Here is a 65,164-nt window from a genome sequence, read left to right as displayed (position 1 = left end):
TTTAAGTCCCAATCAGACCAAGGCATGGCACTCTCCTTTGAGAATTCAAAGACACACAAAAAATGAGACCTTTCCTCCTTTCAAGGATTATACATAACTGCTGAGGGGAAATAATGCAGAAGGAAAAAAACATCTCCTGACAAGCAATGGACACAAGGGATGGAAAGAGAGATTCTTCTTCAGATATATAGCCCTGTAGGCATTTTTTTTTTTTGCTTGACCACACTTATTCATTAAAAAGGTTTTTTTTCCCCCTTTCTCTTGGATTTTTGTGTGTCAGCAAGATTGGGGTAGCAATATTTTTACCCTGTCCACCCCTACCCCCATTCCAAGGAGCCACTGAAACATTTTTTTAATAATGAGGAAGCCAATTTGTCTGCAAGTATTTATAAAGTGCTTACCAAGGGCAATTTGGCCTTCTAGCCAGTGTAGCAGGCTCAGATTCAAACTTGGATCCCCCTTCCCCCACTGCTAGGGGATAAAGGCTTCTAGAGAAGGTTGGGTCCTTGCCTCCAGGCATGCAAAAGAAAAGCATGAGTAAGGATTGGAGAAATGTGGAGAGAAAAGCTGTGTTAGAATTTGAAAAAGGTGCAGGAAAAGGAGGTTTCTCCAAAAAGGCATGCTTGGAAGAGGGGGGGATATTTATATTCCCTTCCGTGAGCACATTGCTTGCTCTAATAAAAACAAAAATAATGGAAAATCCAAAAAAACAAAGAATTAACATGATCTTATCCCCCATTTTTCTGCTGAAACAGATTGAAATCAGAAACAGGGTAATTAGGGAGTTAAAAAACCCATTTGAAAATTGAAAGGGAAAACAGCTGGTACTTAGCACTACTTTGACAATTAAAAGACAGGCACAAAGGAAGAGAGTTTCTTAGCCACTGGAAGATCCGAAGATTGAGGGTTGGAGTCCCTGGGTTGTCGCCAAACTGTTATGTTTAAAATCTAACTGTTATGACTAAAAATCTAATTAGAAGCTTTTAGCATTAAGCATTTATTAAAGTATATTAAGGGTCATTAAAGTGAACATGTGGAGTTCAGAAAGTTTAAGAAAAAGCCTATCTCCCCTGGCCTCCTTTTGCCACTCAGAACTTGTCCCAGCAACCAAAAAGAGGCATTCTCAGTCTTCCTGAGTGGAAACTCATGACTTACAGACTGTTCTATGAATAGTGATAACTTCCTGAGGACAAGCCAAGTAACATGCTTTCTCCTCAGGCGGTGTTGTCCTGGTTCTCAGAAAGTCTTTCTCAGCAGAGGGGTTGCACCCAGATTCTCACACCATAGGCCGGGAAATGTGCTTTTAAACCCTGAGACTACTATTAGAAGCAGAAAGAGATAGTCCCTGCCCCCAAGGAGCTTACTTGCTAATGGGGATAGTGAACACAGAAAAGGAAGCTGAAAGGAGGGAAGGAATGGGGAGAACAGAAGCAAGTTCAAAAGGAAGCCCAGAAAACCGAGCAGCTGTGAAAATTTCCTTGTTTTAGCTAAGCTGGCATGGTGAGTCTCTTCTCTACAAGGAGTCTATTTTCCTTTACTTCCTTTGATGGTGGTTACCAGGCTGGAAACAGGACTGGTGATCTGAGAGGCAGAGGACAGGCATTGCTATGGTCAAGACCCTTGGGCTTACATGCCAGTGGGGAAGACACAGTCCCTGGATTTGGGGAGGTTCTTATTTTAGAATCATAGACACTTGTACATGTCTATCTCCAGGGACTTGGCCAGAGAAAGGCAGCCAGTGTATCACAAAGAACTCAGGTCTTCCTGGTTCCCAAACCAGCTCTCTGTCTAGTATACAACACAGGGGGAGGCAGCAGGCACAGCTTTGGGCATTGAAATTTCCCTGCTTAGACCCATTTTGCAACCTAGTTCTGAGGTCACTGTCATAGGGAAAATGGGATGGGGTTTTGGGAAAGGGGCTAGGGGTTTGGGGTAGGGGTAGGGGTTTAGGGTTCTTAGAAATTCCTCTTTAAAAAATTACAGTGGGTAGCTAAGTGGTGCAGTAGATAAAGCACTGGTCCTGGATTCAGGAGTACCTGAGTTCAAATCCAGCCTCAGACACTTGACACTTACTAGCTGTGTGACCCTGGGCAAGTCACTTAACCCCCATTGCCCTGCAAAAGGGAAAAAACAAACAAACAAACAAACAAACAAAACATTACACCCTCTTGCACACAAAAGCAGTTAGAATAATGGGCATTTATTTAGGGGCAAGAGAAGGGAAGGGAAACCATGAGAGAAATCCTTGGACTTCTCATGGGGAAAAAGGCATGGCACAAAGGTGACTCTGAGATACCAATCTCCTCAAGCAGGAGGCAGACAGGTGCTTTTATAGAGGACTGATGGGTTGACTATCTGACTGTGGAAAGTTCCCTTAGTGAGGGAGGAACATCTCCCACTGGTGGTGGCTGGAGGAGTTGGGGGTAGCTGAACATCTCTCAAGCCATCTCTCTCCTCAGGACACAAAGGCAACAGCCACACCTAATCTTATCTCTCCAGGGTTGAGGGAGACTAGAATGAAGGGTGGAGGTCCTGAAGCTTGCTCAATCAGATCTGGTTCCACTTATATCTTTAGGTGTGTCTGTTCTTTGGTTTAGTTTCTCAAGGAGAAGGTTCCTTGGTGTACCCCCAGAGAACTTCTGGGGTGCTCTGGGCCTGTAACATCACCATTGTCTTTGCTGTCATATGTCAAAGTCCATCCAAGTCAAGCGAAATGAAATCAACAAGTTTTTCTTCAATGCTTACTCTGAAGTAGGCACTGACAAGTAGAGGAAACCCAAAATTGTTCCACTTTCCTAAGAAATCCTGCCCGGGTCTCACTTCACATATTTGTGGGGCTGGTCATGTGCCAATGGGAAAACATGGGAACCACCCTGCCCCAAGGACTGCCTTTTCATCATTCCATCCTCATACTCTTCTACCTCACAAACCATTATTTTGCTCCCTCTTATGGTAGGAAATGGAGGCTGTATCCTACATGACTTTTTTCTTCCCTACCACCCATTAGATTCTAGAGATGCACATTTCATGTCTAATCACTTTGTTCAGAAATCCTTGCCAGACATATGGAAATACTTTGAAAGGCAGTGTCCAGGTTGGAATGCCCTGAGTACAGACAGAATTTTTTTATTTTTGTTTATTGTGTGAGGTAATTGGGGTTAAGTTGATGTAGGAGGCAAAAAAGGGTTAATAGAAAAACCTGACCCAAGCTCTAATACAGATATTAGCTCTAAAAGGGAGTCAGATCCCAGTTAATGGACAACTTATGTTAGGTTCTCATACCCATAGTGATCAACATCCATAACAGACCAGAATGGGTCAGGTCAAAATAACAATAAAGGAAAAAAACAACCTATAGAAATTCTAATGAAAAGTGATAATATTTTGAAACTAGCCATGGGAATCAGAAAGAGACATGCGCAGAAAAGGCCAAATTTGTCCCCAGATTCACCTTATGATGTGTAAACCCCCAAAACACACCTCCACTGAAAAAGGTACCCACCTCGGGGATTGGTTTAAGACCCCCAGGAACTCCAAATGAGGATAAGCCCTCCCTTGTAACACCCCTAGGTGGAGAATATTATAATGAGTAGGACAGGCCCTCCCCTGTACCTCCCTAAGGTGGAGATTATTATAATGAGACTGATAATCAATTTATCTATACTATAAATATAACTGTCTTTCCTTTCCTTATTTGAGAGATACCTTTCCAATATTCTGGTTCTCTCCCTTTGGTCACCCACGGTATTACAATAAAACGGGAAACTGAGTCACTGAGTCTTGTAATTCTTTTGGGACGACTCACAATCAATTTGACCCCAAATTCCAGCCCACATCAAAGTGACTTGCTCAGGGTCCCATAGCTAGTAAGTGTTAAGTGTCTTAGGCTGGATTTGAACTCAGGTCCTCCTTAATCCAGGGCCACTGTTCTATCCACTTCACCACCAGCTGCCTGAGTACAGACAGAATGAAAGAAATAGCAACATATATTGATAAAGGAAAGGAGAGGAAGAAAGGGATAGACAGAGCATTTTAGCTCCACTACAGGAAACCAGGAGGCAGTGAGGGCAGGCAGTTGAGAACTGCAATCACCCCCCTAGATTTTGCTATTACTGCAATAGACCTGGACACACCAGGTGGGACTTGAGAACTGCGAAATTGACTGTGAACTGATTTCCCTCCCAGTCCCCTCTTCCCCAGGTAAATGAATTGCCTGGGGCTGACTGGGCCTTTCCCCCAATTAACTTAAGCACTCCCCACGTCTCCCCACCTCACTCCAAGGCCTTTACAGTATTATGTAAAAAAGGTCCCTCTACATTAAATAGTTTCTATTCAGAGTCAGTAATGCCTATACTTCCCTTAGGAGCGGTTCTATTATTTCTTTTGTCAAAGGTTCATTTACATTAAGTAGCTGTACTTCACAGTCACTCGGGAGCAATGTTTTGGTTCCCTCTTTTCTGTTACCTCATAAAAACCCTGTCCTCTGTTCTCATCTTTGGGTATGCCTAGCTTTTCGATACCAGGAGCTATAGTTCTTCTGCCCCGATTAAAAACCTTATTTCTCCTATGTGAGGGAAAAATCCATCCTCTTCTCAATAATTCTCAGGAACTCAGCCGCGAAGTGACAAAGGCTTTATTTTCTTCTCATGAGAAGGAGGCACCCTAGTATGCAGCTAGTGGGTACCCAGAAAGGGGGCTCGCAGGCCCTCTTTTATACCCTAGTCCCTAACTCGAATGGACCTTTCCTTTTTTCATCACTGGTGGGGTTACAATCTACATGCAAAAGCTAGCTAATGGGAACACAGTATTCCCACCCCTCTTCCTTGTATGGGCATAACTCAGGAGTGGACCTTATTGAGACCAGGGCTCCTTGAACCATGTGACCTTGCTAACCTGAGGGGGAAGGAGGGGATCTGAGACCTTTGTCCTACAAACTGGTCAGGGGGAGTATGACTGACTGCTATATCCACATTGAGAGGAGGCAACTATGTGTTTCTCACATCCTATATTGATTGTTAACTTAATTTCCAGGTTAATATATAGGGGCTCTTTCCGGGATTTGAGGACTCCATGTCTAGCCAGCCACCGGTTTTGACCCCGGAAGCTCAGCGCCTGCAGGAATCTTTTGTGTTCCAGTCTGGACTCAAATTCGGAGGCCTGCACTGGGTAAGGGTCTCTCAAATTCAGAACTCGCATCCTTTTCCCTTGAGTTCCTAAAAGCTCTTTGGTCGGGGGTCTGGTTATGTCCATGGATGACTTTGTAACGGGTCTGTTCTGACAGGTCCCCCAAAAGGGGATGGCTGCAGGTTTTTATGGACCACATGTGGCAACTCTGACAGGTCCTAGAAAGGACCATTGCCGGATTTTGTTTTCAAATCATTACCTAGTGATTGCAAGTGTTAGCAGAATTCAAGTCTGACCCACAACACTGATGGCCACAGTGGGGTCACTCCTTTTTGAGTTTGGTCTTGATTCTGCCAGGTAAAGGCCCTGAGTGGGACTTTGCTTTTTTTATCTTTCTCCTTTTTCAATGGCATTTTGAATCAATTAAGTGAGAATCTGAATCTGAACCCTCCTCCCTTTAAAAAAAAAGGGGGGGGGAGGAGGAAAATAGGATTTTTGATAGAACATTTTGTCACTCACAGAGGTCTAATTTTTTTAAGGTCTTTGAGGATAGAGGAGGACTTAATTTCTTTGTTTTTTCGGGGTTTTTTTTGGTGTGAGGCAATTGGGGTTAAGTGACTTGCCCAGGGTCACACAGCTAGTAAGTGTTAAGTGTCTGAGGCTGGATTTGAACTCAGGTCCTTCTGAATTCAGGACCCATGCACCACCTAGCTGCCCCAGGACTTAATTTGTGCAAGCTAAATTATCTTAAAAATAGCATTATTGTTTTTGTGTCTGTCCTTGTAGAATGCTATTTGTGTTAAAATGTTCTATAAGTGTATGTGTGTCCCTTGCTATTCAAGCTGAGTCCTTTATCTTGCACTCTGTTAGCAATCTTCTTTGCCACTCAAAGTAGAATTGTCAGAAAGGTAATTTACACAGAGAGGCAGACTATAGCTTGATTTAATTTTTACCTGTTTTTATGAAATTTGTTCAAACTTTAGTTGAGAATTGATCTTCAATATTAGTTTAAATCCAGGTTTTATGAATCCCAAAACCAACGTTAATCAGATTCTGTTTAAATTTGGGGAACTATCTGTCTTCTCAAGTCACCAGTGTTTATCACCAGGTAAAAATGAGTTTATTGATAATAATGGTCTGATATTGAAATGCTAGTAGATGGGCTTTAGATAAATTGAGAATTTTGCCATATGGAAATAGTTCCAGTTCTAACTGAATTCGATTTGTCTTATTTTAAGTGAAATATGCCTTCTAATAAGATGTGTGGGTTTTAAAGGAACAGTTTATTTTGAGATATCCATTGGCAAAGTGTTTAAAAATTTGGATCTGGAAATTTGTAAAGTGCATAATCTTAAAGCAAGTTACTTTATCAATCTGTAATGTGGATATTTGAGTATTCTTTTGGGCTTATAAATTGTTATAAATGCAACTGTTAAAAGAATGTCAAATTCTTGAAACTGTTTAGAAATGCAATATTACCGTGAATTCACAAAGAAGTGATCTCAAAGTCTGGGTTCAAGTTCTCCTTCTGGGATACTCCCTGTCTACGTATAATGAATGTTAAACACATTTTAAAATTCTGAAAACGGAAGGTTTCCCTAATATGCCAGAGAAACTTGTTCCATTTAACAGTGGTGCTATTTCATAGCTTTTCTCAATAACTCTGTTAAGCAGTTACTATTGAAATAATTCACACATTAATAATGATATGGTAGTTAAAAACAACTTTGTTTTAACTTTGTTAAACTTTTACTGTTTTCTTTCTTCAAGCTTCACAGGTATTTCAAGTTTTCATATTCCTAGCAATTAAAATATTATAATGGCCTTGTATGTTTAAAAACTTTTAATTGATAGATCTTAAGTTTTATTTCAAAATAGCATATTCAACTGGAATTTGTTTTGCTATCTGGTGTTTTTGTTAAAACATTTATGATGTTTTAATCTTTTTCTTTCCCTTAATATTCTATTTCATTGCCAGGATTACAAATTTCCATAGCATTCATCTACCTTTTAAATGTTGTCCTAACTATTGATGGTATTTTTAGGCAAAAAGTGTGAATTATCAGAGCCAATCTTAATGAGGTATTGTCTATTTTTTTGCTGAAAGATATGATTACTGTTAAAATTAATTGCTAATGAAAATGTAAAAAGATGCTCCTCCCCACTTTCTGGGCCACAACTTTCACCTGTTATATAGAACTATTTAATTCTCTCTCCATAATGATATCCAGCACTCCCTCTTTCTGAAAAGCTCTCTCCTTTCCCTGACAACTCCGGTCTTAATCTGCTCTTCCCCAGCCCTGGAAGAAATCCCATCCTCCCATCCTCCCCCTGGGCGTTTAACTCTAATGTAGTTGGAAAGGTTCTTAGTGCCTCTCCAATTCAGATTCAGTTGGATCCCTCTAAGCCTTTTCCTTAAGTCTCACTCTATCCCCTATCCAGAGGCAATTAGGAGAATTAGGCTTCTTATTAAGGACCACCTATCCTCTGGTCTTTTAGTTGCCTGTACTAGGTTCTGATCCTTCCTGTGACTGTTTGTCCAAAACCTGAGCAATGAATGTTCCTGTGATTCCTAGAACATCTGTGGTTCCTAATGCCTTTACTCTTCTGAATATAATTCCCCATGATGCCACTATTTTCACCTTTGATTTCTCTAGTGCCCTTTTCGGTGGGTCCTTTGGTGTGAATTGCCAGTTTTTATTTGTTACTTTACCTTTATCTGGGAATGCCTGCAGTACACTTGGACTGCTCTGCTTCTGAGAATCCCTCCTACTTTTCACAAATTTAAAAGCAGACCTTGCTGACATTAAGTTTCCTAGAGGCTCCACCCTCTCCAGTATACTCCTTTGCTCCCTGGATCTCCAGTTTTCAAAAGCTGACTCCGTTTTTCTCACCCCACGCCATAAAGTATCTTGTTCTCAGGTTTTACGTTTTTAGGACATCTGATATTAGCCAATAGTCTCTGTCTTGCAGGATTAGAGATCTCTCTACTATCCAAAACTGAGATAGAAAACCCGGATTATCCTTGGTACATTGATGGTTCCTGTCTCAAATGATGCTGGCTATTCTATCACCACCACAGAAGAGGTCACTGACCCCTTCCTTTGGCTCTTCAGCACAACAGGCTGAATTTGAAGCCCTGACTCGAGCTTGTGAATTAGCAAAAGGAAAACTAATGAATAATTTTACATGGATAGCAGGTAATGTGTTGGGAATTTTGGGGTGTTATGGAAATATAAAGGGTTCCTGATGTCTTCTGGCAGTCCTACATATCTAGAGATTGCTTGACTCCCTTTTGTTGCTAGCCGCAGTATTGTTAAAATGCCAGGACACTCCCATGAAGATTCTCCCCATGACTGGGTTAATGCCCTTGCTGACCTGCATGCCAAGCAAGCTGCTTGGAAAACCCCACTCCCTATTAGTTTGTCTTCTGTTGCATCTCCTGTACCTGGTCCCAAGTTAACATTGACCCCAGCAGAGCTTGCTGTAATCCAAAGGACCATGTCTGATCCCATCCAAGACAGGCTAAGAATAGAAAGGTGTAAAAAAGAAAATTAAAACCCTGGGCTCTGGTATGGGCCAAATGGATGCCCTGTCCTCCCTGACTCTCTGTGTAGACCTATGATGGAATACCTACATTCTTTAAGCCACTGGAGTCCTGAATCCAAGGCCAGTGCTTTATCCACTGCGCCACCTAGCTGCCCCCCAGCCCCATTCTTTAATTTGTTATCTGATAAATTTCGAATGTATGGGGCAGAGTTCTTATCGCCTTAGAAAAAGGGGGGAACAAGGGGTTTTTTTGCATAGCAGGGGAATCAATCACCACTACATATCTTTCAAAAAGGTATTATATAAATTTATAAATGATAAATCCACAGTTAATTTGATTTAAACAAAATCTGCCCTAAAAGAAATAACATGGTCTGAATGTGTGCTCTTCTATAAGGTAAATTAGGACTTAACAGTAAAAAGATTTGGTGTTAAAAACCTACTATCCCTGTGACCCAAAGAAAAGTTCTATCTCTCTCAGTTTACTTTTCTGTAATAGAGCTTACCTCCCAGGGTTGTGAGGATCATCTGATTGTAAAGTGCTTAGCATAGGGCAAGTGTTACAGAAATATTTTTCTGGGTGAAGTATAGAGCAAAAATGTTATGGGGAAAATTGGTGGGGGTGTGGTATAGGGGTTTTTAGGAATTCCTCCTTAAAGAATTGCACCCTTTTGCAGGCCAATCCAATTGGAGTGAAATAATGGTTTATTTGGGGGCCAGGGAGGGGAAGCCAGGAGAAAGGTCCTTGGACTTCTCATGTGGGGTGGGCATGGCACAGAGGCTTGTCTCTCTGAGATACCCTTTCTCCCTGAGCAGGAGACAGGCAGATACTTTTGTGGAGGATAGATGGTCGTGGTGATCCTTGAGTAATGACTTTGCTTTTAGTACTGATTATTGGAATTATTATTCTGAGTCTGACTCCAGTTATGACCATCAAGGACCCATGAAGCCTATGAAGTTGTTACATGTATGCACTGCAGGTGGAGTTCTCTTGGGAAAGGCTGGGAGACTGATCTTTTGGAAAAAGGCTGAGGTAGGCATCTCCTGACTCAGTTTCCCCAAATATTACACATGGAATGTAAACTCTCCCATCTGACCGATTTTAAGGCTGGCACACTGTAGTGACTATCTGCAGAACTTCTGCCTGGAGTGGACATATGGAATTTGGGTAAATATTAATCCCTGAGAGCATTGCCTCTCTTCTTTTATGGCAAATTCCTATAATCATGTCACTTGATTAGCATGAACACAATATTGGCTCTTCATCCCTAGGCTAACACTGTAATATCTGGGTGAGATAGAGGTATAAGATTCAAGCTATTTGGCTTAGAAATTCTAGTCACTTTTAGATTCTAAACAACTAGAATGTATAAGCATTTAAGCAGAAGTTTTCTGCCTCCTTTCTAATTTTGGCTGCTTTGCTTCTGTTTGTACAAACCCTTTTTAATTTAATGTAATCAAAGTCTTCCATCTTGCATTTCATAATATTCTCTCTCTTGTTTGGACATAAATTGTTTTCCTCTCCATAGATCTGAGAAGTAAACTATCCCTTCCTCTCCTAATTTATCTATGGTATCACCCTTTATGTCTAAATCTTGAACCCATTTTGACCTTATTTTTGTATAAGGTGTAAGATGTTGGTCTATACCTAGTTTCTGCCAGTCTATCTTCCATTTTTCTCAGCAGGTTTTGTCAAATACTGAGTTCCTATCCCAGAAGCTGGAGTCTTTGAGTTTATCCAAGAGGAGATTACTAAAGACATTTACAACTGTGTCTCCTGTGCCTAACCAATTCCAGTGATCCATCACTCTACTTCTTAGCCAGTACCAAATAGTTTTGATGACTTCTGCTTTATAGTATAGCTTCAAATTTGGTATGGCTAGCCACAGCCACCTTGTGCATTTTCTTGTCCATCAGTTCCTTTGATATTCTTGACATTTTGTTTTTCAAGATGGATTTATTATTATTTTTTCCAGCTCTATAAAATAATTTTAGGTAGTCTGGTATGGCACTGAATAAGTAAATTAATTTACATGGAATTGCCATTTTTATTATATTAGCTAAGCCTATCCATGAGCAATTGATAGTTTTCCAATTACATAGATCTGATTTTATTTGTGTGAAAAGTTTATTGTAATTGTGTTCATAGAGTTCCTGGGAGACTGTCAAGTATTTTATATTGTCTACTGTTACTTTAAATGGAATTTCTCTTTCTATCTCTTGCCCCTGAGCTTTGGTGGTTATGTATAGAAATGCTGATGATTTATGGGGGCAAAATTTATATCCTGCAACTTGGCTAAAGTTGTTGCTTGTTTAAAGCAGTTTTTTAGTTGATTCTTTAGGATTCTCTAAGTATACCATCATATCCTCTGCAAAGAATGAAAGTTTTGTTTCCTCCTTGCTTATTCTAATTCCTTTGATTCCTTTTTCTTCCCTCGTTGCTATAGCTAACATTTCTAGTACAATCTTAAATAATAGAGGTGATAATGGACATTCCTATTTCACCCCTGGATCTTATTGGGAATGCCTCTAATTTATTCCTGTTACATAAAATGTTTGCTGATGGTTTTAGGCAGATGCTGCTTATTATTTTAAGGAAAGTTTCAACTATTCCTTTGCTCTCTGGTGTTTTTAATAGGACCGTAGGTCTTGGGACATTATATTTGAAAGAGCAAAAAATTGGGGGTTTCAACCAAGAAAAACTTACACAACAAATTTGAGAATGATTGTGAATGGGGGGAAATGGACATTTGGTTAACTGACACACTTTCAGGCATTTGTGAAAAAAAGACCAGAACTCTGTGTTGTTTAAAAATCTAAATGTGGGTCCTAATCTGCCCCCCCCATGGGGGGGGAGCTGGCTAAAATCACTGATAAATTCAGCAAGAGTTTAGGCTTTCAAGGATTTGTTAAAATATATATTATAAGTTAGTGAGGATCCATCAGTATAGAAAATAAAATCAGGGTTTTCTAAGGGTGTGTCAAAAAGATCATCTTGAGATTTCTCAGATATGTCAACTAGGGAGTTGCAGTCATGCAAAGGTTCTCCTGAGAATGTCAAGTCAGGGAGCAGTATTGCTGGGTTAAGGACTGTACAATGCTTTAAAGTGAAGCTACTCCTCTCTGTTCATGTACAAAAAATAATAAAAGACTTACTGTAGTCTGGGAGTCGGGATAGGTGCTGATATCAAGACCCATTTGATTTCTGATATTGCTGAAAGATGCTGGGAATCCCGCTGTAAAAGTTCTGGGACAGAATTTTTGGTTAGAGATATGAGGCTTAGTAATTTCACCAAAAGAGGGTATCCATTATCTGTAATAACCCGCTGCTCCCAGAATAGCCCTTAACTGCTTCTTAGTAGAAGGAGCAGAAAGTTGTTGAGTAGTCTGGACACACTTAAGGATCATGTGCCAGCAGCCAAAAGAAAACCCAAATAAATATTCCACCTGAGGTAGACACCATTGTACCTTTAAGTTAGAGACCTTGTGGCCTCTGATGCAGCTGTAGGAACAAATAGGGGCTGTCTTCCTGGAAAATCTCAGCATTAGGTGCAGCAGCAGCTAGGAGTAAATCATCTGCATATTCAACTAAGGTGGAACCTTTAAAAGTAATGGAGGCTAAATCTTGTTGCAAAATTTGAGAGAATATTGTGGGACTGTCAACAAAACCCTGTGGGAGTCTGGTCCAAGTCCAGATGAAGGCAAACAAGTATTGGCAATATTTTTTTTTTTTGGTGAGGCAATTGGGGTTAAGTGACTTACCCAGGATCACACAGCTAATTAGTGTTAAGTGTCTGAGGCCAGATTTGAACTCAGGTTCTCCAGAGTACAGTGCCAGTCCTCTATCCACTGTGCCACCTAGCTGCCCCCTAGTATTGGGAATCTTGATGTACTGGTATCAAAAAGAAACCAGAACAGAGATCTACCACGGTGAAGCATGCTGCCTCGTGCAGGACTGAGTAAATGATACTAGCAGTGTTGGGCACTATTGGATATCTAGGTATTACATAAGAGTTAATTGCTCACAGATCTCATACAAAATGGTAAACAGACTTGGGCTTCTTAAGTGGCAAAATGGGAGTATTAGATAGGGAATAATGGCATGGGACAATTATGCCTTGGTTTGTCAAAGCCTCAATTATAAGTGTCATTCCTTCAATGGCTTCCCTAGATAAGGGATAGTGTGGAATGGATGGTGGTGAGCCCTTTGGTCTTAGTGGTAACAGGCACAGCAGATTTAAGAAGACCTACATCAGTAGAGGAGGAAGCCCACAGGGACACAGGAATATCAGAAGGGATTTCAAATGTATCTCCCACTGTTTCCTGAGTGTCTGAGATCAAAATTGGCAGTAAGTGGACAGTATCCTCTGGCACTTCCAGGGAGATGCCACTATCTGGAGAACAAGATGTGGTTACTCTAAGTTTACAAAGGAGGTCATGACCTAATAGATTTGCAGGAGAGTTTAGCATAAGGAGAAATGCATGTTCTATTGTTAATGGACTCATAGATACCATGTGAGGTGTTAATTTTGCAACTGTTTGAATTTTCCCTGAGACTCCAACTACATTTAGGGATCCAATAGATGTATATTCAGGGTCAGGTTTGCTCACTAGGACTGATCTTGAGGATCCTGTATCTAATAAACAATCATAGTAAGTATCCCCAACCCTAAGGGTTACATGGGGTTTATTATTCTGGGGAGGTGAATGGACTGGCACAAAAGGGCTAAAGATCTCAGGGTCTGGAAAGGTAAAATCATCAGATTCCACCATCCTTTCCCATCCCCTGCACCATCAGTCCTCTGTATCTCTCTGAAAGGATCTATGAATGTTTTGATTCTGCCCCTCTCTGAGAGGGTCTATAACTTTTAAGTTCCCTTTGCATAATCCTACAGTACTGATTTGTGTGTCCCCATCTATTGCACTAATAGCAAAATCAAGGGGGTGATAAACATTCTCAACTGTCTGACCCTGCTGTCTAGTGGTTTCCTGTAATGGAGCTAAAGTGCTCTGTCTGTTCCTTTCTTCCCTCTCATTTCCTTCAAAAATATATGTTGTTATTTCTTTAATTCTGTCATTACTCAGGGCATCCCAGCCTGGACACTACCTTTCAAAATATTTCCATATTTTTGGCAAGGATTGGTGAAGAAAATGGTTAAAGTATGCTTCTCTAGAATCTAATGTGTCCAATCTAGTATATTTGGCACTCTTACACAATCTATCATACAATCTATTAGGTCTTTCATTAGGTTACTATACTGGATCTATAAATTTTTGTCAGTTATCTGTCTTGCAAGCTCAGGATTCCATTGCCTTCAACAGTGTTTCCCTTGCTTCCTGAAACTTATCAAAATGCTATGGGATATTGGGGTCCCAGTTAGGGTCTTCTAAAGGCCATCAAATAGCAGCTATTCTTGAGGTTTCTAAGGAGTTCACTGCAGCTAATATATCAGCTCTTTCCCCTGGGGATAATATCATTTCCATGAGATCAGTAACATCAGTCCAAGTGGGCTGTTATACTTTGAAAATTTCTCCAAACTGGCTGATAACTGAAGTGGGATCCTTATCAAATTTAGGAATGTCTCATTTCCATGAACTGAAATCTTAGGGCCCAAAAGGTATGTATTGTCTGAGCTTTAGTACACTACCATTTAACCCCTGGGTGAGGATTTCTTGAAGGGGAAGAATTTGGGACTTTTATGTCTCCTCTAAACATGAATTTTCTGTGGTTGACATAGAGGAAATAGAGGGAGAGAAGATAGAATTTGGGCCACTTGGCATTCTATCCTGAGAAACTGGCTCAGATTCAAACTGAGACTTGGATCCCCCTTCTCTTGTATCCCCTTGTATTAGTTGCCTGTTCACTTTGCTCCAGACAGTCCAATAAAGTAAATGTTTATGTGGCCAGTAGCATAGGATGCTTTGCAAATGCCTCAGTGTTTGAGAATTAAATGACTCATGTTATGGCCATTCTTCCTCTAATATGCAATACTACATAAAACACAATCAGATAAGCTTTCCCTTAGTCATGTTTCATTTCACGGTAAGTTTTCCTTCATCCCAAAGCATGAGTATCTTACCTAATGGAGAGTCCTAGGGAATTTCTACCAAGAGTATATTAATATGCCTATTTTACCACAGCCCCACCAGCATTCGCCATGCCATTTTCCTTTTTTTTTTTTTTTTGGTGAAGTTTACTTTGTGAGTAACTTGGATTTGTTTTACTTTGCATTCTTCTTATTAGTAATTCAGAGCATCTTAAAATATGGATACTGAGAGCTTAGATGAATTCCTTTGAAAACTATATGCTCATATCCTTTGACTATCAATTGGGGAATGGCTCATTCTTTTTAATTTGAATTAATTTCTTATGTATTCTAGAAATACAATTTTTAATCAGAGAAACCTTTATCAGTTTTTCCTCTTATTTTAGTTGCATTGTTTTTCTTTTTGCAAAAACTTTATATTTTATGGAACTAAAATGTCCATTTTATCTTTTGTGATCCTCCTGTTATTGTTTGGTTCTGAACTCTTCCTCTACCCATAGATTTGGTAGGTAATCTATTTTTTTGCTTCTCTAATATTTTTATCTTTTTTGAGGTGGGGTGGGACATTGAGGGTTAAGTGACTTGCCCAGGGTCACACAGCTAGTGTAAAGTGTCTGAGGTAGGATTTGAACTCAGGTCCTCATGAATCCAGGGCCGGTGCTTTTTCCACTATGCCGCCTAGCTTCCCCCTGCTTCTCTAATTTTTAAAACATATATACCCTTTATGTCTGAGTCATTACCTTTTTTGGTATTATCTTCATATATGATGTGAATGTTGGTTTATGTCTGTTTTCTCCTAGACTGCTTTCCAGTTTTGTCAACAGTTTTTGTCAAAGGTCATTCTTACCCCCAAATAGCTGGAATCTTTCCATTTGTCAAACACTAGGCTATTGTGTATATTTGCTTCAGCACTGCACTATATTGTTTTGTTGATTACTGCTTTGAGGTATGGTTTGAGATCTGACCAGGATCCTTTCCTTCTCACTTTTGTTTTTCATGATTTTCCTTTAGCTTCTTTTTTTTTTTTTAATTTTTTTAGTGAGGCAATTGGGGTTAAGTGACTTGCCCAGGGTCACACAGCTAGTAAGTGTTAAGTGTCTGAGGCCGGATTTGAACTCAGGTACTCCTGACTCCAGGGCTGGTGCTCTATCCACTGTACCATCTAGCCGCCCCTTAGTGTTTTTTTTTTTTAAAGACTGAAATTGATATTGTATCTTGTCAAAATCCTTTTCTTCATCTATTGGTGATAGATGTGTAAGATATGTGATGTTCTTGTTATTAATACAATTATTTATGTTCCAGTCTTGCATAGAACCTGGTCGCAGTGTATACTCTTTGTCATGTATTGCTGTAGTTTTCTTGCTTATTAAAACTTTTGCATCAATATTCATAAGAAATCTTAGATGATAATTTTCACTGTGCATTTAACTGCCCTGGATTAGGTATCAAGATGATATTTGTATCATAGAAGGAACTTGGAAGAACCTCCCCTTATTTTATTTTATTTTATTCATTATTATATATATTTTTTTTGGTGAGGCAATGAGGGTTAAGTGACTTGCTTGCTCTCTCTCTCTCTGTCTCTCTCTGTCTCTCTTTCTCTCTCTGTCTGTCTCTCTCTCTTTCTTCCCCTTTTTCTCTCCCCACTGCCTATTTCTCTGCTACCTACAAATACACCTGGGTCTTACCACTCTTAAAAAAATCAGTCATTACTTGATCATCCATCTCTGTTAGCTATTGCCTTATATCTCTCTTCCCTTTCATGTCATTTCCTTGAGAAGCCACCCAGTCTCAAAACTCAACTCCATACTTTGACTCACCACCATATCTAATCTGTTTCAAGGTCCTGTTGATTTTACCTATGCAATTTCTCTCAAATAGATTATTTTCTTTCCTCTTAATGTATCCACCACCCTGGTGCCTGCCTGGACACAGTCTTCTGGTTATTCTCCTTCTCTCTAGGCTCTCCTCTCTCTAGTCCATCCTTTACTCAGATGCCCAAGTGATCTTCCTAAAGCTCAGGTATGACCATGTCATTCCTCCATCCTTCCACTGAATAAACTCCAATGATTTCCTATTATCTCCAGGCTCAAACAAAGCATTCCATTTGGCATTTGAATCTCTTTGCATCCTGGTCCCTTCCCACCTTTCCAGTTTTCTTACACTTTATTCTATTTTTCAATGAAACTGGCTTCCTTGAGTACAATTCTCCCAATTCTGGACATTTTTACTGACTCTCCCATGCTAAGAATTCTCTCTCTTCACCTCTGCCTCCTGATTTCCTTGACTTCCTTCCAGTTTCAGCTTAAATCCTGCCTTCTGCAAGAATTCTTTCTGGGGCAGCTAGATGGCACAGTGGATAGAGCACTGGCCCTGGATTCAGGAGGACCTGAGTTCAAATCCAACCTCAGACACTTAACACTTACTAGCTGTGTGACCCTGGGCAAGTCACTTAACCCCAATTGCCTCACTAAAAAAAAAAAAAAGAAGTCTTTCAAACCCTACCTCAATGTCATCTAAATTCCATCTAAAATGACCTCCAACTTGCCCTCTACAAATATTGTTTGTATCTAATTATTTCCATGTCATCTCATCTTTTCCAGGAGAATATGAGCTCCTTGAAGGGACAGAAGGTTTTTACCTTTTTTGGGGGGGGGGGGAGGGTATTCCGATGTAGAACTTAGTTACAGAGGAGAAAACTGAGGCTGAGAGACGGTACGTGACTTACTTAGGGTCACACAGCTAGTAAGTGTCTGGGTCAAGTTTTTAACTGAGTTCTTCCTCACTCCAAGTCCAACACTACCCACTACATCATCTCACTTCCAGTAAAAGATCCATAGGAATCAGAAGACATGGGTCCTACTCCCACTTCTGTCCTATTCACTTTAATTTTTTTATATATTTTTTTCAGGGCAATGAGGGTTAAGTGACTTGTCCAGGGTCATGCAGCTAGTAAGTGTTAAGTGTGAGGCTGGATTTGAACTCAGGTCCTCCTGACTCCAGAGCCGGTGCTCTATCCACTGTGCCACCTAGCTGCCCAACTTTAACAGGTCTTTAATGAACTCTTATTCTGTGTTCACATGATATGGATTGGCATGGGCAGCCCACAGAGTTGTTCCAAAAGTACATCCCTTAGTACATGAATAAATACCTTAGATAGCTTTTGCTAATGACAAACAATGGGGGGTAGAATTGAATAGGATAAAGAGAGTCAAATCAAATCAAGTTAGGAAGCATTTATTAAATGCTTATTTATACAGGCTCTGTGTTAAGTGCTAAAAATATAGATAAAGGCCAAAACAGCCCCTCTGTCAAGGTGCTCACAGTCTAATGGGGGAGACAACATGTAAATAACTACAGTGTAAAAAGAAAATAATCACAGGGAAAAGACACTTGGATTAAGGGGGTTTAAGAAAGGCATGTTGAAGAAAGTGAGTTGAGAAGGAGGTGGAGGAGGAGGGAGAGAGTTGACAACTAGAGAAAAAGTCTGAAGTTGTGAGATGGACTGTCATGTGAAAGGATGTCAAGGAGGCCAGCATCCTCCTTGCCACTGGATCATAGAATATGTAGAAGGAAGTAAGACATAAGAAGACTGAAAAGTTGGAAAAAAACAGGTTATGAAGGGCTTTAAAAGCCTAACAGAAGAGTTTATATTTGATCCTGGTGGTAACATGGAGCCACTGAATTTATTGAGTGTGTGTGTGGTGGGGGAATGGAGTGACATGAGCACACCTGTGCTTTAGGAGTGCATTTGTGAGTTTGTTCAGTGTTTTTAGTGATCTTAAGACTCCTTCCCAAAACCAATCCATACTTTTAACACCAATATTCTGCTGGCAGTGTTACATGTCCATGAATAATGAAAAACAAACATTTCCAAAGAATCAAAATGAAACTCCCCCAAAGCTGATGCACATGAGGTCTAATTAGTTTGCAGCAGGTCTCCAACAGAGAGTTGCATGCCAAAAGAAGGCTGTATAAACAGAAAAAAAAGTTTGGCAGTCATGTGTTGAGAATGTAGGATGATGGATGGATAGCTTGTGAGTTCCATTGATATCCAAGTGATGTTAAGAGAATAGCTAGAGGAAGGAAGAGCTGGGCTTTATGGGAGAAAATTACAGAAGCAGATTTCTGGTCATGATTTCCACATCACTAGATGTTCTCAAGCAGAGATGGAAGAGCACCTGTTGGGGATCGTGTACAGGGGATTCTTGGTCAGACCCAAGATGAACAATACTGGAACCGAGGCCCCTTCAGGTACTGGAGTCCTCTGTTTGTGGGAGAAATACGAATGATAAAACCTTGTTGGTCACAAGGTAAGAAACATCCCCACACCTAATGGTGTTCATGCTTTTATAGTTGGCATCCTCTAGGGCAACTCTTTGAGTCTATTAGAAGATCTAACACTGTTTGATTAAAGCAACATTTACAAATTCCATCTGTGCCCATGGAACTGAGCCAACTCTCCCCCAACAACACCTGACAGTAACTCTGCTCTAGAGTTTCCTGTCCTAACCATAGACCCCATTTCACTTCTGCTCCTGAGGTTGTTAACAAGCTTAACTTCTCAGTGAGCGATGAGAAAAGGGCTACTCCTGGGCAGGGCCAATCCCAGCTAGGGTGGAGATGAGGGGTGGCTCCAAAATATATCTATATATTGACACTACCAGGGTGCAGACTTTGGAGAGCAGAACTTGTTCCAATTATGGTGTGGTTGAGGATGATAGACAAGTGGAATGGGATGGAGAGTCAGGAGGGCAAGGAAGGGATCTTTCTCATTTTTGCTGCTTTATCCTGGGTACATATGTCTTAATGGCGATCAAGGCAGGTGAGTCTAGGGGGTTAGGTGGGTGGGAGGATGGGTGATATTGGGGGCTGAATTTGATAGGGGAGACTCAGACCCTGCTCTCATGGGAAAGGCACAAAATGAAAGACATTCAGGGAGGCAAACTAACAAGGACATTATGAGTAGAACCATCAGGGCAGGAGGTGTGTGATGGGATATCCCTTCTCCCCCAACCAATTAGAATAAATAAGTTTTATATATACAACTATTTTATAGTGTCTCATGCAAGTGACTAATCCCCAGTAAGAATTTAAAGGATATATGGCTGGTCTGTGACTGAGGCCACCAGGATAGTGAAAGGAAGGGAGGAATGAGAGTTAACAGTCTGTCTTTAAGGTGCTGTAATGTGAAGGACCTATAGTCAGGCTTATGCCCTTATCTGAAGAAGAGGGCAGTTTGGGAACCGCCAGGCTATTGAAGAAAGAAGGGCTACATGAAAAATGGAAAGAATGTCAACTGGGAAAGGATTTGAAAAGCAAGTGGAGGAGGAAAAGGACAAGACTCAAGTGCAGTGTTTCAAGGCACGACCCACACTTCACTGAGCGCCCACTTGGTGCTCCATGTAAACCAACTTTGATTTATTTTTTTGTTTGTGTCACTTTGTGTTGAGTTGACCATTCCTTTTTGAAACAAAGGCATCTGCAGGGTTCAACTAGCACTAATTCCCCAGGGTTGTGGGGAGGCTCAAAGGAGATACTGTAGGTAAAACACTTTGTAGTCTTTGAAGTGACATAAGAATGTCAGTGACGGTTGGGATTATTATTGTTTGAGATCTGTGATTTCATTGCTCTAGGGGACTCCTAAGGAGGAATCTCCCTCTATCCATAAAGATCAACATCTGGTTTTAGGGAGTTGTTGCCTGGGCCAGTGAGAAGCTAAATAGCTTGATCAGTATGTGTCAGAGGGAGGACTGGAACCTAGGCCTACTTCATTCAAATGTGGGCTCTCTATCACTATACTGTGTAGCCCTACTTAAGACCTAGGTTTCTATTACTATCATAGCTTCTACTACTACCAGGATGAAATGGCCATCATTCCTCTTGTCCATCTGCTTCTAGAGTTGAAGTGATAAAGATTTCAAGGAGCCTGCATTGGAGAAATTTACATTATAGTGTCAGGGTCGAGGGTTCAAGCCATTTACAGGAGTTGAGGATCAGAGATGATTAATAATTGACACATCAATTATTAATTATTAATTATTATCAATTATTAATTATTAATGTGTGTGTTTTATTATTGGGACAGTTCAGTATTTAAAGCAAAAAACCACAAAGTAATCAAATAGAGTCTCTGAAGGATGATTCTAAGAGAATAAGAGTAATTTTTCAACCTTTCAGCCTTGACATGTTAGAACTTGTTCCAGGCCTTAACAGGGCAAGGCTAGCACAGCTGAGTCCTCTCCAACCCTGGGAGACTGGCCAACCATTGTCTCTGGAAACTCTTGCTGCATCAGTGACCACAGCTGAGGTATGGGGAGGGGGAGCTCAGTCAGAGGGGCGATAGAGAGCCTTTTGGTTTTGCCACATTATAGTACTTTTATTTAGGTACAAATGCACTAATTTTGTACAATAGTCCCCTATATATTAAATAATCAAGAATGAGCGTGGGATAGAGACTTGTCCTAGCACCATTTCTATCTGAACCCCATTGACAACATCAAAGCAGCTATGAAGGCCATGCCTCCCTGAACTTTCTGTAAACCAGGGAGAAGTTGGCATCTACGTTTGTTTTGGAGATCCTTGGATCCTAGAGAGAGGGGCTTATCTTGGTAATGAAGTGGTACAGTGGATAGTGCCAACTTCTGGGAGTCCTGAATTTTAATCTGGCCTCAGACGATTAGTAGCTGTGTGACCCTGGGCAAGTCATTGGACGTCTGTTTGCTTCAGTTTCTTCACCTGTAAAAAGTGAAAAGGTAATATTGGCACTTACTTTGCAGTACTGCTGTGAGGATGAAATGAGATGATAATTGTAAATCACTCAGCACAGTACTTGGCATATAGTAAGAGCTATAGAAACATTTGCATCACCACCATCATCATTGTTAGTGAGACCAATAATTTAATAGGGAACAGCTTAATTGGTACAGGTTTGGGGTCCTAGCTGTCAGGGGCTGGTGCCTGTTATTCAAAACATAGAGGTTATTCTTTATGAGAAATGAGGATTTAAAGATACCCCTACTGGGGGCAGCTAGGTGGCGCAGTGGATAGAGCACCGGCCCTGGAGTCAGGAGGACCTGAATTCAAATTCGGCTTCAGACACTTAACACTTACTAGCTGTGTGACCCTGGGCAAGTCACTTAACTCCAATTGCCTCACTTAAAAAAAAAATAAACAAACAAAGATACCCCTACTGGTCTGTGGAGTATGGAGGCAGCTGGAAGGAACAGACCCCAACAATAAGGGAAATTGGGGGGTTCTCAAGAGAAAGCAGTTCTGGGGTTTCGTATTTTCTTAAGTAGACCAGCATCTCATCGTAAAATCCCCAAAGGAGATTTAGAGCTCTAGGGAACCATCAAGGTGATCTAATTCAAACTTCTCACTTTACAGATGGCCCAAGAAAAGGAAGTGACTTGATCATAATTACACATGGAGTAAACACCTGTGCCTGTACTCCTTGCTGAGGACAGAGCCCAGCCCAACATCAAACACACAGAAGCAAAAGAAGGGACTTTGGGGAAATGATAGCCAGAGGCTGTACACTGTGGGCACATCTATGGACGTCTCTAAGGGAAAATCTTTTAAAAAGAAGGGATCGAGGGCGGCTCGGTGGCGCAGTGGATAAAGCACTGGCCCTGGATTCAGGAGTACCTGAGTTCAAATCCGGCCTCAGATGCTTGACACTTACTAGCTGTGTGACCCTGGACAAGTCACTTAACCCCCATTGCCCCGCAAAAAAAACAACAAAAAAAAAAAACCAACAAAAAAAAGAAGGGATCAGTGTCCACATCAGTTCTGGTCTTTCTTTCCTTTATTTGCATTTTTCTATTAACTCTGTCACTGTGGTTTAGTGGAAAGCTGATCAGCCTTGGAGTCAGGTTGACCTGAGTTAAATTTCTGCCTCTGACACATGCTATCTATGTGATCATGGGAAAGCCAAGTAACGCCTTAGTTTTCCAAGTAACCGCCTAGAACTAAATATTCTGGCTTAGTTGCCGATACTCATGAATGGAGTGAGTTTTCAAATTAAAGTCTCCCCACACTGATGAAATCACAGACCTACCCAAAAAAAAAAAAAATTCAACCCCTGGAACCACCTACTACCCAATATAGGGCTCTGAGGAAGCTTCCTGTTTTCATTATCATACTTGGCCACCAGGGGGCATGCTGGTTTTTCTTGTACTCAGACCATTTTAGACATACCTTTTCCTCAATTCAATGGAGATGTTTTGATTTTTTTTTCAGGACACTTTACTTCAGATAATTGAAAAAAAAATGAGCATAGTAGCAAACAAACTGACAAAAATACAAGTTTATTCTCCCAATGTTTGGCTGTTGATTTGTTTGACTGGTACAATTTATGGGATACCATATCGGATTCTTTGTTGTCTGACCACCTTGATTGGCAGTGAACCACGAAGTCTCCCTTTTCAGTCTTCTGAAGTTTATCCTACTCGCTCTCTAAGGAGGAAATGGAAGGGAAACTCTTTCCTCCAGTCAATATTTCTTGGTTCAACATCTATTAGGACTCTAAGTCTATTAAAAGTAGGACTTGGGGGCAGCTAGCTGGAGCATTGGATAAAACACCAGCCCTGGATTCAGGAGGACCTGAGTTCAAATATGACCTCTGACACCTGACACTTACTAGCTGTGTGACCCTTGGCAAGTCACTTAACCCTCATTGCCCCGCCAGGAAAAAAAAAAAAAGTAAGAATTGAAGCTCCTGATTTTTTTCCCCAGCCAAGAAGTTCCATCTCATCCTGATGAAAGGCAAAAGGCACATTCTCCCAACTCCATGAGCATCAATTACCACTTTTCCATGCCATTGAGGGCAAACATCACAAACAACTTTATTTGTTCCTCAACCAAATAATACTTCAAATGCTAGACTGTATCCTATAATGATTCTTTTTCCCCTTAGTTTTCTCTTATCCATTTGAATAATTTTCTATTTCTTCAAATAACCCTCATCTAACATGGTCTTAATGCTATCTTAGTTATCATCTACTAAAGAAGCTTTATGAATGCCATTTCTAAAATATAGGACCCCAAACTGAAGACAATGACTGAGCTGTGAGAGATCCTGACCAGAGTGGCATGGAACTATCAGCCCCCTAGTTCTGGACATCATGCTTCTATTCTTGTACTTTAAGATGGCATTAGATGTTTGGCAGCCACTTGTTGATTCATACTGACCTTGAAGTCAATCAATCAGTCAATCAACAAACATTTATTAAGCTCTTACTATGTACCAGGCACTAAAGCCTCTTAGTTCTGTTTTCATATGAACTGTTGTTGGTTAACTAACACTGAACAGCAATTTTTGGAATATATTTAGAAATTTCTTTATGAGAATGGTATATGCATGCATTTGTAGGATTATATCATAGATTCCCTAATCCAGCTTCTTCATCTTGCATACTTTAATCAACTCGATATTTTAAGCACCTACAATGTGTAGGGAAGTTAGTTAGGCAGCTAGGTGGCACAAGGGAATAGAGTGTTGCTGGTCCTGAAGTTATCTGGTCTCAGACACTTAATATCTGTGTGACCATGGGAAATTCACTTAACCCTGTTTGACTCAGTTTCCTCACTTATAAAATGAGCTGGGGAAGGAAATGGCAAAGCATTCTAGAATTTCTGTAAAGAAAACCCCAAGGGGCAGCTAAGTGGTACAGTGGATAGAGCACCAGCCCTGAAGTCAGGAGGACCTGAGTTCAAATCCAGCCTCAGACACCTAACACTCAGTAGCTGTGTGACCCTGGGCAAGTCAGTTAACCCCAATTGCGTCACCCCCAAAAAAAAGAAAAGAAAAGAAAACCCCAAATGAGGTCACAAAGAGTTGGACATGTATGAAACAACTAAACAACAATAAAATTATCATAGCCTGGATATTGTTGTGATAGAGACACTTTAGAAACCTCAAAGAGCTATACCCATTTGAGGTGTATTATTTTACTAATTGTCATTATCATTTTAGAGAGTGATGATATTATCCCACATATGAACTATTCTTCCAAATTAGCTATTTTCTAAAATTTTAATATTCATGACTTCTACGCCTTTGTCAAAATCCATTATAAAAATGTCGAACAGATAGAACCAAGGACAGAGGCTTGAGGCTTTCCTAGAAACCTTCCTCCATATCCGATTGAAACATTAATCATCGCTTCATATGTCTATTCATTTAACCAATTCTGAATCTACTGAATCGCACTGTCACTTTGTTGCTATTTCTCAATCTCATACACAGGGATAAAATGAGAGACTTTGCCATATGGCTGAAGTATAGGTAGTATGTCTGCTTTTTTTTTTTTTTTTTTAGTGAGGCAATTGGGGTTAAGTGACTTGCCCAGGGTCACACAGCTAGTAAGTGTTAAGTGTCTGAGGCCAGATTTGAACTCAGGTCCTCCTGACTCCAGGGTTGGTGCTCTATCCACTGTGCCACCTAGCCGCCCCTGTATGTCTGCTTTTTACTTCATTTTCCAGTCTGGTAATCCTGTTTCCTTGCCCAGGGTCACACAGCTAGTGTCAGGTGTCTGAGGTCAGATTTGAACTCAGGTCCTTCTGAATCCATGGTTGGTGCTTCATCCACTGTGCGCCAGGTAATCCTGTTAACAAAGGAAAGGAATCTGATATGATCTATTCTTGTTAGAGTCTTGGTGGATTGCACTGATACCTGTTTTACTTTTAAAACACTGGGACATTATCCCTTTTATACATTTTGAAATTTTGCTAGTGTGTAATTGAAAATTCTAAATGTGCTTTCTAATCTGTCCCCCCAGTTTTTTGGGGAAACTGACTAAAATCACTGATAAACAAGTTTAGGGTTTTTAAGGGTTTATTGAAAAATAGTTAAAGAACGAGAAAGATTGAGAACAGAGTTCCTTTAACCTGGAGAGCCTAAATTTCCTAACCTCCTTCTTGTGAAGTCGACCGCCACCACAACGATCTCTCATGGCCAAAGAGGTGTTGTTCAGGTTCTATAATTTCCCTTTCCCCATTTTATTTCCTTTCCCTTAATCCTACTGATCCTGTTTGTGTTTTTTTAAGTTTGTTCTTGTTAAATAAATCCTGCTCTGTTTTGAGGGAGGCTGTTGGTCTCCTTCCTTGCCCCAATATTGCGGCGAGCCACCTAGCTAACACTCTCCAATTAAAAATGCGTCACTACAATACACACAGGGCAAAAGTCCCTGGAAACCCAACATGAAAGCAGCCAATATTACTGACTGCATATGATTGACCCCACCCCTATCTTCTTATGCTGTGTTGCTCTGTGTCTAAAGGACTGGGATGGATGAGTCACTCATACACCAGCATCTTTGTTGGGTTCCCACTCTCTTAGTCCAGTTGCAGCTCCTCCTGCCTCCCCCCCCCCCATGTTGTTGCTGTTCATTAGTTTTCAGTTGTGTCTGACTCTTCATGACCCCATTTGGGGTCCTCTTGGAAAAGATACTGGAGTGGTTTGCTATTTTCTTCTCCAGCTCATTTTACAGATTAGGAAACTGAGGAAAACAAGGTGAAGTGACTTGCCCAGAGTCACAAAGCTGGGAAGTGTCTGAGGTCAGATCTGAGCTGAGGAATATGGGTTTTTGTGATTCCAAGCCCAGCTCTCTTTCCATTGTGCCACCCAGCTATATCAGTTCCCCTTTCTGTAATAATACCAATGTGTACACAATCCTCTTTTCTCTTCCCTAAATGTGTTTCAATACTGAGGAGAGGGTCAAGGTTGGTACAGTGCTGACATGATCAGGTACTATCTTCTGAATAGACCGTACTCTTACTTAGTTATCCTATATGCCCAGTCCTATGCTAGATATGAAATGGAAGAAATATTGGGTGTCTTGCCCTCTTCTGACTTGTTTTGCTTCCCTACTTTTAATTTCTTTTCTTGTGCTATGGGCTAATAGGATAATAGGACCAGACAGAGATAGAAGGGGACCTTTGAGACTGAGTCCAACCCCTTTATTTTACAGTTGAGGAGAGCAAGGCACAAGGATGTTAAGTGATTTGCTCTGGTTACAGGATAGTAAGTTCTGATGCAGGATGTGAACTGGGGTCTTCCTGACTCCTAGTCCAATGCCTTAGCAACATTGCCACCCAGCTGCCTCCCAAGTAGCAAGGCAAAGGGATGAGTGGGAGAAGGCATGAGGGTTCTGGGCCCCCACATGCCTGACCTTTTCTCTTCCCCTCCCTTTCTGTCTTCAGCTCAGCACAAGCATGAGATACAGTTTACAGTGGTGGGCATGAGAAACTCCCTCTTGGACCTCACCATGGTGGACTTTGTAGATGACATCCAGGTGTTCTCCTAGGAGAAACAGAACAGGCAGCTCAAGGCCAAGGAGGTCTGGATCTCCCAGGCCCTGGGTGCCAAGTACATGGAGAAGACTCAGCTGAATTTGGTAGACCATGAGAAGTGCTTCCTCTGGTTCCTGAAGAAGTTGAGACAGAATGACATCAAGAGTGACAGTGGGGGACAGCTAGGTGGTGCAGTGGATAAAGCACTGGCCCTGGATTCAGGGCACTTACTGCCCTGCCTCCCCACCCCCACCCCCAGTCGTTCATTCTGACTCAGTTCTCAGTTCCAGAAGACACCTGTGCTGCAGTTGATTCAGAGGCACTGGGGCAAATTCCTCAGCCGGGTGTCTGGTGTGTAGGTCTGACTTCGGGGTTAGGCTTTATTTGTGGCCCAGCACGGCCCCCTGAAATCTATCTATAGCTGGAGAAAACTCTCAACCAGTATTTTTGTGTGTTTTTCTGCCCCAAGGGTTATTTTATTGCTATTTTTAGGGCCCATTGTATTAGGAGCCCTGTGCATTTAATGTCTTTCCTCAGCCATCTTGGCCCCGCCCCACCCACCTTTCTATTTCTTAGCCAATACCAGAAGTTTTTTTTGATAATTGCTGCCTTCTGGGGCGGCTAGGTGGCGCAGTGGATAAAGCACCGGCCCTGGATTCAGGAGGACCTGAGTTCAAATCCAGCCTCAGACACTTGACACTTACTAGCTGTGTGACCCTGGGCAGGTCACTTAACCCCCATTGCCCTGCAAAAAAAAAAAAAAAAGATAATTGCTGCCTTCTAATATTGGTACTCCCAAACTTCCTTTCCTTTGCATTCTTCCTTTGGATTCTTTTCTATTTCCATTCAATTCTCTTTAGATAACTATCATATCTAGTGCATTTAAAATTCTATTCACTTTCTTGATTTTTCAATTATTTTTTTTTGTTTGATTTAGCTAATTCTAAGAGGGGAAGATAAAAAGACCCCCATTACTATAGAACTGCTATCTCTCCCCTTGTCATTAATTTAGCTTTTAAAAAAAAATTTAGATGCCAATAGTATTTGGTGAGTTCAGTATCAATATTGCTTCATTTTCTATGGTACCTTTTGTTGAAATGTAGTCACCCTGTTTATCTCTTTCTCTTTTTTTTTCCAAAATAAATTTTTATTAATATTTTTGTATATCACCTATACATTTCTTTTTTCATTATAAAAGTATTTTATTATTTTGCAGTTACATGTAGAGATAGTTTTCAACATTTGTTTTTATAAGATTTCTCATTTCAAATTTTTCTCCGTCCCCCCCCCCCCAACAAGACAGCAGGTAATCTGGTTTTCTTAGAATAGCAATAACACTCATTAAGATCAGTTATGGGACTTGGTGATAGCTAGCTTTTTCATGATGCTTTAAGACTTGTGAAGCCCTTTAGAAACATTATCAAGGAATGATAGCAGAACAGAGAGACTATATACACCATGGCAATAACTGAGTCATGAGGAAATCAGTGGGGGTCTTGGAGAGGAAAAAATGGAGAATACTTTTCTGAAGGAAGAGAAATTTGGGACCACGAGGAGAGAAGATTGTTAGATAAGATTTTCGTATTAGATTATTTTAAAATTAGGTTTCTTTGCCATGAGAGAAGGATGAATCTGGCGAGTGTTTTGTACATAGTTGTTTGTATATTGTCTCCCACATTAGACTGTGAGCTCTTTGAGGACAGTCTTTGAGTCAACAAACATTTGTTAAACATCTACAATGTACCAGGGAATTTCTTGATTTTTGTCTGTTTCTCACCATGAATCAATAGGAATTAATGAAAAACAGGGGCTGCAGCAGTCAAGGCAGCATAAATAATAGAGAAATGGAAGTTCTACATCTTTTTTTTTTTTTTGTGGGGCAATGGGGGTTAAGTGACTTGCCCAGGGTCACACAGTGTCAAGTGTCTGAGGCCAGATTTGAACTCAGGTACTCCTGAATCCGGGGCCAGTGCTTTATCCACTGCGCCACCTAGCTGCCCCCCTACATCTTTCTTTAATGTACTGACATTTCAAAGATCTCCTGAGATGCCCTTGATTGACACCTAGGGTAGAAGGACAGGATGGGAGCTGTCGTACTTGAAGAGGGGAGGAGGAATGACCAAACCACCCCTTAGAAAGAATGAACAAAGAGATGGGTCGGGTAAAATGAGACTATATCACCAACTTGAAGGTTGGGTCTATAATGATAAATGTCATGTTTTGTTGTCTTCCAGGCTGCAGTATCCCAAGCATCAGAAGTCCCAGGTGGTATGATTTAGGGAGGTTCAGGTTCTTCACTTGCCTGGCCTGTTCCCTGGTCCATAGATCACCCCAGACCAACTTGCTAATCAACAAGCTTTGTGTGTTGTGGTTGTCAGCTCTGATGAGCCTGTGCCCCTCCCCAACCTGGGCCACTGCTACTCAAGTCCACCTCCTGGTCCCCAGCAGCAGTCAAAAACCCAAGTTCTGCCTCATCACCAGCATAGACCCCTGTAGTCTCCCCCCTGCCAAGAGCTCAGCCCTCTCACCAGACTGTGAGCTTAATTCCAGACAACATTGGCCCTTTAGCTGATGCAGAGTCTCTAAGGGTCTCCTTCTCTGGTGAGGCCTTCCTGGGACTGGATCTGTGTCAGGGTGACTGTGGGGTTGGGCTCCACTCCTGCCTCAGTATAGCAGCTCCCTCCCTCGACCTTCCAAGGCGTTATTGGGTAGGAGATGATCTCATCACGTTCTTCTGTGGGTTTTACTGCTCCAGGCATTGTCCTGTGGCATTATTTGATGTTTTTTGGAGTGATTGTGTCATGAGTTAGAGAGCTCACTGCCTTTCCTCCACCATCACCTGAAACCATGTTTCTTATGGAAGCACAGGGGGGGTTGTGAGAACATAATGGGTTTTGGGATGCCCAGAGGCCCCCACTTGAGGGGATAATATTAAGGTGGACTTTGCTAATTAACTCAGTTAAAGTTAACTCAATTAAAAGCACACCTACCTGAAAGCCTTGCCCTCAGACAGTGTGTTTTCTGAACTCTGACTTGAGCAATTTCTGCTCATGGACCACCCTCAAGTACAGTAAACCTATAGATTTCCAAGAATGCTAGCCTATTAGCGCTGAGTTGGATGGAAGGGTGGGAGGTAGGTAGTAAGGCTCTCAGACCGACTCATGGTAGAAGACTTGGAAGAAGAAGGAGGCCAGGCTGAGCTCTATCGCTTCTCTAAGCTCGATGGATCTTCTTAACTTTCTGAGCCAAGTGTTCTCTCTTGACTAATATTTGGTATGCTTTAATAAATGCGTAATGCCCCAAACTGTTGCTAAAGCTTCTTATTTATAAGTAGCAATATAGTAGAAACCGCACCTAATTATGTCTAAACTTGGCACAGAAATAAGGCAACCAGATATAATTTTCCATTCTACAAGTCACAGTTGCCTGACCTACATAACTCACCCCTAGTATCAGATGGAAGTAAAGCTCTAGGTCTGGGGCCAATGAGGCACTGCTAGGTCTCTTCCCATCTGGGATCCCAAGCACCTTCTGCCTCCTGGGTCTCTGCTGTAGGGTGGGGCAGGGGCATGAGGGCAAAAGGAAGGAATTAGAGAGGATGGCAAGTCCCTTTCCTGTTCAGACCAAGTTCACTTCCAAGCCTGACCCTCTCTGCTGCCCTCCCATTCTGGTTAGAATCTCTCCTCAGGGGGTAGTGCCTTTGTAAGTGCTCAGAGACTTCAAGTTCTATAATTTCTGGGTTGTCCTGTATCTATCCTAGGAAGAAAAGGACAAAACAATGTCTCCCTCACTCTGAGATCCTTCTCCCTCCCCAGGTCAGCTTGCAGACAACCAAAGCCTATTCCAAGGAGAGAGCCTGGAGCCAGAGAGAATGGCCCCTGGCACCCAGAGACCCTCATCCCAGGTGAGTGCAGCCCATCCACAGAGCTGACCAGCATCAGCAATGGTGGAATCCAACAGAGCCAAGGAAGCTCTATCCTGTGAAACACAGATTGTCCTCTGCAGTGCTGTCAGCAGAGCTGACATTGTCTGCCTGGATCTACTCATTTCCTTCTGCCTCAGACCACTCCAGTCTTGCCTTGTCTCTCTGAATCTTCCCTCTGTTTTGTTATTCTTATGTCAAGTCAAGTGGCTCCTGTGCCAAATACTGGGGATGCAAAGGAAGGTTTCAACTATAACAGGCCTTTGCCTCAAGGGGTTCACTGTCTAGTTGGAAGACAACATGGCAGCAGCTGGGTGCATCCAAGGTGTCTCTGCCATATAGATGGCAGGCACCCTCAGAGGGAAGGCTCTTGTAGTGTCAGGGACCAGTACAAGCTTGTTTTCAGAAGGTGAGGTTTTTGCTGAGATGTAAAGGAAGCCAGTGTTGGGGGGTGGGGGGCGGTTGTGACTTGGATCTGTGGACTAGCTCACCCAAAGAATTGCAGGCTCATCATGGATCTTGTGTTACAATAGAAAATCATTCATTTCTTTTCACCTAAGTCCAATTTTGTCCATCTTTTTGAGAATACACCCAAGAGGGGAGGGTCACAGGGAATGCTTTCTCCTTGTTCCTTATCAAGGGGGTTGGGCTAGACATCAGGAAGTGACAACCACACCTTTCTCCAAGTGGGTGCCAACAAAATCCTGAGAGTTTCTCAAGTCAGGAAGTCATGTGACTATAGAGAATCCAGAAATAGCCTGGCTATGCACACCTCAGACAGTGGGAACTGCTTACCAAGAGTGAGACTCCTAACAGGAGAAAAGACAGTATACACCCCAGATGGGAAATCCTAGGGGCAAATGGGCAGCCTTCCTTTTTACCTGTCTGATGACTTTTACTGGGTTTTTGTACCATCAGTGTTGGGGAACTTGTGGCCTAGATTGGAGGAGAGTGCTAGCTCACCCAAACTATTAGACACTCATCATTTTTCCTTATAGTTTTGGGTTCCAATATTTATCCCTACTTGCCTCCCTTCTGTGAGAAGGTAATCAATTTCATAAAGGTTATACATGTACAATTATGCAGAACATTACCATAAATATCATTTTTTTCTCTGGAGGAGGATAGTATGCTTCATCATGAGTCCTTTGGGATTGTCTTGGATAATTGCATTGTTGAGAATAGTTAAGTTATTCGCAGTTCTTCATCAAACAATATTGCTGTCTCTGTACACAATGTTCTCTTGCTTCTGCTCACTTCATTATACATCAGTTCATACAAGTCTTTCCAGGCTTTTCTGAAACCATCCTGCTTATTTCTTTTTTTTTTTTTCATATAAGGTATTTTATTTTTCCATTACATGTAAAGATAGTTCTCAACTTTCGTTTATACAAGCTTTACAATTTCAGATTTTTCTCCCTCCCTTCTCTCCCTCCCCCTTCCCCTAGACAGCAGGCAATCTGATATAGGTTATATCTATATATCTATATACATATACATATATATATATATACACACACACACACATATATATATATACACATAATAACATTAATCCTATTTCTGCATTAATCCTGTTACAAGAGAAAAAATCAGAGCAGTGATGCAAAACCTCAAAAAAAAAAAAACAGCACCCAAAACAAAAGAAATAGTATGGTTCAATCAGCATCTATACTCCACAGTTCTTTTTTTTTTTTTTCTTGGATTTGGAGATCCTCTTCTATCATGAGTTCTCTGGAACTCTTCTATACCATTGCATTGGTGAGAAGAATATAGTCCATCACAGTAGGTCAACACTCAATGTTGATGATACTGTGTACAATGTTCTTCTGGTTCTGCTCATCTCACTCATCATCAGCTCACATAAGACCCTCCAGGTTTCTCTGAACTCCTCCTGTTCATCATTTCTTACAGCACAATAGTATTCCATTGTATTCATATACCACAACTTGTCCAGCCATTCCCCAATTGATGGGCATCGCCTCAACTTCCAATTCCTTGCTACCATGTAAAGAGCAGCTATAAATATTTTTGTACATGTGGGTCCCTTTCCCCCTTCCATGATTTCTTTGGGAAAAAGACCTAAAAGTGGAATTGCTGGGTCAAGGGGTATGCACAGCTTTATCGTCCTTTGGGCATAATTCCAAATTGCTCTCCAGAATGGTTGGATCAGTTCACAGCTCCACCAACAATGGAGTAGTGTTCCAATTTTTCCACAGCTTCTGAATATTTATTATTTTCCTTTTTTGTAATTGTAGCCAATCTGATAGGTGTGAGGTGGTACCTCAGAGTTGTTTTAATTTAATCTCTCTAATCATTAGAGATTTAGAGCATTTTTTCATATGGGAATAGATAGCTTTGGTTTCTTCCTCAGAAAACTGCCTGTTCATATCCTTTGACCATTTCTCAATTGGGGAATGACTTGGATTCTTATAAATTTGATTTAATTTCCTATATATTTTAGAGATGAGGCCTTTATCAGAAGTACTGGCCACAAAAATTGTTTCCCAGCTTTCTGCCTCCCTTCTAATTTTGGATGCATTGCTTCTGTTTGTACAAAATGTTTTTAATTTAATATAATCAAAATCATCCATTTTGCATTTTATAATATACTCTATCTCTTGTTTGGTCAAAAACTGTTTTCCTTTCCAAAGATCTGATAGGTACACTATTCCTTTCTCTCCTAATTTACCTATGGTATCACCTCTTATGTCTAAATCATGTATCCATTTTGACCTTATTTTAGTATAAGGTGTAAGATGTTGGTCTATGCCTACTTTCTGCCATACTATCTTCCAGTTTTCCCAGCAGTTTTAGTCAAATACTGAGTTCCTATCCCAGAAGCTGGAGTCTTTGGGTTTATCAAACACTACATTACCAGTGTCATTTACTACTGCATTTTCTGAGCCTAGCCTATTCCATTGATCTACCACTCTATTTTTTAGCCAGTACCAGATAGTTTTGATGACTGCCGCTTTATAGTAAAGCTCCAGGTTTGGTACCGCTAACCCACCTTCCTGTGAATTTTTTTTCATTATTTCCCTGGATATTCCTGATTTTTTTTTGTTTTTCCAGATGAATTTTGTTATTATTTTTTCTAGCTGTATAAAATAATTTTTAGGTAGTCTGATTGGTATGGCACTGAATAAGTAAATTAATTTAGGCAGTATTGTCATTTTTACTATATTAGCTCTGCCTATCCATGAGCAATTGATATCTTTCCAATTATTTAGATCTGATTTGATTTGTGTGAAGAGTGTTTGGTAGTTGTGTTCATAGAGTTCCTGGGTTATCATTTCTTAAAGTACCATAATATTCTATCGCCATCATATACAACATCATTTTTAGCCATTCCCCAATTGATGGGCACTCCTTTGATTTCCAATTCTTAGGCAAGTCAAAAAGAGCTACTATAAATATTTTTGTAAAAATAGGTAGTGCACCCAGGCAAGAAATGGGGAGATATGTGAGCTGACCCTCTTCTCTTGTGGAGGTTTGGAGCACATGATCTCCCCCTTGGTGGTGAAGTGAGAATGAGGGAGGATGGATAATGAAAAAGATGTGTAAGAGCTTCTGATAAGAACAAGTTCAGGGGCAGCTAGGTGGTGCAGTGAATAGAGCAGTGGCCCTAGATTAAGGAGGACCTGAGTTCAAATCTGACCTCAGACCCTTGACACTTACTAGCTGTGTGACCCTGGACAAGTCACTTAACCCCAATTGCCCCACCAAAAAAAAATTCTTTGTAAGAACAAGTTCAGGATTTAATAGATTTAAAAAGGAATCAGATAGATTAATGGGTTCAATAGATTATTTATCAATCCATAAAACTGAAGAATTCCTGCATGATTGTTCATAACTTGTGTGAAGAATCATGTCATGGGACTCCCCTTGAAAAGGAAAATTGGTAATTTTGTGGGCAAGGTAAAAAAATATGGTTAAAGACTCTTCCTTAATTGCTCTAATTTTCAATAATAGAAACAAAGGAAACAATGAGAAATATAGGTTACAAATAGGACTTTTTTTTTTAGTATTTTTGGGGGGTCAAGGAGGCTTAAGTGACTTGCTTAGGGTCACACAGCTACTAAGTATCAATTATATGAGGCTGGATTTGAACTCAGGTCCTCCTGAATCCAGGGCTGGTGCTTTATCCACTGTGCTACAATCACATATTTTGAGGAAAAAATATAAATGGCAAAAAAGTGTAGATATGTTTATCTATATGAAAAAGAATTGCTGCACACAATGATCCAGGACAATCCCAAAGGACTAAGGATAAAGCATATTCTCCACCTCCAAAGAAACTGATTGAATCAGATTGGCTGAACACAGACTGAAGCATGCTATTTTTCACTTTCATTTTTAAAAATTCATGTTCTTTTATACAAAATGATGAAGATAGTAATGGTTTTACATGATTGCACACGTATAACCTATATCTGACAGCTTGCTGCCTTAGGGAGGAAGGGAGGCAAGGAGCTGAAGAATTTGGAACTCAGAACTTTAAATAAAGATGCTACCCACCAAAAAAGAATTAAGTAAATAACTAAACAAATAGAGATTGAAAATTTAGGTTGAATATATAAATATATTATTTTAGTAAGCATTATTTAACAAGAGAAAATAGAATTGCTCCAAAATAACAGAACCTCAAAGAGTGGATCATACCATTCTGATTGAAATGGAAGTGCATCGAAAACCAGGTACATTGTCCAAACTCAGGTTCTGGATGTAGCCAATTGGAAAAATAGATGACCCCTCCCAGGTATCAAAGGATTTGCAGATAGAGCTGCTCTCTTGTGTGTTATTCATCAGTCTGCTTCTCAACTGTTTGTTTTGACTCTTGGTCCCAAATATTCTAAAGCTTGAGGGGTATGTTGAAATCATTTGTTTTTCCTAAATAAATTGTCAGTGTCTTATGGATTAGTGCCATCTTCAAACCCAGTCAATAAAAAATTATTTTTAATGGATGAATGAGTTCTGCTTTCCCCATCACAGTTATTATTTCTATATAAATATATATTAAAATGAATGAATATATTCAGTTACCTACTGAAAGCAAACATAAAGCAAAGACATGAGATGTCTTTGGCTTTGATACATAATCATGTATCCCGTTACATAATCCATGGTACGTGAAACCCTCAATATTACAATAGATAACTTTTCTTCACTCTTCTGGAAACAGTCCCATAACTCTCTCTTCAGCACAGATTGCAAGATGTGTGTGTGTGTGTGTGTGTGTGTGTGTGTGTGTGTGTGTGTGTGTTTATAAATATGTATAGATAGATATAGATATTATAGGGGCAATGAAGTTTAAGTGACTTACTCAGGGTCACACAGGTAGTAAGTGTCACATTCTGAGGCCAGATTTGAACACAGGTCCTCCTGAATCCTGGGTCAGCACTCTATCCATTGTTTTACCTAGCTGCCCTATAACGAATATTTCTTAAGAATCCCCTTCATAAGGATCTGATTTCAAATCCTGCCTCAGACACTTGACACTTATTAGCTATGTTGCCCTGGGTAAATCAATTAACCCTCATTGACCTGCATAAAAAAGGGGGGTAAAAATCCCCCTCATAATTAGGTATGAATTTATTTCAGCCATTTATGAAATTAACTTGGGTCTTTTTCTTTGCTCTCTTCTCAGTGATTACTAGTAATGTTTTTCACCCCAGAGTACACAATATTTGAAGATTTCTCACAAACTTTTTTTAATTAATAATTTTATTTTTTTCCCGTTACATGTAAAGATCTCAACTTTTATTTATACAAGCTTTCCAATTTCAGATTTTTCAGATTTTTCTCCCTCCCTCCCTCCCCCCCTCCCCCTTCCCCTAGACAGCAGGTAATCTGATATAGGCTCTCTCTCTCTCTCTCTCTCTCTCTATATATATATATATATATATATATACACATAATAACATTAATCATATTTCTGCATTAGTCATATTATAAGAGAAAAATCAGAGCAATGATGAAAAACCTCAAAATAGAAAAACAACAGCACCAAAACCAAAAGAAATAGTATGGTTCATTCAGCATCTATACTCCACAGGTTTTGTTTTTTTTCCCTGGATTTGGAGATCCTCTTCTATCATGAGTTCCCTGGAACTCTTCTGTACCACTGCATTGGTGAGAAGAATATAGTCCATCACAGTAGATCAACACACAATGTTGATGATACTGTGTACAATGTTCTTCTGGTTCTGCTCATCTCACTCATCATCAACCCACGCAAGACCCTCCAGGTTTCTCTGAACCCCTCCTGCTCATTGTTTCTTACAGCACAATAGTATTCCATTACATTCATATACCACAACTTGTCCAGCCATTCCCCAATTGATGGGCATCGCCTCAACTTCCAATTCCTTGCTACCAAATAAAGAGCAGCTATAAATATTTTTGTACATGTGGGTCCCTTTCCCCTTTCCATGATCTCTTTGGGAAAAAGACCCAAAAGTGGTATTGCTGGGTCAAAGGGTATACACAGCTTTATCTCCCTTTGGGCATAATTCCAAATTGCTCTCCAGAATGGTTGGATCAGTTCACAGTTCCACCAACAATGCATTAGTGTTCCAATTTTTTCCACAGCTTCTCCAACATTTATTATTTTCCTTTTTTGTCATTTTAGCCAATCTGATAGGTGTGAGGTGGTACCTCAGAGTTGTTTTAATTTGCATCTCTCTAATCATTAGAGATTTAGAGCATTTTTTCATATGGGAATAGATAGCTTTGGTTTCTTCATCAGAAAACTGACTGTTTATATCCTTTCTCACAAACTTTTTATAAAATTTCATAACATGCCCCTTATGACATGTAATATCCCCTCTGGTGAGGCAGAATTTCACACTCCTTGCTTTTTTCTCCATAGAATCTCATACGTCACTCATTGAGTACATACCTTCTCTCTCAATCTGTGGGAAGAAGCATTTCATAGTAAGACATTTCTCCAACTTTTATTATTCAAAAATGATTCTCACTTCACATACAAAATGTTTTTTCTCAGTATTCCATTGGGTTCTTATTGGATATGGTCTCAAATGCTGAGTCTGACACACATCAAGATTAGAGGAGTTTGGGGCAAATTCCTTCTGTGCTTCAGTTTCTCTCTCTAAGTTGATGAGGGTTGGACTAGATGAATTCTGCAGTCTTTTTCAGCTCTAAATTATATTAATTTTCATGGTTTAGGAGTTGGTGACATTCCAGGATGTGGTTGTGGATTTCACCAGGGAGGAGTGGTGCCTCTTGGACCATTGTCAGAAAGAGCTCTACAAGGAGGTCATGCTGGAGAATGTCCAGAACCTGCTTTCTGTAGGTAAGGACCTTTTCCCTCTGGTTACTCTGAGCTGCTAACATGATAGCTCATTGCTCCTAATCCTGCCAGGCATAGTGAGTTGATCCTGATTCTTCCTTCTTTGTTCCATCAAATTGCAGTGCAGATGTTGGGAAAGGAAGAGAATGGAATAAGCATTCATAAGGGAATGAGCAGTCTTGCTGCACATCAAAGAATCGACCCTAAAGAAAAACCTTATGGATGTAATCAGTGCGGAAAAGCTTTCACAGTACGATCCAGTCTTGTAGCATATAAGAGAATCCACACTGGAGAGAAACCTTATGAATGTAATAAGTGTGGAAAGGCTTTCGTAGAGAGTTCCCGTCTTGCTGTACATCAGAGAATCCACACTGGAGAGAAACCTTATGAATGTAATCATTGTGGAAAGGCTTTCATAGAGAGTTCCCGTCTTGCTGTACATCAGAGAATCCACACTGGAGAGAAACCTTATGAATGTAATCATTGTGGAAAGGCTTTCATAGAGAGTTCCCGTCTTGCTGTACATCAGAGAATCCACACTGGAGAGAAACCTTATGAATGTAATCATTGTGGAAAGGCTTTCAAACAGAAATCACATCTTGCTGAACATCACAGAATCCACACTGGAGAGAAACCTTATGGATGTAATCAGTGTGGAAAGACTTTCACATTCAGTCGCAGTCTTGCTACACATAGGAGAATCCACACTGGAGAGAAACCTTATGAATGTAATCAATGTGGAAAGACTTTCAGAAGAAACTCTAATCTTGTGGCCCATCAGAGAATCCACACTGGAGAGAAACCTTATGAATGTAACCAGTGTGGAAAGACTTTCACATTCAGTTACAGTCTTGTTATGCATAGGAGACACCACACTGGAGAGAAACCTTATGAATGTAATCAGTGTGGAAAGGCCTTCATACAGAAATCACATCTTGATGCACATCAGGGAATCCACACTGGAGAGAAACCTTATGAATGTAATCATTGTGGACAGACTTTCAGAAGGAGCACTAATCTTGCTGCCCATCAGAGAATCCGTACTGGAACGAAACCTTTTTTTAAATGTAACCAGTGTGGAAAGACTTTCACATTCAGTTGCTGTCTTGCTATGCACAAGAGAATCCACACTGGAGAGAAACCTTATGGATGTAATCAGTGTGGAAAAGCTTTCACAGTACAATCCAGTCTTGTTAGGCATAGGAGAATCCACACTGGAGAGAAACCTTATGAATGTAATCAGTGTGGAAAGGCTTTTACACAGAACTCACAACTTGCTAAACATCAAGGAATCCACACTGCAAAGAAACATTAGGAGTATAATCAATATGACAAGACCTTCAGGCCATAATCTCTTATTTCCTATCTGAGAATTCCTATTATATAGAAATCTTTTCCCTGTGACAAATGAGGAATTGTATTCAGTAATTGTTTAGAGCTTGTTCAAAATTAGATAATTCTTTTCTTTTGCTTTTTTTTTGGGGGGTGGGGGCAATGAGGGTTAAGTGACTTGTCCAGGATCACACAGCTAGGGTGAAATGTCTGAGGCTGGATTTGAACTCATGTCCTCCTGAATCCAAGGCCAATGCTTTATCCACGGTGCCACCTAGCTGCCCCATGATAATTCATTTTTATGAGCAGCTGTATATGAACTCAATGTAGAAAGGCTTTCAGGCAGATATCATATTTTTATCTAAGAGGATTCACCATGGAAAAAAGAGTTAACTAATGTGCCCAAGGCTATTTGTCTGAAGGAGAGTGATGAATAGACAAAAGTGATACTGCAATGAACGGGTATAAAAGCAGTGGTTGTGGAAAGAGCTTCACCTAGAGCTCATATTTGACTGCACTTTGGAACAATCTTGCTGGAGATAAAACATAGATTTAATTAATGGTGGAAGCCTTCTAAACTCCCCAAATTTCAACCTTTTCATGAAATCCTATAAATGTAATGAATTTTCTGAAATCCTGCTATTTGTCATTACTCCTCATTATTTTATGGCATTCAGATACTTATCATTTCTTTAGCCATTCTCGAATTGATCAGTAATCACTTTGTTTCTTGGTTTTTCTTGCTATAAAAATTCCTTGTAAGAGAATGGGATGATAGAAGGGTAAATCTGCTGGGGAAGACAGGCTAGAATGGGATCAGGAAATTGACTTACTATTGTGAGATATTATTACCAGCCCCCCTCCGTTGAGAGAGCATGGGTTGACCTTTCTAATGTCAAGCCAGAACTTGGAAGTTACTTCACAAAACCTTGTTCCTGCCAGAGGATCTGGGTTTTTTTTGTTTGTTTGTTTTTTAGTGAGGCAATTGGGGTTAAATGACTTGCCCAGGGTCACACAGCTAATAAGTGTTAAGTGTCTGAGGCCAGATTTGAACTCAGGTACTCCTGACTCCAGGGCCAGTGCTCTATCCACTGCGCCACCTAGCTGCCCCTCCTGCCAGAGGATCTGAACTCTGACCTCAGCACATTCTGTTCAAGGACTGCCTTCAAGTTACATCAATCAATGGACTTGAATGCTATCAGCCAATTACCTTAAAGCAGTGTGTGGGCACAGCCTCTTCTTCCTGACCCACAGGGAGCTTCCACTTGGAAAGACACAGGATCTTCCTCTTGGTAGACTGGGTCTGCTAGGTGGAGGCAGCTTTTTCTTCTCTCTCTCTCCTGTAGACCTTAGCTGGGCTGTCCTATTCTTTCAGACACGTGTTCTGTCTTTGCTAACCTCTACTATAATTTAATAAATGCTTAATGCCTAAAGTATTGCTGAAGCTTCTAATTTATAAGTAAATCCAAGCTAGCTTTTCCCATACTGGGGGACAGGTAAGGTGACCACACATTTAGTTTTACCTGTCACAGTTTGGCTGACCATGAGGCTGACCCCTCAATCTTCTGATCTTCACTGCAAAACAAGTTGGGTAAAAAATTTTACATTTCTCCTATGTGCCTGTCCCTTTTTTATTTCAAAGTACCTGCTTTTTTCCTTTTAAATTTTCAAATGGGTTTCTTTAACCTCTTAAGCACCCCTTTTCTAACTTTAGCCTGGTTAATCAGACAAGGAAGGTAAAAGATCATATTAACAGTTGGTCATTTTGAATTTAATGAATTTTTAAAATTTCTATTCTTATTTTTACCTGGCTTTGTGTTGTGGCAAGAAAAGGTTTGTTTTTGGGTTTTTTTGGTTTTTTTGAGGTGACAAAGGCTTTATTTTCTTCTCATGAGAAGGAGGCACCCTAGTGTGCAGCTAGTGGGTGCCCAGAAAGGGGGCTCGCAGGCCCTGTTTTATATCCTAGTCCCTAACGTGAATGGACCTTCCCCTTTTTCATCACTGGTCGGGGTTACAATCTACACGCAAAAACTAGCTAATCGGAACACAGTATTCCCACCCCTCTTCCTTGTATGGGCATAACTCAGGACTGGACCTTATACTTCCTTATATGGACAGAACTCTGGAGAGGACCTAATTGAGACCAAGGCTCCTTGAACCATGTGACCTTGCTAACCTGAAGGGGAGGAGGGGATCTGAGACCTTTGTCCTACAAACAGGTCAGGGGAGTAAGACTGACTGTTATATCTACATTGAGAGGAGACAATTACCCATTTCTCACAATCCCTCCTCTTTATTTTTGACTATTTGGCTCCTCTCATTCCATTTATTGAATATTTCCTCTGCCTTTTGGTCTAAATCTGTGACTCCTATGCTATCTAGGCAGATTAGAGCATCAGATGACCCTTTTTGCCCCTCTGGGCTGTGTTTCTTTCTTGATTTAGACTCAAGATTTGGAGAAATGCTCAGATGCCATGGTAAAGAGGGTGGCCAGCCACACCAACCCACAAGTCCCAGCCCAGTTAGGGGGTAAGGTTGATCTTCCACCACAATACCACCATAGGTTGGCTCAGGGGAGGATCAGGGATGAAAAATCTACCAAGTTGTTCTCGGTTACTTCCCATGTTTGGACACAACTCATATTACCCAAGACCAGAAAACCTCTCACTTATCTGGAGAGATGGGCAGGATGGTTTCCTGGTACTCCAACAAAAGTGGGTATGATCTTTTCTGCTGTCCTTTTTATCACAGGGAAGAGTAGCTCCAAATCCCTGCAACTCTCACCCTTTGCCAACTTGTTCTGGTATAATTGAAGGAGACACCAAAACCCCTCCAGGCTAATCTGGACTTAGAGTATGGGTAGCTGGTCTTCCCAAAGCAATAACCCATTCCATCTGAGCATTTGAATCTCCAAACCCAGTCTCTGTCTCCACTGTCTGTCTCACATCCTTAACTTCACTGGCCTGTTGGGTTTCCTAATTTCCCTTCTGGACTTGGAGAGGTTATTTCTGGAGTCTTAAAAAGATAGGAGGATGTAGGATCCATGAGATTTTCAAAGGATATTCCTATTCTTCCTACGGGATCAGTTCTTCCTTCAGATGCCCATATACCAAAATCCTTTTTGCTCCTCCACTACTTGTTTGCCTGAGCAGCTCCCACTACCCCAAAATGTTACCTCCCTTCCCCTTTTTTGTACCAGGCTTAGTATATCATACATTAAAGTCTTTTTAAACTTTACCCTCAGTCAATCAGATTCCTTATTAACAGTCCACTGCTCATGTTTTGGCTCTGGTTTTTCTTCTGGAAAAGGTACCCCTTTTACTTGAGAGTAGTGAGTCCAGTTTTGCTCCTCAATCTTCACTGCAATGTCGGTGAAAAGTAACACCAGGAACAGCCCTTCCCAATCGGGCTCCAACTTGTTGCTCTTCCAGGCTCTTATCTATACCCAGTCTCCAGGCTTAAATTGGTGAGCTGGAAACTCGAGGAGTCTGGGCCAGAAGTCCCTTCTGTCAGAGTAAAGAAACAGAGTCAGAGAGGCCAGAAATATCTGAGAAACATGCTTTTCATTTCTATTATTGGGAACTCTGTTTCCCTTCCCAAGTAAGGATACATTTAAGGCTTGGCATACCCAATTTTCATTAGACCCAAATTTAGGCAAAAGGACTGAACCTCCCTTGAGGGGAATCCCAGCCCATATTAGGCAACAATATAATATTTTATCATTCTCTTCTTGCATTTTCCTCTATACTTCTCAAGCTTATCCCAAATATCTAATTTGTCTCCCAAAGGGCTGTCTTTGGGAATTTTAGGGAGGTGTACTTCCTTTTCTGTGTTACTAGACATGGCATTCGTCATCTTTAATGAACCCTTTGAATTCTTGGGGACCACCCCTGCCTGGCACACTACTTGGCATCTCCTGGCACATTGCTTGGCACACCTGGTGCTTACGGACTCCAATCGCCTGGCACACTGCTTGTCCTGGTTGGCACCCCTGGTACCTATGGAACCGCCTGACACCCTGGTTGGCATGCCCGGCACCTTGGCACCCCAGGTACGTATGGACTTTAACTGCCTGGCACCCTGGTTGGCATGTCTGGCACAAGAAAAGTTTTTAATGTCAAGAAGAGGATTAGAAATAATACACCCTATATATCTATCTATCTATCTATCTATATCTATATCTATCTATCTATATCTATATCTATCTATCTATATAGATATCTATATATATAGATATCAGATTACCTGCTGTCTTAGGGGAGGGCAGAGGGAGGGGAGGGAGGGAGAAAAATCTGAAATTGGAAAGCTTGTATAAACAAAAGTTGAGAACTATCTTTACATGTAACGGGGAAAAAAGCAAAATACTTTATTAATTTAAAAAGAAAAAAAAAGAAATAATACACCCAGTGAAATTCCCTAGGACTCACCATTAGGAAAGCTACTCATGTTTTGGGATGAGGGAAAACTTACCATGAAATGAAACATGACTAAGGGAAAGCTTATCTGACTGTGTCTTATGTGGTATAGCATATTAGAGGAAGAATGGCCACAACATGGGTCATTTAAATCTCAAACACTGAGGCATTTGCAAAGCATCATGTGCTACTGGCTACGTAAATATTTACTTTGTTGGAAAGTCTGGGGCAAAGCGAACAGGCAACTGATACAGGGGAATACAAGAGAAGGGGAATCCAAGCCTGAGTTTGAATCTGAGCCTGTTTCTCAGTCTGGAATGTCAAATGGCCCAAATTCGATCTCCTCTGCCTCTGTTTGCTCTATGCCAACCACAGAAAAGCCCCACATTCTTCCCCTTCAAGAAATCCTCACCTATGGGCTCAATGGTACTGTACTAAAGCTCAAACAATACATACTTTTTGTTCCCCTAAGATTTCAGTTCATGGAAATGAGACATTCCTAAAATTGATGAGGATTCCACTTCAGTTATCAGCCAGTTTGGAGCAATTTTCAGAGGATATCAGCCCACTTGGGCTGATGTTACTGATCTCATGGAAACTATATTATCCTAGGAGGAAGGAGCTGATATATTATCTGCAGTGAACTCCTTAGAAACCTAAAGAAAAGCTGCTATTTGATGGCCTTTAGAAGACCCTAACTAGGACTCCAATATCCCTAAGCATTTTGATAATTTGTAGGAAGCAAGGGAAACATTGTTGAAGCCAATGGAATCCTGTGCTAGCAAGCCTGATAACTGGCAAAAATTTGTACATACCATTCAGGAACCTAATGAAAGACCTAATTGATTCTATAATAGATTGTGTAAGAGTGCCACACAATTTACTAGATTGGACCCATTAGATTCTAGAGATGCACACTTTATCTCTCTCCATTTTGTGCACCTATCCTTGCCACAAATATTGAAATATTTTGAAAGGCAGTTTCCAGGCTGGGATGCCCTGAGGACTGACAACATTAAAGAAATAGCAACATATATTTATGAAGTAAATGAGAGGGAAGAAAGGAACAGACAGAGCACTTTAGTTCCATTATAGGACACCGCTAGACAGCAGGGTCAGGCAGTTGAGAATGTCTATCAACCCCTAGTGGCTTCCACCAGTCACAGATGACCATGGATCAGCCACAGTGTGGCTGTGCAGTCCAATACAGGAGCTGAAGCTCTTGCCACAACAAGGACATCAGAAAACTGCGCTCTCTGTTGCCCATTGGTTCCTGCGTCTCATTCATTTTTCTTCCTCCAGAGCTTGGAGGCCCATCTCAGCTGCGCGCAAGATGTTCCTGAGTACTGAACTCCATCGGGCATGGTCCTTGGCCATCTCCTCCCAGCTGTCGACGTCTATTCCCAGAGCCCTCAAGTCTCGCTTGCATACATCTTTGTAGCGAAGCTGGGGGCATCCAGCAGGTCTTTGGCCTGAGACTAACTTGCCAGAGAGTAGGTCTTTAGGAATGTGCCCGTCTTGCATGCGGTGCACATGACCGAGCCAGCACAGCCGTCTTTGTTTAAGTAGATTTTGTTATTACTGCAGTAGATGGGGATACACAATGCAGTACTGTAGGTTTATGCAAAAGGAACTTAATCAAAAGTTATAGACCCTCTTGGAGAGGTGCAGAGGGCCAGAATCAAAACACTTATAGATCCTCTCAGAGAGGTACAGAGGATTGATGGTGCAGGGGATGGGAAAGGATGGTGGAATCTGATGATTTTGCCTTTCCAGACCCTGAGATCTTTAGCCCTTTGGTGCCAGTGCATTCACCTCCCCAGAATAATGAACCCCATGTAACCCTTAGGGTTGGGGACACTTACTGTGATTGTTTATCAAGATCAGTCCTAGTGAGCAAACCTGACCCTGAATATACATCTATTGGGTCCCTAAATGTAGTTGGAGTCTCAGGGAAAACTCAAACAGTTGCAAAATTAACACCTCACATGGTATCTATGAGTCCGTTAACAGTAGAAAATTCATTTCTCCTTATGCTCAACTCTCCTGCAAATCTATTAGGTCATGACCTCCTTTGTAAACTTAGAGTAACCACATCTTGTTCTCCAGATAGTGGCATCTCCCTGGAAGTGCCAGAGGATACTGTCCACTTACTGCCAATTTTGATCTCAGACACTCAGGAAATCTTGGGGGATACACGTGAAATCCCTTCTGATATTCCTGAGTCCCTGTGGGCTTCCTCCTCTACTGATGTAGTTCTCCTTAAATCTGCTGTGCCTGTTACCATTAAGACCAAAGGTGGCTCACCACCATCCATTCCACACTATCCCTTATCTAGGGAAGCCATTGAAGGAATGACTCTTATAATTGAGGCTTTCACAAACCAAGGCATATTTGTCCTATGCCATTATTCCCTGTGTAATACTCCCACTTTGCCAGTTAAGAAGCCCCAGCCTGGGCCAGATGCAAGCCTGTGTACCATTTTGTACAAGATCTGTGAGCAATTAACTCTTACGTTATACCTAGATATCCAATAATGCCCAACCCTGCTAGTATCATTTCATCAATCCTGTGTGAGGCAGCATGCTTCACCATGGTAGATATCTGTTTTGCTTTCTTTTTTTTTTTTTTTTAGTGAGGCAATTGAGGTTAAGTGACTTGCCCAGGGTCACACAGCTAGTAAGTGTTAAGTGTCTGAGGCCGGATTTGAACTCAGGTACTCCTGACTCCAGGGCCAGTGCTCTATCCACTTTGCCATCTAGCTGCCCCCTTGCTTTCTTTTTAATACCAGTACATCAAGATTCCCAATATTTGTTTGCCTTCATATGGAAAAATACACAGTGAACTTGTACTAGACTCCCACAGGGTTTTGTTGACAGTCCCACAATATTCTCTGAAATTTTGCAACAGGATTTACCCTCCATTACCTTTAAAGATTCCACCTTAGTTCAATATGTAGATGAATTACTCCTGGCTGCTGCTGCACCTCATGCTGAGATTTGCTAGGAAGACAGCTGCCATTTGTTACTGCAGCTGCATCAGAGGCCACAAAGTCTCTAACTTAAAGGTACAATGGTGTCTACCTCAGGTGGAATATTTGGGTTTTGTTTTGGCTGCTGGCACAAGATCCATCTCCCCTAAGTGTGTCCAGACTACTTAACAACTTTGTGCTCCTTACTAAGACGCAGCTAAGGGCTATTCGGGGAGCAGCTGGGTATTGCACATAATGGATACCCTTTTTTGGTGAAAGTACTAAGTCATAAACCTGACCAAAGCATTTGATATGGTTAGCAGAGAAGGTCTTTTTGAAATTCTCTTGAGAATTGGTTGCCCTCCTAAACTCCATAGCCTCATTCGCTCCTTTCATTGCAACATGCAGGGTGTTGTACAGTTTGAAGGCAACACCTCTGAAGCATTCAGTATAAACAGTGGAGTCAAGCAAGGATGTGTGCTTGCTCCCATGCTGTTTGGAATTTTCTTCTCCATGCTGTTGCATCATGCTTTTGATTCATCAACTGATGGCATCTATCTGCATTCATGATTGGATGGAGGCCTGTTCAACATTTCACATTTGAGATCCAAAACCAGTGTGAGAGGTAGCACCCTTAGAGACCTGCTTTTCGCTGATGATGCCATACTTGCCTGCCACTCAGAGGGTGAATTGCAGATCTTGATGGATTGCTTCTCCCAAGCTTGCACAGACTTTGGCCTAATCATAAATCTTTTTTTTTTTTTTTGTGAGGCAATTGGGGTTAAGTGACTTGCCCAGGGTCACACAGCTAGTAAGTGTTAAGTGTCTGAGGCCGGATTCGAACTTAGGTACTTAGGTACTCCTGAATCCAGGGCCGGTGCTCTATCCACTGCGCCATCTAGCTGCCCCCGATCATAAATCTTAAAAAGACAAAAGTCATATGTCAGAGTGCTATGCTGCCTCCATTGATACACATCGGTAGCTACCAGTTGGATGTCGTAAACCAATTCTCGTATCTTGGCTCTATTGTCAGTGACAATTTGTCACTTGATTCTGAGATCAATCAGAGGATTGGGAAAGCTACTTCAACCATGGCTAAGCTTGCCAAGCATGTCTGGGCAAACAGTAAACTGACAAGACCAACCAAATTTGTTGTCTATAGAGCATGCGTCCTGAGTACCTTACTGTATGGCAGTGAAACATGGACTACGTGTACTAGACAAGAGAAGAAGTTTAACAGCTTCCACATGCGCTGCCTTCGGCACATCCTTGGCATATCTTGGTCAGATAGGATCACCAACACAGAAGTGCTCCAACGTGTGCAACTTCCAAGCATCTACACACTACTGAAACAAAGATGGCTCCCCTGGCTCGGTCATGTGCACCACATGCAAGACAGGCGCATTCCTAAAGACCTACTCTGTGGCAAGTTAGCCTCAGGCCAAAGACCTGCTGGACACCCCCAGCTTTGCTACAGAGACTTGAGGGCTCTGGGAATACACATCAGCAGCTGGGAGGAGATGGCCAAGGACCGTGCCCGATGGAGTTCAGTACTCAGGAGCATCTTGCGCGCAGCTGAGATGGGCCTTTAAGCTCGGGAGGAAGAAAAACGAATGAGACACAAGAACCGGTGGGCAACAGAGAGAGCAGTTTTCCGATGTCCTCGTTGTGGCAGGAGCTTCAGCTCCTGTATCGGACTGCGCAGCCACACTGTGGCCTGTGGCTCTTCAGGGCGCTGATCCATGGTCATCTGTGACTGGTGGAAGCCTATTACTACTACTACTACTACTACTACTACTACTACTACTACTACTACTACTACTACTGCTACTGCTACTAAGCCTCTTATATCTCTAACCAAAAATTCTATCCCAGAATTTTTACAGCTGGATTCCCAGCATCTTTCAGCTATATCAGAATTCAAATGGGTCTTATTATCAGCACCTGCCCTAGTACTCCCAGACTACAGTAAGTCTTTTACTCTTTTTGTATATGAACAGAGAGGAGTGATTTCTGGGGTCTTGACTCAAAAATTAGGACCTGCCCAGGGCCCAATAGGCTATTATTCTGCCCAACTTGACTGTATGTGCTGGAGCACCACCCTGACTTCAAGCTGTGGCTGCCACTGCTCTCCTGGTAGAAAAAATACCTCGGATCTGTTCTTAGGTGACCCTCTAATTTTACAGTGCCCTCATGAAATTGAGGCTCTCTTACTGCGTCATAGGACACAGGCTTTTTAAGATTAAAGGCTCACTAGGTATGAAATAACCTTGCTAGCAAATGAGAGAATCACTTTAAAGCATTGTACAGTCCTTAACCCAGCAACACTGCTCCCTGACTTGCCATTCTCAGGAGAACCTTTGCATGACTGCACCTCCCTAGTTAACATAGCTGAGAAACCTCATGATGATCTTGTTGACACACCCTTAGAGAACCCTGATTTTATTTTCTATACTGATGGATCCTCTTCTATACATGAGGGAATCCTCTATACAGCTGCTACTGGAGTTTATGATTATGATCTTAGTGCACTGGCTGCTGAACTTGTGGCTCTCACACAATCTTGTTCTCTAGCCAGAGAAAACAGTGCTACTCTTTATATTTATTCCAGATACACATTTAGTATCTGCAATGCTATAGGAATGTTTTGGCTACAGAGAGGATTTTTAGCCTCTGCTGGCAAAGTCATTGCTAATGGAGAATTTATTAAGGATCTTCTATCTGCCTTGAAAATTCCTTCTGCTCTAGGTATTGTTCATTCTTCTGCTCACACAGAAAAAAGTGACCCTGTCTCAAAAGAGAATGCATAAGCTGATGCTGCTAATAAGCTTGCTTCTTTGGAAGCCCCTGAACACATATTTAACCTCATCTTCTGATATTTACATTTCTCTTATGATAAGTGTGAAGTAGAGAAGTGGAAAAAAGAAATTCAAGGCCAAAGAGGTCAATGGGGTCTGGGTGACCTTGGAGGGAAAGCTGCTTCTCCTGCAGAGTTTCTACCCCCAGGTATGCCTATCTATCCACAGAAAAGGCCATTTTGGCACACAAGGAATTGTGGATTCAGTTAAAAGACCATGGATTGCTCCTGGAGTTACTAATATGGCCTCTAGGTTTTGTGCCTGTCAGTCTTATAATCAACATGCTATCCAGGCTAAAGCTTACGGAGGGTGTCCTTTAGCATATACACCCTTTGAGCACCTGCAAATTGACTATATCACAATGCCATAGGCAGGACATTATAACTTTTGCCTTGTTATAGTTGATCAACTCACTTGGTGGATGGAGGCATTTCCCAGCCCCTGAGCCACAGCTGCTTTTGTTGCCAAGACTCCTTAAAAAGATAGTTCCTCGGGGGCAGCTAGATGGCGCAGTGGTTAAAGCACCGGCCCTGGATTCAGGAGTACCTGAGTTCAAATCCGGCCTCAGACACTTGACACTTACTAGCTGTGTGACCCTGGGCAAGTCACTTAACCCCAATTGCCTCACTAAAAAAAAAAAAAAAAAAAAAAAAAAAAAGATAGTTCCTTGCTTTGGCCCACAACCCTGCATTAATCCTGACAAAGGCACACATTTTACTGATTCTGTTTCATCCCAAATCTTGGGAATAACTCCAAAATTCCATATACCATACCACCCACAAAGTTCAGGACAAGTTGAATGCATGAATAAAGAGCTTAAAAGTATGATTGGCAAATTATGTACTGAAACCTATTTGAAATGGCCTGATGTTCTACCATTGTCATTATTCTATCTATGCTGTAGTCCAAGAGGAGAACTTCATATATCTCCTTATGAGATGTTTTTGGTCACCCTCCTATCCAAGCTAAAACATTTTCCCCAGTTTATACATCACTGGTCGGAGGTGATACTTCTGTTGCCCCCTATATACAGTAGTTACAAACTAGGCTATGTGAACTCCATGAGGCAGGCTGTACAAGCTGGTCCTTCAGATTTTTTCCTGCATGATTTAAGTCCTGGAGACAATGTATATATTAAGAATTTTAAGTGATCCACTACACAAACAAATCTGCCTTGAGATACTCAATAACAAGCAGTGGTTGAAATGAGTGTAAACAATCCCAAATTGCATACTGGGAACAAACTAGAAAATGTTCCACTCAACCACAAAAGTTACTGCCCTCAGAATTCCTTTAAATCTTTGAGATGCCTCAACTACTCTACACGTGTTCCTGCACATGTTCTAATTCCAAATAATAATCATAGGTAGGTAGACTCCTATTTCCTATTAAGGTGATATAACACAATTCATAGGTGACCAATGTAGGTTCTATGGATCAAATTCAGCCACTAATTTAACTATTGCTTAATTCCAATAAATTCAGATCAAAACAGTAAGATCTTTCTCACAGTTTAGTGCAGTAATTTAGATGCTCTAGCATTATTTTTGTTGTTGTTGTCAATCAACATTCAGTGTATTTCCTTTTTCTTAAACTACATTAACCATAGTCTTTCCTCATGCATGTCCACCTTCTGTCTTCAGGAAGGCTTTGGGAACTTGAGAAAAAGGGAAGGTTTGTTCAACAACTGGTTGGACCTTTCCTGCTTCTACTAGTTCTGTAATATCATCCAAGTATACACCACTGGCCATGAAAAAGGCCCATTGATAATGGGACTCCTTGACAAAAGTGCTTTAGTGCCTTAGTGCCCATGGTAAATCCCGTTTGTACCATGACATCTGCTATTCCAAGCTGGTCTATATTTAGCAGGAAAGGAGTGACCAGGGTCACATATGTGGTACCTGACCGTTTCTTGAGATATTTTGAGCCCAATCTTCAGTGCCTCCACCAACATTATCTAAGACAAAGTCAAACAGTTCCAAGCATTTCAACTGTTCTTCCACATTTCCATATTTGTAATCAATTACATTGTCTGTTCCAAGCTTTTTTACAAGGTCTGCGGCATCTCCAGAACAAACTGCTGTCACATGGGTAACCCCCCCCCCGCCCCCCGCTTTCAATACCTGTGTAGCAAAGGTACCAATTCCACCTGAAGCTCCCAAAATTAAAACACATTTTCCACTACAGTTCTTGTCATTCAGCCCACTAACCTTGTTCAGAGCAGACCAGGCTGTGAGAGCAATATAGGCCAAGGAGGCAGCTTCAGTGTGAGTGAGAGACTTGGGCTTATGAGATACCTCATTGGCACTGGCTATGATAAACTCTGATAGAGTGCCCTGTTTCCATGGAGGAACTGCTGCCCACACCTGATCTCCAGGTTTGAAATAGGTGATGGAAAGCCCACATTCCATCACTACACCAGAGACATTCCAGCCCAGGGTCAAAGGAAATTCTTGCCCAAGTCTCTCAAGATCAGTGAATCATGCTTCATATTTAAAGCTCTTGCTCCATACCCACTTCCATGTTAACATCTATAGGGTTTATCCTGGCAGCATAGACCTTAATAATGACTTCATTTGGATAGTATATTACAGGAAACATTCTTTGTGAATCGGAGCACTTCATTTGCCCCATATTTATCAATCACCCAGGCTGGCATAACAGTGCTCCTGGAAGCTGTGGTGCTGATGCTTCTACCCCATGAAGCTCTTGCCAGTGCCCTGCATCTCCCCAGGCACTGACTGCTAAGGTGGCTCCTGAACCAGCCTCACCTGAGCCTAAAAGAGCCCTGAGCCCCAGTCCTTCCCTGCCTCTCTCTCTCTCTCTCTCTCTATATATATATATATATAGAGAGAGAGAGAGAGAGAGAGTAATGATTGGAATAACGCCACCTGCTGGATACTTACTGTAGAAGAGTTCTGCCCATGAAGCGAAGGTCTTTGAGGGCAAGACCAGGAGTCAGGAAGTGACGCAGGCTAGTGGGAGGAGGAAGGAAGAGACTGGCGCTCAGTCTCGCTCGTTTTTCCTCTGGACTCTGGCGGAGAAGGGAGCTAGAAATGTGCTCTCCCTTTAATAGATAGGAATCTAGGCCTTTTTCTCTCTCTTTACCAAATTCTTATTCTCCTTAATAAATGCTTAAAAGTCTAACTCTTGCTAAAGCTTGTAATTGATTGGCGACCACTCATTAGATATTTTAGACAGATTAGCTAGAATTTTAGCCCTTAACAGATGACTGACCACGAAGAGGAAAGCTAACCCTCAGTCTTCTTCTGATCTTCTGGTTGGGTAAGAAATTTCCCCTCCCTCTCCCTTTAACTGCTAAGTACTGGCGTACTGGCTGTGTTTTCCTTTAAATTTTTTCGAATGGACCTTTTAAACTCCCTAATTACCCTATTTTTTATTTTAGTCTGTTTAACCAGACAAATGGGAGATAAGATCATGTTAATGCTTTGTTTTTGTGGATTTTCTATTTTTCTTTTTATTTTTGTTAAAAGAGCCAGCAACTTACTCACACAAGGAAATATCTCTCCCTCTCCCAACCATGCTTTTTCAGAGAAACCTGAAGAGATTCCCGCAGCTTTTCCCAGTTCTAACACTAATTGTTGCTCTAATTTTGCATGCCTGGAGGCAATGACCCACCCTCTAGAATCTTTTAATCCCCTAGCACCTGGAGGCAAAGTGGGGGAAGAGGAATCCAGGCCTGAGTTCAAAATCAAGTCTGATTCAAATTGCTCTGATCCCTCCCCTCCTCTCCAGACCCCACCCCCTACTCCTCCCATGGCCAAGCCCATTGCTTCCCCGGTCTGGGAAGTCCAGAGATCTAATGCTCATGCGCAACTTTCTCTAACTACATTTGCAGCTTCAGGCTCAGCCCTTCCCCAGCCTGGCTGTGCTTCTGAGACAACCTTAGAAAACCCTTTAAATTCCAGATATGCTCGATTTGTTCATAATTTTGCTAACCTGCTTTTGTCTTTAATTAGTAATCTTATAAAGCATTTGTATGGTGAAAAGACTGACAGACAATATAGAAGGGTTAAAGAAGAAAAACTTAAGCTGAATAAGAATGACAATCATCACCATAGTTCAAGACTCCGCTTCTTTTGCCATGGAAGGGTATATATTTTACAGAAATGTAGAAGTAAGCAGCAAGGTATTGATATGAGTATTGGGGATTTTAGATATCGGAATCAAAAGTGTTCTAACTTCACTCAGATTATTAATGTCAGTTCAGAGGTTACATAGATTTCTATGCTATTACATATACATTTTGAAATTAATGGTATGGGTTTATTTTCATAGAGATTTTCATGCTTTTGAGATTGTATTTTATACTTAGTTTTTAAAACAAGGAGAATATTTGTAAAAGCTTTTTATAGTCATGTGATCAAGTTTATATTTTATAATACTCTTATTAATATTAAGTTCATATTCATTTAGATTTCCCTAGTTTGAATTTCATTGTCTTTTATTGTTCCGTGTGTATTTTTTTCTATTTATTCATCTCTCTAATTTTGAAACATTGCAAGATGGTTTTGATTTCATAATACAATGTTAATTCTAGGAGTATTGTGCTCCCATATTCTGAGTTGTTTGTTTTTGTTATTTTTTCTCAACTGATTATTTGATCAAACTCTTTGAAGCATTTCCCTGGCAAATTGGTTGCCGTGGCAAGTGTAAAGAAGTATTATTTTTGATAAGCATATTCCAAAAAAAAAAAAAGAGGGGAACATTTGTAAAAGTTTTCTTTTTAAAAAAAAAAGTTTTCTTTGAGATTGTGTTGTGCTTTAACTTGTATTTAAATGTTTCGATTTTTCATAAAAGTAATTGTATGCTAAGTAAAAAAAAAAGATATTATTTGAAATTGTTGCATAATTATATATTGTGTTCTGAGTCAAGATGTATTCACATTTTTTGCAATCATTTATTATCCTCAATTTTTAAATCCATATGAGACTTGGATTATGGGAACTTATCATTTAAAGACATTAATTGCCTTTATTCTGAGTTATCAGATGCCAGTTGGCCAAGATGCCATCCAATCACAAGAGGAATACATGCAAGAGCATGTCACATGAGGGGAGACATGCACGAAGTCAAGGTATGGCCGAGGGAACGGCTTTTGACAAATGTTGAGGTTGGATTCTCTTGGTTTAATATTTTATTCTATTTTCCCCACAATATTGTACAGATGGCTGGAAGTATTGATCCCACCCATCTCATTTCTACACCTGGCTTCTATGCCCCCTCCTATATGCCTGATGCCATGGATATCTGAATCCCATGCATCTGATTAAGTCTGACTCAGTTTTCTCCAATATATTCGGTGGCATGGACATATATTCAATCCACCTATTTTAAGCCTGGCATACTGCATGGGCAGTACATATTGCTCAAGTGTGGGAATGCTCATATCCCATCATTTCTCTGTTCTTTTATGGTAACCCCCATAATTATCTCAGATGTCATGATAAATAACAGTGTTGAATTTGGCCTTGACATCTGTTACCAATTATATTATATTTAAAAATTTCTCATAATGGCATGAGGATAATTAGGCAGATGATGCAAAAAGTGATGAAACAAAGAATTAATATCACAGCAATTGTCTCTTCAATTACCCTCCATAAGGGGGGGGGACTATATTAATATTAATTTTAAAGAATGTTTCAATTTTTGTTTTATTATATGTTTCATGTGTAACAACTAAGATTCTGAATTCCCTTAGACATGTTTTTGAGAACTTTCATTGTTTGATTTGATTATTGACAAAGCTATTTTAAAGTTGTGTTAAGCTCAATTTTGTAGGAAATTTTCCTGGCTGATTTACCAGCATCCACACATCAACCCCTGAAAAGACTTCCATTCCACGACTACACCTAGAGGACATCTGAGAAAAGACTTTCAGAGACTTTAAATGAACAGTTTTGTTTTGTTTTTTTTCTCTTTTCTTTTTCGGTTATAATATACACCATCTGTAATATGTACTCTCTGCAGAGGCCCTCCCTTTGCAAGACCAATGTCAAAGCGTCGGTTCATGAGGACAAAAAATCGCCCCTCTGGACAAAACTTTCCTCTCTTCCTTTTCTATATTGTTGTTCACATATTATTAGTTAGCAATAGTTATTATATTCTTTTTACTGTTCCGTCAAGGAAACATTTTGTTTCTTGAGGAACAACAGGGGGGACTGTAATGATTGGAATAACGCCACCTGCTGGATACTTACTGTAGAAGAGTTCTGCCCATGAAGCGAAGGTCTTTGAGGGCAAGATCAGGAGTCAGGAAGTGACGCAGGCTAGTGGGAGGAGGAAGGAAGAGACTGGCGCTCAGTCTCGCTCGTTTTTCCTCTGGACTCTGGCGGAGAAGGGAGCTAGAAATGTGCTCTCCCTTTAATAGATAGGAATCTAGGCCTTTCTCTCTCTCTTTACCAAATTCTTATTCTCCTTAATAAATGCTTAAAAGTCTAACTCTTGCTAAAGCTTGTAATTGATTGGCGACCACTCATTATATATTTTAGACAGATTAGCTAGAATTTTAGCCCTTAACAATATATATATATATTTATATTTGGTGAGGCAATTGGGGTTAAGTGACTTGCCCAGGGTCACACAGCTAATAAGTGTTAAGTGTCTGAGGTCAGATTTGAACTCAGGTCCTCCTGACTCCAGGGCTGGTGCTCTATCCACTGCACCACCTACCTGCACCCTGGAATATTAGGTGCATACACACACATACACACACACACACACACACACACACACACACACACACAAAATTAATTAGGTATTGCCAGTCACCAACTCTGTTTTAACTCTTGCTCATGTCAAGGGTCAAAATCCAACTTTGTAATGAATGGGCTTTACACATTCTTCTAATTTATCTCCCCCTCTAAAAATAACAATAATAGTAACTCTTCCTGACCAACCCCAACCCCAGCAATGCAATATCTCCATACCCCCAGCCCCACAAAAGCTCCTCTGCAGACCCAGTCCACTATAAATCTCATAGTCTAGTGTTTCTGCTCAGTCCCATTTGCTCCCAAGGGGTCCCCGCAGGCTACCTACGAGGTGCCCTAACTCATCCCTAGTCCAGGCCCCGGGGTCTGAGCTAGAGGTCGTGAAGCCCCGGGAGAATTTGATGTTTCCCAGTTTCCACAAGTGTCCCCTCACTCCCCGATATCTCTAGTATTAATTTAATAACCAGTTGATTCAATATTGCAATAACAAACTTCCACTTTGTCTACCCTAATAGAAATTGCCTTTTCACCATATCTTAAACAATTGTTTACCAAATTATACATTATAAGAAAATCTATAAACATCATATCTTAAAAGGATTAAGAATTTTTAAAACTTGAAACAAAATCCATCAATTACCAATCAAGTCTTCTCAATGCAGTTGCATGTGGGGTTTTTTTTGTTTGTTTTGTTTTGTTTTTTATGGGCCTAGCTCACCCCAGAAGTTCCCAAGGGCAAATCAAAAGAAGCCTCTCTTTGAGAAACCAAAGCAAAGGACAGACACACCCAAAGAGACAAGCAGCATTGTATCTGGATTGAGTTAACTCCAGGACCACCATCCTTCACTCCTGCCACCCGCACTCCTTGGGGAGACAAGAACAGCTGTGGCTGCCTCCCCTGTGGTGTGGGGGAGAGAGAATTGGCTTGAGAAATCCAGAGCCATCCCTCACCCAACCTCCCCCAGCTACCACCAGTGGGGGATGATCTTCCTCCAACAAGGGAACCTTTCACAATCAGATGATGACCCGACCAGACCTCCAACATCTATCCTTCACAAAAGTATCTGCCTGTCTCCTGATCAGGGAGAAAGAGTATCCCAGTGAGACAAGCCTCTGTGCCATGCCCGCCCCACATGAGAAGTCCAAGGACCTCTCTCCTGGCTTCCCTTCCCCAGCCCCCAAATAAACCATTATTTCACTCCAATTGGATTTGCGTGCAAGAGGGTACAATTCTTCAAGAGGAATTCCTAAGAACCCCTATACCACACCCCCACCATACCATTTTCCCCATACCATTTTTGCTCTATGCTTTACACAGAAAAACATTTCAATAATACTTGCCCTATGCTAAGCATTTTACAATCAGGTGATCTTCACAACCCTGGGAGGTAAGCTCTATTACAGAAAAGTAAACCGAGAGAGATAGAACTTTTCTTTGGGTCACAGGGCTAGTAAGTTTTATAACACCAGATCATTTTACTGTTAAGTCCTAATTTGCCATAATAATCCTTATAGAGGAGTACACATTCAGACCATGTTATTTCTTTTAGGGCAGATTTTGTTTAAATCAAATTAACTGTGGATTTATAACTTATAAATTCATATAATACCATTGTGAAAGATATGTAGTGGCAATTGATTCCCCTGCTATGTTTAAAAAAAAAATTGTTCCACCACTTTTCTGTACATTTTTTTTTGGCGGGGCAATGAGGGTTAAGTGACTTGCCCAGGGTCACACAGCTAGTAAGTGTTAAGTGTCTGAGGCCGTATTTGAACTTAGGTCCTCCTGAAACCACGGCCAGAACTTTATCCATTGTGCCACCTAACTTCCCCCTCTCCCATTTTTTCTAAGGAGCTAAGACCTCTGCCCCATACATTTGAAAATTATCAGGTATCAAGTTAAGGAATGGGGCTGAATGCTGAGAGGGTATGGCTCAATTTCAATTTGGCTATGTAATGATTGGAATGATGCCACCTGCTGGAGATTTACTGTAGGAAAGCTCTGCCATGAGGCTTTTCTTTGGAGTCAGGAAGTGACATTTGCTTGTGGGAGGAAGAGGGGGTGAGGCTGGCTCTCTCACGCTCATTCATGGGGACTCTGGTGGAGAGTAGAGCTAAAAATGTGCTCTTCCTTTGATAAATAAATGAATCTAGGCCTTTCTTCACCAAATTCTTATTCTCTTTAATAAATGCTTAAGTCTAAACTCTTGGGGCAGCTAGGTAACACAGTGGATAGAGCACTGGCCGTGGAGTCAGGAGGACCTGAGTTCAAATCCAACCTCAGACACTTGACACTTAGTAACTGTGTGACCCTGGGCAAGTCACTTTACCCCAATTGCCTTGCCAAAAAAAAAAAAGTCTAAACTCTTGCTAAAGCTTATAATTTATTGGCGACCACTCAGATATTTTAGACAGTATAGTTAGGATTTTAGCCCCTTATAGATGACAGACCATGAAGAGAAAAGCTGAACCTCCATCTTCTGATCTTCTGGATAAGTAAGAAATTTCCTGGGCAGCTAGGTGATACAGTGGATAGAGCATCGGCCCTGGAGTCAAGAGTACCTGAGTTCAAATCCAGCCTCAGACGCTTAACACTTACTAGCTTTGTGACCCTGGGCAGGTCACTTAACCCCACTTGCCTCACTAAAAAAAAAAAAAAGAAAGAAAGAAAGAAAAGAAAAGAAAAAAAAAGAAATTCCCCCTACCCTGTCCCTTTAAACTCTAAAGTACCAGATGTTTTCCCTTTAAATTTTCAAATGGACTTTTTCAACTCCCTAAGTACCCTATTTCATATTTTAGTCTGTTTAACCAGACAAATAAGGGATAAGATTGATAGAGATTCTCAAGTGCCTGACCTTGCTGCTTCCTGGTTTCCTGTAATGGAGCTAAAATGCTCCATCTTTCCCTTTCTTCCCTCTCCTTTCCTTCATCAATATATGTTGCTATTTCTTTAACTCTTTCTGTACTCAGGACATTCCAACCTGGACACTGCCTTTCAAGATATTTCCATATTTCTGGCAAGGATTTCTGAACAATGTGATTAGAAATGAAATGCACATCTCTAGAATCTAATGGGTCTGATCTAGCATATTGTTTGGCACTCTTAAAGAAGCTAGCATAGAATCTATAAAGTCTTTCATTAGGCTCCTGAACTGTATCTACAATTTTTTGCCAGAAATCAGTCTTGCTAGCACAGGATTTCATTGCCTTCAATGTTTCCCTTGCTTCCTGCAACTTATCAAACTGCTCAGGGATATTGGGGTCCCAGTTAGGGTCTTCTAAAGGACATCCAATAGCAGCATTTCCTGATGTTTCTAAGGAGTTCACTGCAGCTATTATATCAGCTCTTTCCCCTGGGGATAATATCATTTCCATGAGACCAGTAACATCACCCCAAGTGGGCTGATATCCTCTAAAAATTGCCCTAAACTGGCTGATAACTCTTGTGTGATCCTCATCAAATTTAGGAATATGTCACTTCCATGAACTCAGATCTTTGGGCCCAAAGGGTGTGTATTGTCTGAGCCTCACTACAGCACCCTTTCAATGATGTGTGAGGATCTCTTGGAGGGGAAGAATTTGGGGCTTTTCTGTCTCCTCTAAAAGTGAATTTTCTTCTGCAGTTGGAATAGAGGAAATAGAGGGAGAGGGGATAAAAGCTGGTGAATCCCTTTGTGTGAGCTCCTGACTCAACCTACTCCAGAGTTCCCAATAAGGTAAATATTTGGGGGTCATGTGGCACAGGATTGTTTGCAAATTCCTCAATGTTTGGGGATCAAATGACCCATATTGTGGCCACTGTTCCTCTAATAAGCTATGCCACATACAGCACAGTCCTATAAGCTTTCCCTCAGTCATGTCTGATTTCACTGTAAATTGTCCCTCTTCCCAATCCATGAGTACTTTCCTAATGGAGAGTACTGGGGAATATTTGGGGGTATGCTATTTCTAATGCCCTTCATATAATTCAAAATTTTCCCTACAATAATGCAAAGAAAAGTAAAAATAAAAATAGGAATAGAAAATTCACAAAAGCAAAGTGTTAACATGATCTTATGAAATTACATCCTATAATTGTCTCAAAAATTAAAAAAAAGAACAACAAACTTTTGCTCTTATTCCCCCTTTGTCTGATTAACCAGCCCAAAGTTAGAGAAAAGCAGGTACTTAGGAAGTACTTACATACTTAGCATGTACTTAGGTATTTAGAAGGTATTAGAAACCCATTTGAAAATTTAAAGGGACAGGCACATAAAATCATTGAAAATAGCAGAAATGAACAAACATAAAATTTCTTATCCAACTTATTTTGCAGAGAAGATCAGAAGACTGAGGGATTTAGCACCCCCTTTTGTGATCACCAAAATGGTGGCTAGTAAAACTATATGTGTGGTCACCTAAATTTTGTCCCAAATTTGGGGAACATTAGCTGGGGTTACTAATATATTTGTTACTTATAAATTAAAAGCTTTAGCACCAGTTTGGGGCATTAAGGATTTATTAAAGTATATTAAATATTGGTAAAGATAGCATACATATCTCTGAGAGTTAAGAAAAGGCCTATCTAGGCTAGAGGTGAGAATAGAGCTCAGCCTGGCCTTCTAGCCTAGAGGAGAGAATGGAGATCAGCCTTGGCTGCTTCTTCCTCCAAGTCTTCTGCCACCAAGAGTGCCTCCAGGAGAGTCTAACTGAGAGTAACTGCTTGTGAAAGCTGATTGGTTCCTTTCTGCCCACATCCATCCCTGCCTGGTAAAAGGTCCAAGGACAAAGTTCCCATTGGATGTTCTCCCCATTGCATCATGGAGAAATCTATTTTCCCCAATGCCATTGATTTGCTGGCTCTTTTCCTTATGCAGTTCCTGAGAAGCCCTCCAAGTGGAATTTGTGGATTGTTGCCCTGAGCATCCTCACAGCAGCAGTCCTGACAATTAGCTGTTTTGTAGTCTTCACCAAGTGGAAGAAAAAGTCAGGCGAGAGGTGAGAGGGAAAGAAATGGGAAGAAAACATAAAAAGAAAACAAGCTGTTACTCTAGGGTTGGTGTTAATAATTGTGTACTATTTATTTATTTATTTGAGGGGCAATGAGGGCTAAGTGACTTGCCCAGGGTCACATAGCTATTGTCAAGTGTCTGAGGCTGGATTTGAACTCAGATCCTCCTGATTCCAGGGCCAATACTTTATCCACTGTGTAACCTAGCTGCCTCCAATAATTATGAACTTTTAAAAAAGAATTCCAGAAACACAGAATCTCAGAGTAGGACGTAGATGAATACCATCTAATCCAAACCTTGTAAGAAACAACATAATTTCTCTGTCCAACATTGCCAACAAATGATCATCCATCTTTGGACTGAAGACTTCAAATGATGGAAAGTAACAACCTGAAAATTACCTTACACATAGTAAGCTCTTATAAAGGGTATTGCAGATTCACTGACCTGGGAATTCTTTTCACCAGGAAAATATCAGGTGTAGTCCCTATATCTATATTTTGTTTGTTCACTAACTACATTTCCCAAAATGTTCACCCTCTACTGTCTCCTAGAAATCCATCCCTTTTTAATAAGGAATTAAAATGGAGTTGATGAGGGGGGGGCGTTAGGGTTGTGCCCATCTCTCCACTACCTCCCCAAATGCAAATACTATCCTTTTGTTATTTTTTTCCTAATATGATGAACAGAAAGTGAAACCTCAGAGTTGTTTTGATTTGTGTTTCTCTCTTAGTTAGTACATGGCTTCTTTTGAGAACTGCTGGTTCATATCCTTTGGCCACATTGTTGGGCATGAGGTGACACCTCATAGATGTTTTGGTTTAAATTTCACTTCCTGTTAGTGATTTGAAGAAAAATTTCATATCATTATTATGAAGGATTTGCCATTCTTTGAAAACTGTTTTTATCTTTTGACTGATTATCTATCTTTGGCGTTTAGGCATTTTCATTTATGTCTGACTGTTCTTGACCCTTTGGGGGGTTTTCTAGGCAAAGGTACTGGAGTGGATGGCCATTTCCTTCTCCAGCTCATTTTATAGATGAAGAAATGGAAAAAATCAGATTAAATGACTTGCCCAGGGTCACACAGTAACTGTCAGAAACTGGATTTGAATTCCGTTTCTCCTGATTCAAGATCTGGGACCATATCCACTGTGCTACCTAGCTAGCTGCCTCTATTAGGTAATTGCTATTTGTCCTATTTATTTTGGTTACTTGTCTGTGCATCTTGTATACCAAACTCCAACCAGAGATATTCACTGCCATGATATTCATCTTTTCTTCTTATCCTAGATGCTTTAATTTCATTTGTGCAGAAGCTTTTCAATTTTATTCAGCACTCCTACTCTTACTTTCTTATCTATATCCTTTTGAAATTCAATAAATTGTCCCCTTCTGAATTTATGTCCTAAGTCAATTGGAGCATTTGAGTTTGATATGGATTTTGGTTTATTATCTATAATTTCCTTAAGAACAATGCAATTAGGGGCAGCTAGGTGGCGCAGTGGATAGAGCACTGGCCCTGGATTCAGGAGGACCTGAGTTCAAATCTGGCCTCAGACCATTGACACTTACTAGCTGTGTGACCCTGGGCAAGTTGCTTAACCCCAATTGCCTCAACAAAAACAACAACAACAACAACAAAAACAAAAAACCAATGCAATTTCCTTGTCTAGCTTTGCTTATGCTTCCTTTTTCCTCTCCACATCTGTTTCCTCCTTTTTTGCTCCATCCTCAGTTTCCTCTTTGACATTTCTTGTCCATCTGACCGATACCCACTGGACTTCATCATCTGAAATGACAGAAACATATCCTCTCCCCCCAATGCCTATGGGGTGTGGTCCATGCCACTGCCCCTGGTGATCTTTCCACATTACCTTTTTTGATATTTTATCACAAACTTTATGCAAAGGGACTGGTGGTAAATGCAAATTTTAAAAAAAAAATAGTTGTGAAGGAGTTAAAGAATCAGAATTAATTATTAATAGTACATATAGTTTGTGCTAAAGTTTGCTTAAGGGGTAGATTTCCCCCTTTTTGTTTTTGAAGAAACATCTTTCGCACCCTCTGCTTTCCAGGGCCCCTAAGTAAAATGCTGACCAGAAGATAAAGTGACTTTCATTCCTTTTAGAATATCACATCCCCACAGATTAGTGGGGAGTTTGGGAATGTATAATGGCCTAAAATGCCCTTTCATGCCCTTTCATGCCCTCACATTCCCAAGACATGAGTTGTGTAGCTTTGTAGCCAGGTGCCTCACCTCCCACTTCTCTAACAAGGTTTTCTTGAACAAATCCTACATGGTGAGGCCAACTATATTTATTGAGCACAGGGCTATCTGCACCTGTATCAATTAGTCCATCCACAAGCTTTCCTTCCACTAATACAGTAACTCTAGGTCTCATCAAACTAATATCTTGTGTCCAAAATGTATCCATTTTTTCCTGTACTTGTCCTATTACTCCCAGCATCAAGAACATTTCATCATGAGGATTATGAAGGGTCAAATTTAAAATTCCCTGTGTCCAAGCCTTATGATTCACTTGCCTAGGAGAAACCTCCAATTTATTATATGGGTCAGTTAATACAATCGTTCCTGCACATTCTTTTCCTTTTACTTGAATTTGCTTAACTGATAGAGGGTATATAACATAGGATTCTGCTGCCGGGAGATCACTAACCATTCTGCACTTTACTTGAGGAGGGGACCCTTGGGGATCCCGAGATAATGTCTGTGTTGAGTCAAGTGTGGAGGTAGCTCCACCTCCTGGGCAGAATACAGTTGAGTCCCTTGTTCTTTGTTGCCGGGACCAGGGACTGGCCTCTGTTCTGGTTTCCCGACCTGCAATCTCTAGCCCAATGATATCCCTTGCCACACTTAGGGCACTTCTGAGTAGGGGGTTTTCTCCTTTCTACAATCCTTTTTGAAGTGTCCTGGTCTGCCACAATTGAAGCAATTTCCATTAGACTGAGAGGCCTCAGCTTGATAAAAACTGGCCATGACAACAGCTTGAAATGAATATGTTCCTGCTTCCATGGCTTTCCTCACCATACCCTTTAATGAAGCTTGTGGAGGCAGGGCCATCAATCAGCATTACAATTTTGATTCACTACCTGTTTAACTAGTTCTTCTAAACCATGGTCTGGTCCCAGTGTTCTTTCAATAGCTCTTTGCACCTCTGCTACAAAGTCTGAAAAATTCTGGTCTGATCTCTGCATAATTTTAGTAAATCCTTTCCTATCACCTGTCTCTATCTTTCTCCATGCTGTGATAGCAGCTTCAGCAATCTGAGGATATGCTAATGGCACATACACCAGCTTAGTTTGAGGCTGAGTATGAGTCCCTTCTCCCATCAGCTGATCCATGGTGGTGGCTGCTCCACCTGGCATAGCTCTGATCGATTCAAAATGTCTATTAGACACAATATCTCTCCAGGTGACTCTCCATTGCATATTCTGTCCTGGTGTAAGGCACATAGAAGCCAACATTTTCCAATTATAATGAGTTAAGACAGCTGTAGTCAAATATTCTAACAGGTTAATAGTATAGGGAGAGGTGGGTCCATATTTTTGACAAGCCTTTTTTATTTCTTTAATTGTTTTCATCTC

General features: G+C 40.9%; 1 protein-coding gene and 1 pseudogene across 1 annotated transcript; one reads left to right on the top strand and one right to left on the bottom strand.

Moving 5' to 3' along the window:
• Positions 1-5,070: 5,070 nt before the first annotated feature.
• LOC122739607 (zinc finger protein OZF-like) lies at positions 5,071-39,569 on the top strand. The gene is made up of 5 exons (XM_043981277.1): positions 5,071-5,166; positions 27,032-27,188; positions 30,833-30,921; positions 38,131-38,257; positions 38,377-39,569. The coding sequence occupies exons 1-5, from the start codon at positions 5,071-5,073 to the stop codon at positions 39,567-39,569; spliced, it is 1,662 nt and encodes a 553-aa protein (XP_043837212.1).
• Positions 39,570-51,419: 11,850 nt separating this feature from the next.
• On the bottom strand, positions 51,420-52,513 carry LOC122743577 (annotated as a pseudogene).
• Positions 52,514-65,164: the final 12,651 nt, after the last annotated feature.

Source organism: Dromiciops gliroides, chromosome 2 (assembly GCF_019393635.1).
Source record: "Dromiciops gliroides isolate mDroGli1 chromosome 2, mDroGli1.pri, whole genome shotgun sequence".
NCBI lineage: Eukaryota > Metazoa > Chordata > Mammalia > Microbiotheria > Microbiotheriidae > Dromiciops > Dromiciops gliroides.
Note: the sequence above shows the minus strand (reverse complement) of the source record. Positions and strands in the feature narration are given on the sequence as shown.

What these genes read in the sequence shown, in the direction of transcription:
- LOC122739607 (XM_043981277.1), top strand. Translation starts at nt 5,071, where the DNA reads ATGTCTAGCCAGCCACCGGTTTTGACCCCGGAAGCTCAGCGCCTGCAG. An exon ending in AATTCGGAGGCCTGCACTGG is followed by an intron (nt 5,167 to 27,031) that starts GTAAGGGTCTCT and finishes GTGTTCTCCTAG; the next exon opens with GAGAAACAGAACAGGCAGCT. An exon ending in CCAGAACCTGCTTTCTGTAG is followed by an intron (nt 38,258 to 38,376) that starts GTAAGGACCTTT and finishes ATCAAATTGCAG; the next exon opens with TGCAGATGTTGGGAAAGGAA.